This window comes from Asparagus officinalis, chromosome 3, assembly GCF_001876935.1.
Source record: "Asparagus officinalis chromosome 3, Aspof.V1, whole genome shotgun sequence".
Taxonomy (NCBI): Eukaryota; Viridiplantae; Streptophyta; class Magnoliopsida; order Asparagales; family Asparagaceae; genus Asparagus; species Asparagus officinalis.
In genome coordinates, this window is record NC_033796.1 from 22666565 (window position 1) to 22738653 (window position 72089).

The following is a 72089-nucleotide window of genomic DNA, read 5'->3' on the forward strand; positions in this document are numbered from 1 at the left end:
TGGTGTATCTGGTTTTGTTGTCTCTTCCTGCATAATTTAATCAGTTCAAGATCAGTTACAACTGTCAAAAGAAGAAATAGAGTCTAAATGAGATCATTTCATACTGTGTACAAGAAGAAGACAGGTTGAAACAATATAAGACAGAAAGTGCTCATTTGGCTTATGCCTTTAAGGATAAGGGCAAGAAAAAAAAGAATAATAATGAAGCTGCTAAGGGTCCTGTTCAGAAGAAACAACATAAGGATGATCAGGGTTGTTTCTTCTGTAACAAGTCTGGACACGTAAAGAAGGATTATACCAAATATCACGTCTGACGTGCTAAGAAGAGTATGTTCCTTACTTTGGTCTATTCTGAGGTTAATTTAGATTCAGTACCTAGAAATACTTGATGGTCAGACTCTGGTACTACTACTCACATAAGTGTTTCTATACAGGGCTGCCTAAGCTACGAAAAGCCAAGTGATGTTGAAAGACACATCTTTGGGGGCGACGGACAATCGGTAGATGTGGAAGCAATTTGGCACTTTAGGTTGCTATTAGGAACTGGTTCATATTTGGATTTAAAAGATACTTTTGTTGTACCGTCTTTTAGACAGAATTGATCTATGTTTCTGTATTGGACAAATCAGGTTATTCTTGTTCATTTGGAAACAATCAATTCAGTTTATCTTCTAATTCAAATGTTGTGGGAACTGGTTATTTGAGTACTTATGACAACATATATTTACTTGATACAATTGCTTCTTATAATGAATCCTTGCATGTGGAATCACGTGGTACTAAGCGTAAATTAAATAAAAAAAATTCACCGATATTATGGCATAAGCGCTTGGGTCATATCTCAAAAGGTAGAGTTGAGCGTCTTGTGTCTGATGACATTTTGGATTCCCTTGATTTTTTAGATTTTAACATATGTGTTGAATGTATTAAGGAAAAACAGACCAAAGTTAAGAGATTAGGTACCAACAGATCTTCAGAAGTCTTAGAATTGATACATACAAATATTTGTGGGTTATTCCCTACGACATATTGGAATGGTCAACAATATTTTATATCATTCATAGACGATTACTCACGTTATAAGTACCTATATTTCATTCATAAAAAATCTGAGTCTCTGGACATGTTCAAAGCTTTTAAAGCCGAAGTTGAGAATCAACTCAATAAAAGGATTAAAATCGTTAGATCTGATCGTGGTGGTGAGTACTACGGCAGATATGATGGTTCAGGTGAACAACGTTCAAGACTATTTGCTAAATACCTAGAGGAATAAAATATTGTCCCACAGTACACCATGTCAGGGTCACCTAGCATGAATGATGTAGCTGAAAGACGAAATAAGACTCTTAAGGATATTGTAAGAAGTATATGATTGCTCATTCTTCTTTACCAGAGTCATTCTGGAGAAAATATTAAAGACAACAGCTTACATTCTGAACAGAGTACCGAGTAAAGCAGTTTCTAAATCACCTTATGAGCTTTGGATTGGTCGAAAGCCCAGTTTAGAGCACTTACACATTTGGGGATGTCCAGCTGAGGCAAGGCCTTATAGGCCAAATAAAAAAATTAGACTCCAAAACAGTTAGCAGCTACTTTATTGAGTATTCTGAACGCTCTAGGGGCTATAAGTTTTATGATCCCACACTCAAAAATATCTTTGAGACGGGAATAACAACATTCTTTGAGGATGTTAAGTTTGGGGGAGAAATAAGGTTAGAAATATTGCTTTTGAGAAGGAATTGGCTTCAGACTCAATCCATACAGTTACTTTTGATAATATTCAGGTTCCTATACATGTTATCGATCAAGAAGTAAATCTAAAACCTCAAGATGACAATGTTGAACAACTCTCTGTTCCAGAAGAACAAACTCAACAACCTCAATAACTTGTGTTATTAAAGAGATCCACGAGAGAAAGGAGAAATGCTATTTCGGATGATTATATTGTATTTCTCCAAGAACATGAGGAAAATAATAGAATATTGGAAGATGATCCAATCAACTTCATTCAGGTCATTAAAAACTCTAACTCTCAAAAGTGGATTGATGCCATGAATGAAGAGTACAAGTCCATGCAAGACAATAAGGTTTGAGAACTTGTCCTATTGGCAGAAGGTGCAAAACCAATTGGTTGTAAATAGATATTTAAAACCAAGCGGGATACAAATGGTAATGTGAAAAGGTATAAGACACATCTTTTAGAACAATCATGATGCTTGTTGCACATTTTAATCTTGAGTTACATCAGATGGATGTTAAGACTACATTTCTCAATAGCGATATTGATGAGATGATTTATATGATGCAACCATAAAATTTTGTGTTAGGAGACCCGGAGAATATGATTTGCAAATTAAAAAAATCCAACTATGGACTCAAGCAAGCTCCTCCTCAATGGTATTACAAGTTTTAATAAATAATTATCTCGTTCGGTTTTGAGATGAATATTATTGATGAATGTGTAAATCATAAGTTCAGTGGGAGTAAGTATGTTTTCCTGGTTCTGTATGTCGATGACATATTGATTGCCACTAATGATATAGGCATGTTGCACGAAATCAAGAGATTTCTATCAAAAAATTTTGAGATGAAAGATCTTGGGGACGCCTCTTTTATATTAGGAATCCAGATACATCGAGATTGTTCTTGAGGTATACTTGAATTATCACAAAAGAGTTATATCGATAAAGTACCCAAAAGGTTTGGCATGCAAGATTAAAGACCATGTAACACTCCTGTTACTAAAGGAGACAAATTCAGTCTCAATCAGTGCCCTAAAGGTAACCTTAAAATTCAAAAAATACAGAAGATTCCCTATGCTTCAACTGTAGGAAGTCTGATGTATGCTCATGTATGTACGCGTCCAGATATTGCATACATTGTTGGTATGTTAGGCAGATACTTAAGCAACCTTGATATGGATCATTGGATAGCAGTCAAAAGGGTTATGAGGTATTTTCAGGAAATAAAATATTATATGCTTACATACAGAAAATCAGAACAGCTGGAGGTCATTGGGTACCCTGATTCTGATTTTGCTGGATGTCAGATAGCAGAAAGTCTATATCATGCTACATTTATATGATAGCAGGAGGAGCTACATCATGAAAAAGTGTCAAACAGACACTAGTAGCTTCCTCCACTATGACAGCAGAATTTGTAGCTTGCTATGAGGTGTTCAATCATGGAATATGGTTGCGAAATTTTGTCACTGGACTGTGCATTCTGAAAAATGTTGAAAGACCACTAAAGTTATTTCGTGATAATAAATCAGCAGTTATGTATTCCAATAACAATAGAAACTCAACTAAGTTAAAACATATTGACATTAAGTTCCTAGTTGTGAAAGAAAGGGTACAGAGTTGATAGATATCCATAGAGCACATTGGAACAAACTCCATGATAGTTGATCCTCTTATTAAAGGATTGACACCTAAGATCTTTCATGAGCACACTGCTCATATGAGTGTGGTATTATTTGAGGATATCATGATTTAGTGGGAGTTTGTAATTGTGGTGCTTTAAGTTAGATTGTATTGTCTGATCAGAATAAAGTTTTCAGTTCATACATTCTGGTATATTATATTTGAGGATGACCTCACTAAAGTTTAAGGTAGGACCAGTTAAAAATAGACATGTATTGATCACATTGTATGCAATTTTCATGCTACGCATCCATGATTGATCTATGTCGTTTGATTGTATTGCTATATGTCACCATTGATGGGTCGAGTCACGATAAATGTGATGAAGGCTGCTTTGATACTATATTGATATAGTCAATGGACAAGATTGTTTAGAATTACCCTTTTTCAGTGATAGCAATATTTGAGCTCATAAGGTTATACACACTTTAATGAATCATATGGTGTCCAAGTGGGAGATTGTTAGATTTAAATCTAATTTGTGGACACATATGATTAATCAGTGTGTATTGCTATTCTTAAGGATAACCCGCATAAAGTGATCAATCAATTTGGTTTAATGAGTGTTTAAATAAATCATAGGCTAAAATGTGCAAGTACCATGTTGTAATTATAATTTGATAATGGATCAAATTATAAAAGTACAACACCTATAAATAATGGGTTATGGTCCCTAATTTAGGGTTAACATTCTCTATTCTCTTATCCCATCTAAAGAGATTCTTAAGGAGTAACCCTCAAGATTAGAAGATCATCAAAACCCTAATTCAGATTCGTGTAATGGATTCAGGTATAGCTTCCGCTCTTGTTGTATTAAATCTCTTTAAATTAATCACGGTTATTAGATCTGTATTAGATCATTTTTTAGCACCTACAAAAAAGAGTCCCGATCTTTTCTATGGTTTGTTCGTTCTTGCGCCTTCATTCGCTCGATGGCACCATAGATACTCCCTCGTCTTATATTGACGAGTTCTCCACCATAATAAGATCTTAATTAATCTTAACAGATTATATTGTCATTATTAAAATAATAATTAATCTTAATTAAAATATTAATTAATCTTATATTGACGAGTTCTCCAACATAATAAAATCTTAATTAACATTAACAAATTATAAGTTTCAAATCGCTATCAAAGCTGTAATAAAAAACAATTCTGGTAAAATATATTTATATTTGTGTCAAACTGTTATATAACGCCAAATTTTGGAAATTTCTTGACCTTGGAACTTGGATGACTCAACCTTGAAAGTGGTGAGGTTCCCTACGTCACGAGGCGGTTGTTCAATAATGGATCCTACTCTCAATGGATCGTATCCAAGGTTTCATACCCGAAGGGACCAGTGGGCTCAAATAATGGATCAAATTGTTGTTAGTCTTTATTTTCTTTTTCTCGTTCTTTTTTTATAAAAAAAGAAAGTTTTAAATTAATATTTTTTTTTTCTACCACCAAGTTTTGCCGTGAAATACTTGAGAGTACATAATTGAAGATTCAAAAGAGACGGTGGGAGTACAATAATTTATTTCCACGTGCAAATTATTTTTTAGATAAATCATGTACATAATAAAGGTCGTTGCACTTTCCGTCTACTTTTTCTTTAAAAAAAAATTCCATGCGTATCGGCACTTTTGTTGCCGTTTTCAGCACGTGTATTCCATGATGTGAACTTACAATATAAATCGTAGAAGCTATATACATCTTCAAGTTAAAATGAAACAATAAATTAATACGTGCCAAATACCAATAATCAAAACATAAGAATAGGCTGAATAGCTGCAATAACCACCAGGTCAAAATTGATATATTAAAATATTGAGATATCCACAAACTTAACAATAACCGGTTCTTGTATTTTACAACTACGTTATGGAAATAATATTAAATTATTAAACTTATATTAAATTAAAATATCAAAGGAACTAGCCTTAACTCACTAAACACTAATAAAATATTGGTATTCACTAACTTAGGTACCGTTTGGTAAATGGTTAAGTGAGGGGTTATTGAGACTTAACTCTTCTTAACCCGTCAAACATAAAAAATCTATACGATGGTTAAAGTGAGTTAACCCTTCATAATTTGCCAAACATAAAAAATATAGTAGGGTTAAGCTAACCCCTCTAGAGTGATTAAAATGAATTAATCCCTCAAAATGAGGGGTTTACTAATGCTCCTATTTAGAAGGATTAAGAGTTGACCCTTCTAATTATAAAAAAATAGTCAAAATCATTGTTATTCCCAACCACTAAAACTGACCACAAGAACTAAAATAAAACTTAGATAACGGGTTAATAATTTAGTGATTCAGATTATCGAATAACGGGTTAATAATTTAGTCATTCGGATTATCGAATGTGCTAACTATGTTAATCCTTCTCCTTAATTTCCCTTCATTAACTCTTTGTCAAACGGGCTTAATGGGTAAATTTCATAAAACAGCGTTACAATTGACCATTTTTAAGATAACCCTCTAAACTTAAGAAATCTCAATTAAATCTCATTGCATTTTGTCAAATAACCCTAAAACTAACAGCGTTAGATCTTTTTATCAAAAGGGGGAAAACAATGTTAGATCTCATTGTATACCGTGAAAATCACATATTTTCAATTGATCGAAATGTCTCCGACGGAAGGGGGAAAATGACCCTCTTCCATGTCCTTTCTAATAAAGTTAAATGTGATTTTCAAAAATCTCCTTAGGCTTGGTCTACTTTTGAGATAATCATGCCTTTTTTTTTTTGTATTTTTAACATCAACCACTGCAAAGGTCAAAGAAAATAAACTGTCATCTGCATCTATTCTGATTGTATTGTTGTAACAAGCAAAACACATTTATATTACCGTACAAGTGGGTGCTGTCATGCTAAGAAGAGGACAATAATATCTGAATCCCTCAATGCAATACCCAAATGCCCAAAATACACATGTGAGTCATCTATCTCCACCGTCAACAGGATCTGATAATACATCATACACTATCCCCAGTTTTTTTTGAGTGCTTTAAGATAATGTGGTAAGATCTCATAAGATTTATCCCAATCTCCGAATATTTTTATCATTACCTTCCTCCGAGCATTCCAACACTTGTTGTATGATACATCCAAGTTGGTCGCTTTATGCACTAAAATACGAATATCATTTGGCCTTAGATCAAGATCCTCCCTTAGTTTAGACATAATTAATCAATATATGAAAGAGGCCGGCACGTGTTTATGATTTATCTCTAATCGAAGATTGCTACATGTGTGAAGTTTGTTGTAGTGTATTATTTTAAATTGACCGCCTACTCTTACCCCCAAGCGTGAATTAAGCTTCCAAGGACATTTTGCATTTCCGCCGTGGTACCCATCACTATCTTCTTCCTCACCATCTTCGCAGTAAAAACAAACTACATTATACCTTGTTGTATTATTTTTTTGTCTGCCTACACTTGACTTTTTTATGGCTCACAAACAAAATGCATGAATCGATTTCTTCTTGCTTTCAAATAGATCGCCCTTTCTGAATGAGAAGCCCTTGTCTTGTGTATCATCATTTAAATTAGTGCTAATAGGAATACTTTCCATTGTGGAGTCATCAATCCATTCTTTTCTATAAAGTTCATCGGGTGGCAGATCCTCTAACATGACATACTCATTGTTGGAATAACATCAGTCAATATATTGGTTGTCCCCTTCATCACGATCTATCAAACATGTCATGCTATTAATTTGTAAGTCATCCTCCTCCTCATCATCCTTGAATTCGTCACTTGCATTATCAGCTTCTATCGTCACTCCTGTGAAAGGTTAATAATCTTGATGGGGAGCGTTATCATCGAAGACATTTGAAGTGCCCACAAGTGAAGGACCGCTCAAGTATTATGATTGTGTCCCTCCCATATCTTATTGTGGAGACAAAAAGGCGATGGAGTCAACTTTAAGGTCCTCTAACGTGCAAGAGTATACTCCGTCGTGATTCATCGATTTGCCCAAATTTCTATGATGCTTTTCAATAAATAATTCCACCGAACGCTTTTCATCATACAATATTCCAATGAGACTCATATCGTAGTTACTTGAGATTTGAATGCTGCTTGTTTAGATCCCCATAACATGATAATTGCAAATCACGTTGAGGTGATACTCACATGGATTGGTTAATGTAAGTTTGTGTAAGTTATTAACCAATTTATCGAAAGTATATGATTTTGATATAAACAACGGTTTCGTTACACCTCCATCATATACATGCATATTATTCTCGAGATAGTTAATTTTCCCATCATATGAACAAAGAATTACGATTCGATCGTTCATCTTTACCTTTGAAGAGTAAAAAAAATTATAATATCAATATTACACAAAAAAAACAAAAATATTATTTACAATTAAATCCTCTAAATGTCGATTTTACACATCCATAATTTAGCCAACTGTCAAACCTTTATATTTTTAAGATCGCCTAATTTAAATAATTTAAACAATATTCACCTTTAAAATTTTAAAAAAATAAGACACTAACTTTTACAGTTTTCCTAATTTCCTCTCTAACTTCATATACAAATTTCTTTATTTTTTTCTTCACAAAATTCATATATATTTCAAAATTTATTTTAAAATCTAAATTTAAACAAGTTATTAGCATGAAATAGTGAGAATATGTAAAAATTTAGGAGAAAAAACAAAAAAGTTTAAAGATTTTACCGAGAATTTGTCGATACCCTAAATTTGATATCCAACGATCTCCGGTGAACTTCGACGCTTTTCAGCCCTGAAAGAGGATGATATTTCTGCGGCGGGAGCGACGACAGTCGACGGACGATGCGGCGACGGGCGGTGGTAGATTGGTGGTGAAGGAGGGGAGAGAGAGACAGTGAACAAGTTGGGGAGAGACGTGAAATGAGATCACGTGAGGGGGAATTAAATAGCTAGCTGGGGTGGTGGGCCTACCGCAACTCCACGGGATTTTAAATCCCGTGAAGTTACAGGCCAAATTGCCAAAGTCATCGCTCTCTCGAGTCGGCGCTAACTTCACGGGATTTCAAATCCCGTGAAGATGTGGCTTCACACTTACTCCCACTAACCCAAGCGCTAATGAGGCCTTAAACTTCACGGGATTTAAAATCTCATAAAGTTTTTAATGTTTTTTCGCCATTTTTGATCCAATTTAAGCAAGGTGGCTAAAACTAAGTCGAAAATAACAAATATTTTTAAAAAGATCATTTTTTTAAAAATAAATTTCTAAAGGGGTCTATTTTAAAATTTTGTCTCAAACTTAACTTTGATCTGTATGGTTCGATTCTGTTTTGCCAAAATAGGCGATTTCATATATTTTTTGGGATTGAGAAATACACCCGTTCTTCATGTGCAAGTCACAACCCTTTCCAAACCCTTTGTTCTCTCTTATCCCCCCCATAAGAAAGCCTCTCCGTTGGTTTTCTTGTGTTATTCAAATCATTAGAGGTACGACCAGAATTTTTCTCCCAACAAAGTAATCGACTATTATTTAGAGAGTACTCATTACTCAGCACAGATATTTGTTGCTTACTAGAAGAACATGCACAAACTTCTATTTCAGAAAGTAACTCAACCACATACACAAATACATATATCGGACGTCTGACACAAAAGAGTGATAATTTAACATATATAGCCGATGTACTTCAGAAGCGATACAAATGTGGCACTAGCTCCGTTGAGAATATATCTGCTCAAACCTGCGAAGGATCAAGGAATAAGAACACAGGGTAAGTGACCTCAACTAGAAGGCGTCAATGTCGCAGTAAACATATAGTAAGGAATGAATTAGCATTTCAGGCCAAAGGCGTAAATAACTGAAAACCCAACATTAAATATCAAATAGCATCGAGATAGTTAGAGATCGGAACATCAACAATGAAGATAGGAAGGATGTGCCTGCTGTTTCCGCTCAGTTATAAATTTAATTTAGAAAGCCTTGTTCTTATAATGCTAGCTACACGTATCGAAATAGGTTAAAATTCAAAAGTAAAATAAGCATTAATCTTATCTTGTTATAGAGAATGAGGTGCTCATATACAAAACCAGGGACAGTAAACCGTGTTCATAACCAAAATTGAAAATAGATTCATTATCAATCATATTACACAGAGAATCATTTCTTATGATACTCCCAGATACCCAAAACATGCCAAGAGGATCAAAGGAACAGGTCAGAGGAATTTGCATTAGCAGAGAATGGAAAAGGAAACTGATTTGGTGGTTAGCTACAATGGAATACAGACATCTGCGATTATAATTGGATTAATCAATATAAACGTATTCACTAGATGCATTTACTTTTGGTTTCAAACAGGTCATTACAGTTACATACACGAACCAACCACTAGAAATTATTCCATGGTCTATACTGTTTGTCCATCCTTAATAGAAGATTGTACCATGGACTATATCGCAGGGCATCTCAGTAGCCAACATGAATATAGTGCTGACATCCATTTAAGATGGAGACTGCTTGTATCATTATAGAGTAACAAGTAAAAACTCTTCTATAGATGTATAAGCCATGCTTCTTAGTTCTTCAGAATTCAAATTCTCTATTATGCACAAAAATTTGAGAAGACATCCATCTCCTCCTCAATATCATCATCTAGCTATCCCCAATAAGATGATGACTAAGGGTCATGGTACAAAGCTGAAAAAGTCCAAAAAGATAGCTCAATTTTTCCGTTCATAAGTCACGAGATACCTATCCTTTTCTGTGCTTGCAAAATAACCATTGTTAAGCTAGTGTTCATACACATATATCTCATTTTATCCTCATAGATCATAAAACTTGTTTAGTTTGATCTATCTCATTTTATGCTGTTAAGACTCTCCTTGATGCACTAATTTATGAAAATTGAGAAGCTCAATTTTGGGAGAAAGCCCATCATCAAATGTTTTTAACAAGTTAATATTATTTTATTCCCCTCAAGTCATAAATTACTGATATGTTTCTTAAACTATCGATATAACTTGAAAGCTTTTCTCCCACCATTCAGCATTAAGCTAGGACCCATAAATTCATCTCTTTAACTTCAATATACAGAAATAGGTTATACTTACAGAATTATTCAACTGCAGTTCATACCAATGTTATAAATGAAAAAACCAAATTTAAGCTACTGCTTCTCTTCCGCCATTTGTTGAGTACCCAGTATCAGAGTAGTACAGCTGATATAGATGATTCTTTGCAAAATCAAACCACTGGACATTCCATAATAATAGGGAACAAAGAAAGAAAGAAAGTTCCACATATTAGACACCCGAGTCAACAGATTTGATATCTGACTTGAATCAATAAGCTAAAAAACTAGGAATTTCTAATCTCACCATAATAGTGAAAATGCGGGAATCTGTGATTTTAACCTAAGATTCCTGCGAAACTAACACCATATGACGCAAGCATTGAAACGATAGCACACACCACAAATAAACACTAAAATTCACAATATTTCCAGTCAACAAAACGTTAACTTTCACAGAAATAAACAGGCCCTAATGTCAAATATCCGATTTAACAGAAAATTCCCAAATCAGTACCATTTTCTTAACCCTAAAGATATAAATTACTTCAGATGTGTGCATTTACTATCAAATCATCGGGAGGAAAATTTTCCAAAATTCCCAATCAACAAAATATCTACTTTCACACAAACAGGCAGGTCCCAATGCTAAATACCCTATCAAAGAGAAAATTTCCGAAACAATACCATCTTCTTAACCTAAATATCTAAATTACTTCAAATATGTGAATTTACTGTCAAAATTAACTGATAAGAGTTGACTATACCTCAGCAACAGCCAGAGCCTCCTCCTTCAAAACCCCATCCACTCCTCTGCACCCTCCAACCTTAGATTTGCACGCGGGCACCTCCTCGAACTCCGACGCCTGCAGAGACTCCGACAAAAACCCGACATAGAACTCGATGGTTTCATCAGCAGGATGCGCGACGATTTTGGTGACGGAGGTCCATAAAAAGAGCTTCTTGGCTTGGATTCCCTCGATGTCGGTGATCTGACCGTACGAAACTTTTCCAGTGATCTTTTTCTCGTAGTAGACGAGATTTGATAAGAAATGAACGTAGCAGGTCGAGGTTAGCTCGACGACGAACTCGCCGTTGGAGGAGAGGGAGTAGGATTTGACGGCGGAGGGAAGGAGGCCGCGGGGGAGTCCGTACCTTGGGAGGAGGTCGTAGACTGTCTCGGATTGAGAGGGGAGGAGAAGATTGAGGAGGAGGATTAGGGTTAGGGTTTTTGGAGTTGACATCGTCGCCATTGACGGGCTTGATTGAGCGAGGAGACTTTGAGGGAGAAGGGGGAGAGTATTTATGGGTGCTTTGTTGGGGTTGGGGTGCGGAGTGGGGTCCAGTTGGGTTGGGTTTTGTTGGGGTAGAAAGTGAGTGAGCGTATCAATCGGTATCCTTAATTTTTAGTTAAGTAGGAAGTTGGTCAAGTTTTATCCATTTGTAATTTTCTGAAAGCAATCGCGGAGAGACAGAGAAAGAAGAATTTTTCAAAACAGACCCACTTCAACTTTTTTTCCTTAAAACCGACCCGTTTTTTATTTATTTATTAAAACCGACCCGATTTTGTAATTAGCAGATTAATCACATTCCTAAACAGTCGGGGTTGGCAACCCCGACTATTTAGGACATTAATTTTTAGGGTTTAAGGCTTCTAATTCGGGTTTAACACCTTCCTAAATAGTCGGGGTTGCCTCAACTGCAGTTCATACCAATGTTATAAATGAAAAAACCAAATTTAAGCTACTGCTTCTCTTCCGCCATTTGTTGAGTACCCAGTATCAGAGTAGTACAGCTGATATAGATGATTCTTTGCAAAATCAAACCACTGGACATTCCATAATAATAGGGAACAAAGAAAGAAAGAAAGTTCCACATATTAGACACCCGAGTCAACAGATTTGATATCTGACTTGAATCAATAAGCTAAAAAACTAGGAATTTCTAATCTCACCATAATAGTGAAAATGCGGGAATCTGTGATTTTAACCTAAGATTCCTGCGAAACTAACACCATATGACGCAAGCATTGAAACGATAGCACACACCACAAATAAACACTAAAATTCACAATATTTCCAGTCAACAAAACGTTAACTTTCACAGAAATAAACAGGCCCTAATGTCAAATATCCGATTTAACAGAAAATTCCCAAATCAGTACCATTTTCTTAACCCTAAAGATATAAATTACTTCAGATGTGTGCATTTACTATCAAATCATCGGGAGGAAAATTTTCCAAAATTCCCAATCAACAAAATATCTACTTTCACACAAACAGGCAGGTCCCAATGCTAAATACCCTATCAAAGAGAAAATTTCCGAAACAATACCATCTTCTTAACCTAAATATCTAAATTACTTCAAATATGTGAATTTACTGTCAAAATTAACTGATAAGAGTTGACTATACCTCAGCAACAGCCAGAGCCTCCTCCTTCAAAACCCCATCCACTCCTCTGCACCCTCCAACCTTAGATTTGCACGCGGGCACCTCCTCGAACTCCGACGCCTGCAGAGACTCCGACAAAAACCCGACATAGAACTCGATGGTTTCATCAGCAGGATGCGCGACGATTTTGGTGACGGAGGTCCATAAAAAGAGCTTCTTGGCTTGGATTCCCTCGATGTCGGTGATCTGACCGTACGAAACTTTTCCAGTGATCTTTTTCTCGTAGTAGACGAGATTTGATAAGAAATGAACGTAGCAGGTCGAGGTTAGCTCGACGACGAACTCGCCGTTGGAGGAGAGGGAGTAGGATTTGACGGCGGAGGGAAGGAGGCCGCGGGGGAGTCCGTACCTTGGGAGGAGGTCGTAGACTGTCTCGGATTGAGAGGGGAGGAGAAGATTGAGGAGGAGGATTAGGGTTAGGGTTTTTGGAGTTGACATCGTCGCCATTGACGGGCTTGATTGAGCGAGGAGACTTTGAGGGAGAAGGGGGAGAGTATTTATGGGTGCTTTGTTGGGGTTGGGGTGCGGAGTGGGGTCCAGTTGGGTTGGGTTTTGTTGGGGTAGAAAGTGAGTGAGCGTATCAATCGGTATCCTTAATTTTTAGTTAAGTAGGAAGTTGGTCAAGTTTTATCCATTTGTAATTTTCTGAAAGCAATCGCGGAGAGACAGAGAAAGAAGAATTTTTCAAAACAGACCCACTTCAACTTTTTTTCCTTAAAACCGACCCGTTTTTTATTTATTTATTAAAACCGACCCGATTTTGTAATTAGCAGATTAATCACATTCCTAAACAGTCGGGGTTGGCAACCCCGACTATTTAGGACATTAATTTTTAGGGTTTAAGGCTTCTACTTCGGGTTTAACACCTTCCTAAATAGTCGGGGTTGCCAACCCCGACTGTTTAGAATGGTGATTAAGCTGTTAATTACAAAAATCGGGTCGGTTTTGATAAATAAAAAAAACAGGTCGGTTTTAAGAAAAAAAAGTTGAAGCAGGTCTGTTTTGAAAAATTCTTCGACAAAGAAAAGTCGAAAGACATGAGGTTTGGTTCCTAGGGACTCGAAAGCATGCGGGCGAAGCTTAAAATTTTCCCAGAGCGCCACATTTTGGGGTATTTAGATGAGATATTGAACTTCAAAATTTTCTCGCTGGACTTTCTACCGGCAATTGGCAAATAACTAATATCTTCTTTGATAGGAAAATACTTAAAAATTTAATCATTTGTCAATTATAGGGAACGTCTCCTCTTCTCCTCATTGAGAGTTTTTCTTCTCAAGAAATTATTATTTATGAAATTACAAGTAGAGGGTTCATAAGAAAATTTTATATTTCAAGAAGGTTTCGTGAGACAATCCAAAAATTTTAGGGTTTTTTATGTGAGTTGAAGTTAGGGAAGGTTATGTCAATCATTGAAGACGCGACCTCCAAAAAAAAAAGAAAAAAGAAAAAAAAAACCAACAATAAACCCCCGATAATATTTAAAAAAAACCCAACAAAAAAAAACACCAAAACCACATGAACATTCTGCATTTTGCAGTAAACCCCCGATAATATTTAAAATCACATTGAACCCCTAATAACTCTTGCAATTATAAAAAGTCCTCAATAAGTTTTTAGATTTTGCAGATAACACCCATAAATTAGAAAAAAAATTAAAAATTCATTTGAAGGAAAAATACAACAAAAGAAAAAAAAAGAAAAAACAATATGCAAGTTGGAAATTATACACAAAAAATATAGAATGTCATAAGTGGTTTGTTAAGCCGTAGTTTTCCAACCGCAGTAGTTGAAATTATACACAAAAAACAATTCTTAGCAAAGCATTTAAAATACATAAAAGAAATAACATATATGCAAGTTGGAAGGCAAATAACCTGTATACACAATTCTAAGTACAAAATTGCTCCAACTACAGCTAGCGAACCAAATATATATTCAACTATTCGAGAAGTTAATGTCAGTCCCAAATAGTGTTTGTTAAGCTTTTTCAAGTTAAGTTCAACCAAACGGAAGCTTAGCCTTGTTCTTCTCAACTCTGAAGGCATCGATACTAAGGGGGTGTTTGTTTCACCAAAAATTTTGGCATATGATATGGATTACAATTTTTAGGATCAAAAAGTGAGTTTTTTTGTATTTTGGGATTCCATATATGATGTTTGTTTTAAGAAAATTTTTAGAATATTGAATTCCATAAGTGTAAAAAGTGCTCAATTTTTAAAATTTGCCAAATCCTCTCAAATGGAGAGGATTGGATTTGACAAATCCTAATTTTGTTTTTTTATGAGAGGTAACCTCACCAAGATAGTATATTCATCATATTACAAAATTTTAACATTTAGTAATGCTATAATTTGAGCTTGAAACAAATAAAATATTACAAATTGTAATATCCTAAATCCTAAAATATTAATAAAACAAACAACATTTTTAGAAATCCCAACTCATAACAAAACACCTATGGATTTCAAATTTCATGGTGAAATCCATGTCCTAAAATTATAAAATTTGAAACAAACACCCCCTAAGTGGCAGAATAAAATCTGTGCGGATGAGGGGCATGGCGGGAAAACGAAATCATGTATTAAATGATAGGCGTCTTTCCCCCCTTCTTTCTAGAAACCTCCTTTAAAATATGAACATTTTACAGAAATCATCTTTGATTGTCAATGCACACATAAACCATCTTTAAATGGATTCTTGTTGCAATCAACCAGCTGAAGTCACATTTTGGTATAATGGTTAGTTGTCAAATACCACATATATTAGATATTATCCTTAATGGAGGTTAGATGGGGTCAATTGCCAAAAGAAACATAAATAACATGTGAGCTAAAGTGGTTGATTGGAATAAAAAACCTTTTAAATATGGTTTGTGTATAAATTAACAATTAAAGATAGTTTCGATAGAATAACTCTATTTTAAAAGTGGTTTCTAAAAATATATATATTGTGATTAAAAAATTGATCTTTCATAAAATATACTTGTTGTAGTGACGAAAACCTGAACAGAAGGAAGATCCAAAGAAAACAGTGAATTAAGTGGAATATTATTTCGAGTACACGAGCGACGTTGTTGTGTAGCAGCTAGAATAACATCCAATCTTATTTCAGGAAGTGAGTCTCAGCGACATACAGAAATACATAAATCGGAAATAAAGTCTTGTACGTGCAAAAATAAACCAATATATGGAACCAATTTCATAAGTGATACCAGCACGGTCCAAGCTCATTTGAGAATATTTCTGCTCAATCAAACCTGAATATAATCAAAGAATAAGAAAGCATGGTAAGTGATTCAACTTGAGGACGGATCTATGTATAGAATTGTGGGGGCAATTTCCTCATAAATTTTTAAGTTTTTAGTAACAGATATACAAATTTGCATAGGTGCCCCTAAACTACAAAAAATGAGACCAAATGGAGAACAACTGTGAAGGAAATATATATATTGCTCCACCTTGGTAGTATTTTGTTGGTTCCGTGATGAAGATGAAAATGAAAATGATCATGATCTTTTCATATGAAAATAATAATGAAAAGTTATGTAATTGAGATTTTTATTTTTATTATATAAATTATAAGTTTTTCTCTAGATAGAATTTATATTATATAAGTTATTAAATTATAAGTTTATTTTTAAACATTGCCCTCATAGGAAGAAGTTTCAGGATCCATCACTGCTCAACTAGAAAGGGCCAATTTGTGCAATCAATATACCCATTTTAGTAATAATGTGTTGGACTTTTAGGTTCAACATATAAGTCATAGGTGGTAGCCCTAGTTGAAGTCGGCATGCCGATAATACGACTGCAATATTTTGACGAAGACTTAAATTCAGAAGGGCTTCGAATCGGGCTCGACTTCATTAACAGAACTTGAATAATGAAGATGTCTCAAGTGTAGGTCGCATATGCTATTTTTTATCATTCAGTTTTAAAGCCTTATTCTGCATAAAATTAGTTACATGAATGTAAACAACGTGACTCGGACATGCACTGCACGCGACAATATGCAACTTAGATGAGGGGGTTATGTGAAAAACCCTATCGGAATCTACATCTACATCTATCTATCTATATATACACAGTACAGATATACGTACAAAAGAGAACGTCTATTACAAAATTTTTAATTGTCTCTTTTGCTCTCTCAATTTTGATAATTCGCAGTTATGTCTATTAACTCTAATTAATATTTTACAACTACCCATAACCTCTGATGAACTATCTGCCACCTCACTTTCCTAAGAACCTTTCATTTACTCGAATATAATTAATAATTTATAATAATAAAAACAAGCTCAAAATAGGTTGTAGACAATTATTAATTTTAATAAAATAATATAAAATAATAATTTAAGATGTTACTTTTACACAATTATTATTATTATTAATAGTATAACTATTGATTGCTTAATAATAGTATAATTAAAAAAATTATAGAATAATTTATTAAATAAGTGTACATAATTTAATAAATTATTGTACTATTATTTTACATAATTATAATTCTTAATAATAGTATAACTTTTGATTGCTTAATAATGGTATATATAATAAATTAATTTATAGAATAATTTATTAAATAAGTGTACATAACTTAGTAAATTGTTGTACTATTAGTTTACATAATTGTAATTATTAATAATAGTATAACTATTGGTTGCTTAATAATAGTATAATAACATAACTTATAGAATAATTTATTAAATTAAATAAGTGTACTAATTTAATAAATTATTATATTATTCCATTATTTAATAATTAGTTGTAAATTGTTATAAAATAATTTAAAAATATTGTAGATAACTAATATACTATTGGATATGATTAAGAATTATAGTATAATATAATAAATAGTTTAATAAAATAGTATAAATTTTTAATCACATAAGTAGTTCAATTATTCTAATAGTAATAATTAATTAAGCTTTATTTTATAAATATCATTATATACTAAATTACTTAATAACATTATAATAAACAAATTTAATAGATTATCTTATTACTTTATGCTTATTAATTTTGTTATAGTATATTATGAATAAGAATAGTCATAATATATAATAATAATTTATTATAATTACTCGAAATTACAATTATATTATTATTACTATTAAAATATATTATAATATTAAATTAATATTTAATTTGCTATAATTATAAAAATGAATTATAATTAGATTGTAATATCATCCAAGTCATAAAAAAATTTCATACAACTCTTCACAATTTTAATATACAATTTCATTCACTAACATAAAATTTAATTATTCAATTTATAAAAAAAATTGTTAAAAAACCACTCACGATTTCCCGATTAAGGAAAAACAATCTAAAAAAATAAAACAAGTACATCCACATGCGAAGCATGCATATTGTACTCATTGGTTCAAATGCGTGCGTTTGCCATTAGAATTAGCATATTACAGTCCACCGTATCTAGTCCGGAAACAAATCGAATGGAATAAAATACTGCAGTGTTTGTATTAGTATTTGTATAAGATTTTTGAATTTGAATGTCATCAGCTGAATTTCTTCGAATTCGAATACAAATGCTTTCCAATTATATTCGCTTAAAATTATTGAATATTACTATACACGTATTTGATTAATAATATATAGTTTATGACTATTATCGTAGGTAATTAGAAAGGTATTACCATAAATTACTTAATTTAAACGCGTTGGACTTACTATAAATTAAGATGATCGCTGATTAGAGTTCACTATACCTCAGCAACAGCAAGAACCTCCTCCTTCAAAATCCCGTCCACTCCCCTGCAACCCCCAACACTAGATTTGCACGGGTGCACCTCCTTGAACTCCGCAATAGGCCGTGCCTCCGACAAAAACCCGGAATGGAACTCGATGGTGTTATCGGCAGGATGGACTATCATCTCGGTGATGGGAACCCAAATGAAGAACCTCCTGGCTTCGACTCCGGTGATGTCTGTGAGCCGACCGTACGACAGCTTTCCGGTGATCTTATTCCCGTAGTATACGAGGTCGGACGAGAAGTGAACGTAGCAGCTGGAGGCGAGCTCGATGAAGAACTCGTTGTCGGTGGTGAGAGAGTAGGACTTGAAGGCGGTGGAGGGGAGGAGGCCGGGGGGCAGTCCGTAGGTTGGGAGGAGATCGTGGATGGTTTCTGATTGAGAGGGGAGGACGAGACTGAGGAGGAGGAGGAGGTTAGCGTTATTGGAGTTGAGAACTTGGCCATTGTCGAGCTTGGAGCTTTGATTGGTTTTGGAAAATTTGAGGGGGGAGGGGTGAGTATTTAGTGGTGTTTTGCTGGGGAGGGGAATGGGGTCTCGTCGGGTTTGTGTGGGGAAGAAAGTGGGTGAGAAGGAGTTGGATATTAAATACGGTTTTTATGACATGAGATTCCCAAATCCTTTCGATGTTCAAGTAACCACTTCATCTACCCCCAGCTAACTCAGCCATCATTGCAATAGTAATTATCAACCCCCTAATAGTATATACATACCGAGCTTTGCTACATGGACCCAAAATATGGGACAAATAGGGGGGAACAAGTGAGGTGCCCCCCTCCTATTGGATAATGAGTTAGTCATCATTAATGATGGCTAACTCATTATCCAATAGGAGGGGGCACCTTACTTGTCCCCCATATTGGTCTCATATTTTAGGTCATTGAAGAATTTTTCATACATACCTCATAACAAAGCTTATATATGCTCCCTAAGTTTGATTTTCAAGGCATCCAAATAGCAAAGGATTATTCTAGATAGTGAGTGGTTGTAAAAGAATGTAGTAGTTTGTAGTAGAGAGTATTTGTATTTGAGAGTATAGATGAATAATAAAATATTTCTTAGTATTCACTACTCTTCTCAACTCAACAAGTGGCATCAGAGCCTGACTTAGGGTGCGTGTATCTGCTTATCATATGTTTTGTGGCTGCCATAGAAGGTTGATCCTCCACATCAGAAAATAAGTTAAATTATCATTTATCCTTTGAATGCATTGGGCACTGTTTATGAGTACGGCAGGCTGGGCATGACAGCTGCTTTTTATATTTTTTTTGTTTCTTGAATATATATATATATATATATATATATATATAATATATATATATATATATATATATATAATATATATATTTTATATATATATATATCATATATATATATATTATATACTATTTTTTGATTCTACAACTTTTTTTTGTTTCTCATGTTCTACATTATTATATATATATATATATATATATATATATATATATATATATATAATATATATATATATATAATATATATATATATATTATATTATATATATATATATATATATATATATATATATATATATATATATATTATATATAATCATTCAAATGATTGCATATCCTCATGCACTCCTCAACCACATATGAATGTGGTCCCCCATTTGAATGAGTGAAGGGGATTGTGCAACCTCACTACCAAGCACAAAATTTGTTAGGGAGCAAATCAAAAGTTTTCTAAGGGAGCAAATCAAAAGTTCTGCGGAAAATTATCTATCAAATATAGATCGTAGAATATGTGAGCTTTTTTTTTGGTTTTTTCTCCCCTAGAAACCAACTTAAAAATAGATTAATTATATGAAAACCATATTTTATTTTCAATTTATACATAAACCACCTTTAAGGTGGATTTTTGGTTGCAATCAACAGCCTCTTGGTCAAAATTTTCACCAAAAACTCAAAATTACTATTGAAAAACTCACATTCAAAACACATGACTCGTTTTTTAGTGTTTAGATCTAGTTAGAATGCAACTCACGTACCTTGAATTTGAAAATTTTAAACCGATTTTGGGTTTTTTAGTGTAAATTTGACTGAGAGATTGTTGATTGTAATAAAAGCCTACTTTGAAGATGGTTTATATAAAAATTGAAAATGAAAGGTGGCTTCCATGTAATTACCCTAATTTTAATGTGGTTTTTAGAGAAAAACTAGATTTTTTTTTTTACTAAGAACCATTCTAGTCAATTGAAGTATTGTGCTTGGCACTGTGCAAGGGTTGAAACTAAAATATTAGTTTGGGAGGTTTCATGTAAAAAGTTTTAGGGCTTTAGTGGAATAAATGATGTTCAAGGGTGGAAAATGTCTCCAAATTTTGGGGATTGTGAAATTCCCAAAATATAATCCAATTTTTTTTTAATTAAAAAAAAGAACTGAATTTAAAGAGTCCCCCCCCCCCCCCCACACACACACACACACAAATCACAATATATAGATAATGACCACTCGTTATTTTCTTGAAATTTCAACCATCGGCTAAAAAGACATAGCACATGGGCAATAATTTGGTCCCGGGCCCAAAAAATAGGAGTGCACTGTACTGGTTCGGTTGAGTTACTTGGAAGCAGAAGTGGGTGAGAGTGTGAGCTGGGATATTGATTTTGGTTTAGTGGGTGTTTGTTTCAAATCATATAATTTTAGGATATGGATTTTATCATGGATTTGAAATCCATAGGTATTTTGTTATGAGTTGGGATTTCTAAAATATTGTTTGTTTCATTAATACTAGTTTTTATGCCCGTGCAGTGCATGTGGTAAAATATCAAAATATTTTTTTTATATTTATTTTATTACTATAAATAAGTCATATTCATCTTGAGTTCAATATGTAAAATTAAAATTATATTTACTATTATTTTTATTTAAATATTATTAAAATCAATGTAATGGATTTTTAAGCTAAATTGGGATGAATGTACCTAACTGAGATATTGTAATTATCATTATCAACTATAGTTATAGCAATAAAGAAATTACATTTCTTATTGCATTGAAAATAGAATTGCACATCATTTTTGGATATTATAAGCTTATCTGGGACATCTTAATTGGTTTCTTAAGAAAAAATATGAATTGACATAATAATATCTTCAAGTAGAATAGTAAAAGAAAATAAGTTAAATTAATACTTTATTTCATATTCCAAACTCTACTAATCCCAAGATATAATATGGAGTCAAGCAAGAATAGCAATATCACTATGAACTAATGTTCTAGTAAAAAAGAAACCACATTTCTTATTACATTGAAAATAAAATTGCACAACATAAAACAAACAATTTTACTAAACCATAATAATCATATAAAAATAAATTGCAAGGAATGGTTCCGAGATACCTCATCTTACATGAGATAATAAAAATCAGCCTATACAATAATATATATTATTGAAAAGCAGTAGGATTTGAGCAAATCCATAAGGCTGCGTTTGGGAACTTTGATTTGGATTTGAGAACTTTGATTTAAAATCAAGGGATTTTAAATTTAGGATTTGAAATCCATGATTTAAGAAATCTTTTGTTTGAATATCTTTATTAAATGAAAGGATTTGAAATCTTTGATTTCAAATCTAGTGTTTGGGTACTTTATTATACACGAATTTGAATTTAAAATTGATGAAAATTTATTCTCTTAACCCATCTTGTTTACATCAAATGCAATGGAGATGTGTAAAATAGTAACCAAAAAACACAAATTTAGATAAGTTGATAGCTAAACTCATCTCTGATACTTTGCGAGGCCCCAGCAAACAGATAAAACACTTCATATAATAAGTATCTTTCAATTTTTCCGTTAACGTACTTGGACATCACTTTGATATACTCTCCACTAGTATATTTCACAAAGACGTCCAATAAAAGAGCAAATGTACCAAACCACAAACCATCAGATGCCAATATATTGGAGTATACTATAAGCCACAATCATTCACCATAGAAGCACCACAATTTTAAAACAATCACAATTTTAACAGTCACAATTTTAACCCCAAGGGCACATCTGCAAAAGTGTACACTACAGGGGTTGCAATTTAAAAACGATACCACAGAGAGTATGTGCAATTAACCCTTACATATTAGCTACAATCATTCGACAAAGAAGCAAGCTATATCAAATGACAATGAGAACCGAAAAAGGTGAGACCAAAGCACAAGCACTCTCAGCACAATATCACACTTGACCTGCGAAAAAAAACTCATAACATTGACATTAGAAAAGCCTGAGACTGCTTATGAGAAAAGCACACTGGATATGATCGTAAAAGGAGTTGGACAAGAGAAACAATAACACCTGGTGAGACAAAGCTACATAAGAAAAGGAGTAACTCACATGAAAGCTATTGGAATAATATAGATTCACTTTAAGTAGAAAATGGAGAAGCTTCTGGATTTAAAGATTCAAAGTAGCAGGACCTGGGATGTGAATTCCAAAATGACACTAATGATTGCATAAATTCCAAAATTGGTTTTTTGATTTGCTGTTCATATCCATAGTAACACTTTGGGCTCTTAGAAAAGAATACTTTCATTGTCTTGTATTTATTTTGAATCTTGATTGTGAATGACCTTATTTGTAGTCACAACATCACTCATATTTGAGGGGACTTTAAATCAGTCTAAAACATATTTTAGGGACTTTTCAACCTAATCCAATCTGTTTGACTTGCAATAGCAAGTTTTCAACAGTTCTATTCTTAATAAAATGAAAGATACATTTTAGAAATGCATCATAATCAAGTATACACTGAATAAAAAGAACAGAATTCTCAATAAAATAAAAAATTTGTACCTTTGAGATGAGACAAACATTCCTTACTTGAATTAGCTAAGAATCCATCAAAATCACCAAACCCTAATACATTCATAAGAAATCATCAAAAAATTAGAAATATTCGGTTAAAAATATTGTGAAGAATAACATTGAGATGCATTCATAAGAAATCATCAAAAAATTAGAAATATTCGGTTAAAAATATTGTGAAGAATAACATTGAGATGAAGAAAAGTAGTCCGACCTGAAAACTAGAAACTACTCCTTAAGAATAAAGAGAATAAAATCTCTTTTTTCATCATCAGGTAGTGACTTCAACAAATAAAACTTTTCCGGGTTGCTATCCATTATCTTCTCAAATACATTGAACACTTGAATGCGACTTAAGTTGGGTATTTTTAAGACCACTTAATGAATCTCCTCTCCGGTTGGTGGTTTTCTTACTACTTCCTTCTTTCTCTCATTAAAATACTCACTCACAGAAGCTGTCATCACTGCAAGTGAATCAACCATTTTATCCCCCTTCTTTTGTTTCTTTGAGCTTATCTCACCACTAGTTGATGCTCTAGGAAGATGTTTCCTTGAAGAGCTTCCACCTTCATTTGTTTTGGATTGTGCCTCAGATTTCCCATGTTACATTGCATTAGCAGCCTCTTCAAAGGTTTCTGCACCTTCACCATTGGCTCTATCTTTTGCACATAACACCATAATGTCATCCCAATTTTCAATCAAACGATTCTGGTAGCCTTTTGCATCTGGATTAGCCTACAATATAAGAACATTCACAAATATTTTTAGATATATGCAACAAACTAATAATTCAAATTAATAAGTATAAAGTGCGATATTACCGAAACATAGTCGCTCCATACTTTTTGCTCACTAGCGGGTATAATCACCATTTTCTTCTCATCATCCCACCACGTCAAACCACTTTTATTTTTAATGTCATAGATAACATTATAATGTGTTTTCCAAATTTTGAGTCGATTCTTCACGTTATCTTTGTTCAAGTTGCTATTAAATGATTTTAGTGCATTAACCGCAACTTGATACACTTGAGGCTTCCAAGTACCATCGACTTTTAATCCTTGGTTCATTTGATCGTACAACACATTGGCTAAAACTGAGTCCATATTACGATTCCACACAACATATGATCTCGACTGAGATGCAATTTGTTTCCCTTTCTTTGTCATCCTAATACAGAGACAGATCATTCATGACAACGGTCCGTAGTTCATAAGCAACGCCTTCGTCAGGTTTTGTGACAAGTTCAAAATTGAAGATATTTCGTCAACAGCTTACTATCCCGCTGCGAATGGATTAGCTGAGGCGTTTAACAAGACGATTATTAAAATCCTGTCAAAGCTCGTGAAGATCAATAAACGAGACTGGGACGATAAACTCGGTGAAACACTCTGGGCTTATCGCACCACCATACGCACACCTACAGGGGTCACCCCATATTCATTGGTATACGGATGTGAAGCTGTGCTACCATTGGAGATTCAAATACCATCCCTTCGGATCGCTCTCGCACCCACATTTGCATAGCTAAATCATCTCTAAAGTTACTCCATTCATTTGTAACTCTCACAGTGGTGATACGATCCTCATCTACATTCTCAATTTCTAAAACAGGATCATCTTCTAATTCTCGATCCACGTCATTCAACAAGTCGTCTTCATTCATCTCTTCACGTAAAAAATTGTGAAGAATACAACATGCATTAATGATCCTAATTTGAGTCTTAATACTATAAAAGCTAGCTGTCCGTAATATAGCCCATCGTTTTTTTAGCAATCCGAATGCCCTCTCAATTGTGTTTCTAGCAGAGGAATGACGTTGGTTAAATAGCTCCTTGTAGTTTCTTGGACCATTTTCTCTCCAAGACTTTATATGATAGCGAGTCCCTCTATAAGGTGCCAAAAACCCCGACCCATTTGTATACCCAGCATCCACAAGAAAGTATTTATCTACAAAATCAAAATCTTCAGTCATAACAATGTAAAACTAGGAAGCAATACATATATAATAATTAAAAAATTATATTCCTACTTGAGGGAAGTTTCAAGTCATTGGGTCGACGCAAAGCATCACGCAAAACACGAGAATCTGATGTTGAACCCTCCCAACCAGGTAGCACATATGAAAATCTCAAATTGGCATCACAAACACCTAGTGCATTTGTACTAGTCTCTCCTTTTCTATTTCGATATCTACTTTGATCTTCCAAGGGAATAGTTAATTGGATATGAGTCCCATCAAGTGCCCCGATAGCATCCTAAAATTGCACAACCTTACAATTAGTTCTATGAAACAAAAGTATTAAACATGAAAACCTTAATAAAAGAAGCCATAGTTACCTCAAACCATTTCCACTTCTCCATGTCTCTCTCATTAGGATTTGTATATTCTTGTCTAATATAGAGACTTCCTATCTTCATTACTGCTTGAAGTACTTTGTGGAACTGCCGAAATTGTTTCATTTGAACGATAAAAATCTATTTTGCTTGTCCTATATTTTACATTATGAGCTAAAATATGCAAAAACATAGCGACAATTTCTTCAATCGTGACATTTCTTGATGCTACTAATCCCCCTCTAGTACATAGAACATCACATAACCTCTTAAACACTTGAGGATTCATCCTTAGTTGTTCAACACAATTATTTGCATTGTAAATAAGAGTTCGAATCCAAGACTTTCTAAGGTATGTCCTTTCATCCTCTTCTTCGTTTGTTCTTGAACTCTCCTTCAACATGTGCTTTGTATAGTACCAAACACCAATGGTAGCAATTATAAAACTTACCGCTACCATAACAATATCCTCATCCTCTCTCCTCTCAAATTCTTCCCTTGTACGTTTATGTTGGATCATTGAATCCCTTCCAACATTGTATTCCCTTTTATTCCCACTGCAGACTCTGAATGGAGTTTGTTAGGTAGATTAACTCAAAAAATTGAAGAGGGAAAATGCAGTTTTTGGTATAACAAAAGAGATGACCTTGAAGGATGTTTGTATTCTTTTGGGTAATTATGATGAACTCCCTAGTTTGGCCAATTATTATGAAACCCCCAGTGTTATCTTTTGATTACAGAACCCCCTCCAGTTAAAAATATCTGTTAATATCCAATTAAAATAGAATGTGCAAGTCAAATGCACTGTTATATTCCAAAGTTGCCCTCTTGTTCCTCTTAACATAGTTCCCATTTCTTCCATTGCTTTCTAAATGTAGACCATGGCTAGAATTGATTTTCTCTAGCTATCAAGTCCCAACTAAATGACTCACTAGAATTGCATAGAAGATCAAACTGACTCACTAGAATTGCATAGAAGATCAAACTATGTTATGAAGATGAAACCTTGGCATAAGCCTCTGGCGATAAGAAAAAGATATTCCTAAGGTGTCAAGTTCTTCTTGATGTTTTTGGTTGCCACTTCAGATTAGTGCCTGTTAGTGTCAGTTTCTACCCATTTTCTAGTGCACCCTCATCAAAGTACATATAGATGATGAAAGAGCAAATCCGAGCCTTTGCACACCATGTTATTCTTAGTAAACTAGAGGATATTGTTAACATCATAGAACAACATAATTCTAAGTCTAAACTGGAGGATATTGTTCATGTAATAAAATGTGCCTCACCACCAAGCTTAACATCATATGAAGTTAATATTGTTTTCAGTTTAGTTAATTACAAAAACAGGCGCTTTTAACATCATATGAAGTTAATATTGTTTTCAGTTTAGTTAATATTTCACAAAACTTTTTGATGAACCTGTTGACGTAAATTCAAGCGGTTGAACCGTATTAAGATAGAAATTGAAATGCTCTTTGGTTGTATGATACAGAGAATAGAATGTTGGTGTTCAGTAATCATGAGCACATAGACGATTAACACAAAACCTCACACTATTTTTATAGCTTTCGAATTTTGCTTCAGACAGTTTGTGTTTATTCTGATTACTCATCAAAACATGTAAGTTTCCTATGACCCAAAATAAGAAATCACGACATAACAAAATTAAAATAACAGTAAAATTACCTGCAATTGTTGACGGATGAGAAGGCAATCAGAAGAGCTTGAAGAAGTGCTCAATTTGCGGCTTGGAGTTCTTACTGAAAAGAAAAAAGCACACAAACCAGAATTAGCAGACCTATATGGCTAATCACATAAATGAAAAGACATAACTTTTGAACGCTTGGATGTAGCTCTGAGATTTTCTAGCCTTATGGGTTTAACAAATAGCACATTAGAAGACCTATATGACTAATCACATAAATGAAAACTTACAACTACCTTGCTCGACATGAACATTTTTAACCGTTACAACACCTACAATGAGAACTCTAACTAGAACAAAGATTTAAGATTTGTGAAGAAAACGAAATAACTCATTGATATCAGGCATCCTCACTACATGAATTAAATTAAAGGAAGGTCATGGCAATAAAATCAACTAGCTTTTCACATATGTTAGAGATCTAGCATAGTATCTTTGAAGAGATCCAGCATGACATCTCCCTCTTAATCTCACATTTGCACAGTAAGTTTCATGTTCTTCTCTTTAGATGTCATCATGAAAAAACCTCCATAAATCATAAGAGCATACGAAGTAAGCATATGAGAAATATGAAGTAATAGCGAAAAAGGTTCTGTTACGCAGCTTTCGAGAAGATTTGAAGCATATGAGAAATATGTTGGCACTGTCATATCCTAACGTGGAAATCAAGCATTAAGAAAAGGTACTGTTACAAGACCAGAGCTAAATGCTACATGTAAGTGGTGAACAGACTTTATTCAATGACATTCAAGAAAGGCAACAGCGTGATGATCAAAGTGAAAACCAAGCATGCAATTAATAGAAAGGGTACTGTTACAAGACCAGCATAAATGCAACCTGAATTAAACTGAAGAATCAGTGAGAAGTGAGTTGTTGCCAACTCAAACAGTCGTGGCATCCACCATACCATCAAGTTCTTATTCCACAAGCAAAAAAAAAAAGCATCACTCACCTATGACTAGAATCACCCGCATCAAGAAAATAGAGCTATGGATATTATTTTGTCATTTGAGTACTGATTTTCTCAACAATCCATAAACTGTTGCACACAATCTGCCAATTTATCAGCTAGCACACAATTTAACACTGAATTAGTCATACATATAACTGATTCAGATTATCTACAATATAACCCGGATGTCAAATTTTCAAAGAAACCCATCACAATCACTACAACATCACATGCTAATTTGCAACACAGATTCTAACAAATTATCAACTGCCACAAGTTCTAAGCGACAACAAAAGCAACAGATACTCCCATCGGTACACAGGTTTGACCAACAGAACTCTACAAACAGTATGAGAACACACTCAGATACCCCAAACAAAGGAATCCCACATCCTCAGATCCCCAAAAACCAACCAAAAAAATTTAAAAATTAAAAAACAGCAAAAATTGAAGTCATACCTTGAATCCCAATCAGAAACTGCAGAAGTTTGAGGAGAGCAACCGAAAGAGAGGAGAAAACAAGCTACAAAAGAGAAAAGCCAAGTCAGATCAGATCTAGGGTTTTGATGGAAGGGGGAGAGAGAGGAGTAAAGGGGGAGACCGAAACCGAGAGAGGAGAAGGGGAGAGAGGAGAGGTACCTGCGATGGATCGAGATCGAGATCGAGCTTTGAGATGGAGATCGAGATCGAGATCCAGTCGGGACTTTGACGCGAGCGGCGTGAGAGAGGAGAAAAAGAGGAGTCGGGGTTTTGAGGGGTTGGATTTCGTGGGTGAGGATTTGGCAAATACCAAGTATTGTGCCCAAATTTAAAATCCATCTTTTTGGGCTTTTCAAATCCACTGTATAAAATGACTTGATTTAAAATCATGGCCCAAAGTTGAGCCCAAACATGAAATTTGGATTTGAAATACCCAGAATTTCAAATCCAAGCCCAAATCAACATTCCTAAACACAGCCTAAAAAATTTATAATGGAATTCAAAGAAACATGAAGATTTTAATTAAGTGTGCATTGCAGAACATTACAGCCAGAGAGTAATTGTCCAAAAGCAGTAAGATTAGAGCAAACCTACAAACAAATTTAGAACGAACTCGAAAAAACATGAAGATTTTAAACAATTACACATCGTAGAACTTTACAATTAGAGAGTAATTGTCCAAAAGCAGTAAGATTAGAGCAATCCCATACAGAAATTTATAATAAAATTTGAAGAACAAAACATACCAATTATAAAAAAGACAGGGAAATACACATATAATTGTCCAAAATCAATAATAAAAAGATAAAAACTAAATAATAATGGTAACTATAGTATAATTTTATGTGATGAAAGAAATCACATAAGCATACAAAACTACTAATAATGTTGTATGAAAATCCCTCATAAAAATTCCTAATTCTACTCAAAAATTAAGATATGATATAAAATGATCAAAAAAATATTATCCTTTATTATTTTTGTTTCATATTTTAATTGAATCGAGATTAATCTTTCTCCACATTTATCTTTTTTTTGGGTAATTCTAGAGTAGCATCTTCATCATCTACGTCGATTGTAATATCAGGTTAGGATTAGCTTTCTTGTGCTATATATTTATTGTGCTATTATATTACTGGCTTATCTTTGATTTCGGCTTCAAGAATTGATCCTTCATTTGTAGTCAAATCCCCAAATAAAGTTACGCGCATAGTCAATATTCCACTATATATGAAAAAACTTTCATAACCCAAGCGACAATATTTTTTTTTTGGTCAATGAAAAATACTTTTATTCATTCACCAATTGAAAAAACAGTAGCACATCAATATCTCCGACATTGAATCAGCCTGGAGAACCAAAACTATCACCCTAAATATTTACAATTACATCCTCCTAATTTTCTCCTTGAATTGCAGTGGGATTTCCTCATTCAAAACTTTTGAAAGTATGGCAAGCTTAATTGCTCGAAAGAGAATGTCAGGGCTACGATTTTTTCCTTGGAATAATCTCAAATTCCTTTCTTGCCACACAAAATAAACTATTGCGGCTAGAGCCATTCTCTTAACCTTCTTCATGAACCCCTTGCCCTTTAGATTATAAGGATACCAATTTAGTAGACAATTCCAATTGCAAGACCTCCAAGTAAATTGCAACCAATCCATCACACTGTTCCATACTTGGGGTGAATATAGGCATTCGAATAAGAGATGATGACAAGTTTCCTCTCTTTGATGATCAGGAGGACACAGAACTGAGTATCCTCATCCTAATTAGCCTGTCCTTTGTTGACAATCTGGAAAGAGTAGAAAGCCATAACACAAAAGAGTGTTTTGGGTAATTCAACCCCTCCCAAACTATGTTGCACCAGGGAACTTGAGCAGAGCTATTGAACATGTTATAGATAGAGGAGATTTGAAGCCTACCATTGAAGTAGCAGCCATTGATGATGCTTGTGAGGTTGCTGACAGATCCAAATTTGATCAACATCATGTCTCTAGCTCTTAGGAGCTGTCTCCACATCCAGGAGTCTGAAGCTTTGATTTGCACTTGCCATATATCTGACTGGTGTATATAGTTTTCATGAACCCACTTGATCCAAAGCAAATCTTTTTTCATATGAATCATCCAGATGAGTTTAAGCGCAGCAGAGTAATTCCAGTTCCTTACTGAGAAGAGCCCCAAGCCTCCCTGTTTTTTGTTTTTGCAAACATCAGACCAAGAAACCTGGTGAATTTTTTTGTTCCATAGGAAGGATGAGCATAAACTGTCTATTTTTTCCAATACTTTTATAGGCAAGATAAAATTACTTGTCCAGAATGTTTGAACACCCAAAATGTCAGATTTGATTAATTGCAATCTCCCTGCATATGAGAGGAATCTCCTCTTTTTCCAATGAAGAAATTGATCTGAAATCCTATTAATAAGTGGAGAACAATCAATGAATGATAGCCTTTTTGACATAAGAGGTAACCCCAAATATCTAACTGGTAAAGTTCCCTCAGGAAAGTTGAGCAGATTGCAAATCTGGATTTTCAAGCTATCCTCAACACCACTGATATAGACTGAACATTTTGCAGGGTTAATTTCCATCCCAGACACCATGCTGAACTCATTAAGACAGTTGTGCAGCTTCATTATAGAATGAACAAGCGGCAATATTTGTCTTCAAAACTATGCTTGGAGGCTTTAGTACAATATCTAAAGCTAATTCTATATCAAACTCCAGAATAGTGGTAATCACCGTATTTTTAAATTCTCTGATAATTTTATATCTCTTTGCATAAGTAATGGATGGACTTATTATGTATTCTCAATGTAGGATCTCACGATATATGTTGTCAGTTAATGGCATTGTACTAATTGATGAGAGAAGACCTCGTATTATGTCAGTTAATGGCATTGTACTAATTGATGAGAGAAGACCTCGTATTAAAAGATTCCAAATTAATATAATGAAAATAAAATGCTAATTGATGAGAGAAGACCTCGTATTAAAAGATTCCAAATTAATATAATGAAAATAAAATGTGTAGAATTTATGTTAGCAAAACAGTACAAAGGAATGCATAACGTACAAATAAAAGTTATGTTAGTCTAATTAACCAAATGTTAGATTTCATTGTATCATCGGAATACTTTCAAATGTTACCTTTTGAAAGCTTTAGTGATCCTGTTTCTTCAATTGATATTATTTCTTGAGTTTGAAAAGTATACACTGCTTTCTATATGTATCTCATGATTGTGCTTTCCTTGGTCTTATAATTTTTTGTGCATACACCAATTTTAATTTGCTAATATCATATATTTTTTAAATCTTGTGCAAGTATCAAAACTCTTAAGAGAATCTGGCATATTCCTGTAGACTCCAAAACTGAATTTTTCATATTTATGTGTTTGTGATTTTCTTCTGTATTTTTGCGAAATGAAAGACAAGAGACATATTGGTCTATATTAATCTTACATACAAATTACATGTTTATTAAATTTAGAAAACTTTACATTGGAAGTAATCGAAGTCATTATCCAATGAAATAGTGCTAACAGCATGTTATTTTTCCATGAGGATAACTACCGGTGATACAAAACTGAAGTTGATTAGTTCAGTGGATAAATGATTCAAATAATAGAAGATTAAGATAATAAATAAGAAAAATAGAGGACCAACAGATTTCCTTCCGAGAACTATTAAATAGAATTTACACTATCACAAATACAAATCACAATATGCATGAAACTTTAAAAAAAATTACAATTTTATTTCCCCCACTATTAGGCCGACTTTTGCAAACAGTTATAATTAATTACTTTAAAATAATCTAATCTAATCTAATAAGAAGAAAATAGATGGAAGGGATGTAAAAATTATTGTAATTAGATACAATGATTAATTGACTAAAATAAGAAGAACAATATCTAATCTAGTTCATAATTTTTAAACAATCTAATCTAATTCTAATAAGAAGAAAATAGCAAAGCTAAAAAATCATCATTTTTAAATAAAAAAGAGAGACACCAAGATCGAACCGTTGAGAGAGAACAGTTGATAATTGCTTCAAAGTCTGAGAAATATTTGGTGAGAAAAGAAAGTGGATTTGGTGCTTTATCTATACCCGAAGAGTCCTATTGCTATAATAAGAATTTGGTTATAATAAAAATTTGGTTATCTTTGTGAATGCAAGTATTAAAAGATAGATACAATCATAGCACGTGCAATATGATATCTTTCTGTAATATAAACTTATTATATTATTGTTAATAAATTAATCATAATATGAATTTACACGTGCAAAGTAGCTAAATTAGTTTAAACTTTTAGATAGTGTATAATATTTCAAACTTAAAAAAGTATAATATCCTTATTATATAATATCACGAATTAAGGATAGATATATTAGTTGTATTAAGGATAGATATATTATTTTAAACTTAATTTAAAAATTATTAGAATTTGATTAAGTTAGAATTTTATTAGGATTAGGATAGTTCAAACTTTGAAGTTATTTGATTAGTATTAGAATAAATTATTAAATACAATTTAAAAATTAGAATTGATTAGTGATATGATAGTTTAAATTTTATAAGGGTATTTTTGTCTACAGAAAGATTTTCCCGAACTCGTGCTTTTAAAAGGAGTATGATTTTGGGATTTAGAATACTACAATTTGTAATGTTTTGTTTGTTTCAAGCTCAAATTATAGCATTACCAAATGCCAAAATTTTGTAATATGATGAATAATGCTATCTTAGTGAGGTTACCTCCCACAAAAAGATAAAATTAAGATTTGTCCAATTGAAAGGTAAGCACACACATTTAGGGGCTGTTTGGATGCCTTTAGGAAACTAGAGTATTTATGACACAAAATAGAAAGTGGTTATCCACCTCACCACTTTCCATTCGAGTGTTTACATTGTTTGGTTAGGAATCTTTGTGAATCCTAAAATAATAGTATTATATTGTTTGGATAGTATAATATAAACTAGAGTATTTATGACACAAAATAAAAAGTGGTTATTCACCTCATCACTTTCTACAAGGTTTTAACCTTTTTATTATTTTTTGGACACATTTATGACATTGTGTCAACCTTCCAACAAAATCATTCCTAATTTTGGTGATTTTGATTTCGGTGACACCTCATCAAAAGGTGTAAGTTTTTCATGTAAAAGAGAATTTAAACAAACAATGTAAAGTGATGAAAGCTGACATTGGGACTCACTTTTTTTACACTTTTTATCCTTTTACATGGTAAAAATGTACAACCAAACAGACCCTTATGAGATTTGTCAAAATCCTCTCCAATTGAGAGGATTTGACAAATTCTAAAAATTGGGCACTTTTTGTACTTTTGGGATTCAATATTTTAAATTTTTTTTTAAAAACAAACAACATATATGGAATCCCAAAATACAAACAAACTCACTTTTTGATACCAAAATTTATAATTCATACTAAATGCCAAAATTTTTGGTGAAACAAGCACCCCCTTAAACGAGGGATGTTGTGAGCATTTTTCACTTATAATTTTCGGGAAAAGGATGATATAAAGAGAACTTAACAGCCAATTTAAAAAGCAATACAATCAAGTTATAGCATGGGATGATCATTAAATATTATTCTCGGCTTCTTGTACTCCTTCCATGGATGATGTCTATAGAGGATCCTCTATAGGAATCTTTTCGTAACTTTCCAAGTTTAGTGATTCAGTCAACAAGTTCCTTGATTAGTAAGCTAGCGATTTTTAGTGTGAGGATTACCAATCGATGCCTTGATTAGGATGTTTTTATTATAGGACGGTCTAATTGGACTGGTTGTATAGCATGTGGGTGGAATTTAAGTTTTCCATCTAAAAATCTTTTTTTTTTTTTTCCGTTTTTTTCTTTTTTTAGGGGAAAGATGGACTGCGTTGGTAAAACCCAAGATGATAAAGAATTGGTCAAGGAAAAAGAGTGTAGACCATTATAATTTTATTAATTCAAGAATTCAAATATTATGTTACAATGAAATTAAGAAAAGGAGGAGTTTCCTCTAACCAAATACAAACATCTTGAACTAATTAATAAAATTTGCTGAGCAAGATAATGCGTTGCTATATTCCTGTCTCTCTTATATATAAAGAAATGACGAAAATCTTCAACCATGAGCTTGATATCCGTAATCAAGGTTCCAAATCTGGTCATACCCGTGCTCTTAATAGCCTAGATTACTAGAAGGACATCACTTGCTACTTGAATTTTAAAAATCCTGCTACTTTTGTAAACATCATGCTTTTAAGTTTCAAGAATGACTAGTGCTTCCACAATCTGACCGTGAACGTCCCTAATAAAAATGTCAACGCCTGAATGTCCTCTATCCATTTAAAAAAGCACCATCGACATTAAGGCCCTGTTTGGCAAAGGGTTAATGAAGAGGGGTTAAAGAGAAGAATTAATATACTTAGCCCATTTGATAATCCGAAGGACTAAATTATTAACCCGTTAAATAAGTTTTATTTTAACCCTTATGATCAGTTTTAATGTTTGGGAATAACAATGATTTTGATTATTTTTTTATAATTAGAAGGGTTAACTCTTATTCCATCTAAATAGGAGTATTAGTAAACCCCTTATTTTGAAGGGTTAACTCATTTTAACCCCTCTAGAGGGGTTAACTTAACCCTTCTATATTTTTTATGTTTGGCAAATTATGGAGGGTTAACTCACTTTAACCCTTATATAGATTTGTTGTGTTTGGCAAGTTAAGAAGGGGTTAAATCTCCTTAACCCCTCACTTAACCCTTTGCCAAACGGTACCTTATGGCCTGTTTGGTTAGAATTTTTCTTCTTCTTGAAAGCCTGCTAAAAAGTGATTTTTTTGGCACTTTTGACAGGCTTTCAAGAGTGCATTTCCCTAACAAACAGAGAACCAAACAGCCCCTAACTTTGTAGCAGCCCAACTCTCGAGGTAGTCATCTCAATCTCATGCTTGTTGATCGAGGTGCTCAGATTGGTGGCGTTAGCTCCTCGATATTCATCGAGGTACAGAAAACTACTCTCAAAAAAATTCCTGCCGTCTCGTGCTTTTCCTCAAAAACACACCGCGTTTCTGTTACGACAAATATACACAATAAAAGTGAGGTAAGAGGCTCCTCATCGCTCCACAGTGTCACGTAAACACATGAAATTAGTAGCTTGTTATTTACGAAATCCACAATTACGGATTCTGAAACATCAGTCACCAACTCATTATCCCACCTCATCGAGCCGGGCGCAAATAATGCGTTCACTGTTGTTATGGAGGCGGCGAGCGTTGAGCAAAATTAATCAACCTATTATCATCAAAAACCCCATGGATTTTTCGCATATATACAAGCACTAGGCCCGTCACAATTTTGCAGACCAATCCCTTCTATGTAAATCTTGAATAAATATAGAAAGTCCTCAGCCATATTTTTCCAATCACATATGAAAACATACACCCAACAAAGTAACTTTCTGTTGATGTTAAATGATCACACAATCAATTAAAATGGTTGGACGGGGGTGAGATTGATGAAGGACCGCTTTCTTCTCCGAATATCCGGTTCCGAGTCAAGTGGTTGAAGCCTGCACATGTAAAAACCCGTGAGAGGACGGGGATTGATTCCCCTATGGTTCGTCCGATGATCAAGTCAGCTGGTGAACTTGAGTGGGAAATATGAAGAACTGTCAGAGTTATTGTGTGTTTAGTAGTTTACAGATATTGCTGAAGAAGATTTCTGTTAGAATAGTACATCTTATTTATACTAATGGTATAAGGGTAGAATTGACACTTCGGCCGAACACATGATGGCGGTGAAGGAGTATGGACTGGCGGCTGCGTCAACGCCTACTTTACACGCGTCGCTCGGCGAGTGGAGGAGAAATCACATCAGCATTAAATGAGACGTGATTTGAGGCATGGTGGTGCCGATGTCACGCCCCGATTCCAAAATATCATAGTTTGGAACGTGACTCGTCCGACAATGCCACCATATGATCACATTCACGCCTCTAGAACCTCTTGTATACAGATATATTGTCAAAAGAACTACTACATAGAGTATGTAACTAATATAACAAAGAAATTAGAGAGATAAAGAAATGTCTAAAAATTTCAGAGTTCTATGACAAGTCCACAACTATCCAAAAAGAAAGGGAAAATACACCATAGTCTGGAGAGCCACATGTGGCTCAAGAAAAAACCCTAAACCAAATAACTACCTAAATCAACTAAACTAGAGAACTGATAAAGTGAACGGTGATCACTGCCGATGAGCCTGCCCCTCAAAATACTCTCGATCCTGCGAAGAAAGAACGGTTTCCGAATCTGGGGCACGCAAACCCCATGGGAGTCAAAAAACTCCTAACAAGCATGTAAAATGAAGAAATTATGCGCGTGTAAGTGTAAGTGGCATATAAAGAAAAGATGAATTCTAAATCAGCAGTGATGAAAGAAAATACTAATCAAGAGATCAAGATAATGTCCATCACCAAACATACAAGTACATTATTATTATTTTAGATGTTATTTAAATTAGAGAAGAATAATTTCATGTATATAAACCGGTTCCCCGTAAATCATCCCGGGAACACGACTTCAAGTCAAGTATTGGCCCTTTGGTCCATGTATATATAACTCAGGATATCAGCAATGCGCATTTGCCCGTTTATATACATGTTATATTCTCCGTCCAATTCTCTTTTAAAAACCTCATGTTTATCAGTTTAATTTAATTAGTGACTATGCATGAAATGTTGTGCACTAACCACAGAGTTATCGTGGAACGACTTCTGTAAAACTATGAAAATAAACATGACCCAAAACATGTCCAATCAAGATGGGTGCACCGTCTAGTCGATGCTACAATAGTAATAGCCAAGAAAATACCTCATATCGGGATATCGATATCGAGGGCATAGCCATGCTATGAAAGCACACTTATAAATCATATTTTTAACAGGAATCGTCTTCATGCATAGTTTCTCCTATTGGATGACAACTAGGTGATCAAACAACAATTTTCCATTAAGTCATGCATGTCAAACACAATATATACCCACTAGGAAATATTTAGAACATTAGAGTTGATTCCCCAAATATGAGTAACATAAAAGTCAAATATACCTCATGTAAATGGTCAATGCAGAAAAAGGGATAGGTCATAATTGAAAAGAGAAACAAGGAAATGACTTTGATTACTCTTTCAAAAAAGAAAATTGATTGACTAGGAAATATACACTAGTAAAAAACTGAGCATTGGTGACGGATTTGAAATACGTCGCCAATACAAACATTAACGACAGAAACAACCACGTCACCAATACCCCATCGCCAATGTTTGCGTTGGCGATGGATTCGATCTATCGCCAATGTTTTTTCGTCGCCCATAACCATGGGTGATGGGAAAACATTGACGACGGATTCGATCCATCGCCAACAAGTATTGGCGACGGATTCGATCCGCCGCTAATACGTATTGGCGACAGATCTAATCCGCCGCAAATACTTATGGGCGACGGGAAAATATTAGCGACGGATCCGTCGCCAACACTTATTGATGGCGGATTTGATCTGTCACCAATGCTTATTGGCGGCGAATCTAATCCATCGCCAATACTTATTGGTGACGGATCGAATCCCAATGCTAATGTGCCCTTGGTAAAAAATTTAACATTAGTGATTGATTATCTTATTGTTAATGAGTGGCCCCCCACAAAAAATTAAGAATTATTTTAATATTAGTCCCTCGGATCTATAATATTTTAAAAGTAGCTCAACAAATTATGTAAATTACTAACACATCTTGGAATGTAAATGAACTAAATAATTAACAAATAGTTCGATAATTTATCACATGTTATTATTTGTATTATTGTATATATGATGTCATATTTGTGAGTTTTTGGCTTCATCTTTGATTAGTTTAGAGAAAATGATGAGAAAAGTGAAAATGAAGAGAAAATGGTGAGAGACCAATGGGGATATCATTTTTAGTTATACGCGTTACGTACATGTAACCATATTGATTTTGCTAATGATATACCAGAACTTATCATAGCTCTTTTCAATTAATTAGGAGTTCTATGTTAGTTTTAAAATTTATTTTTTACTCTTTATGCTAGCAGATTCGATGAGCTCTACTACACTTTGTTCTTTATGCTAGCAGATTCGATGAGCTCTACTATTCTTTATGCTAGCAGATTCAACGAGCTCTACTATTCTTTATGCTAGTAGATTCTATATTAGTTTTAAATTTTATTTTTTATTTTTTATTTTAATTTTTTTTAGTATTCGAGTTTGCTAACGATTAGAATTTGAGTAGGTGTATATTCGATTCGTTTGTCTATTAAATATTCATTTAAAATTGATCACAAGTTATTATTTGTATTTTACATATATGATGTCGTATTTTAACCACTTACTTAAGTTGTATATACCGATTTTAAGACTCAAATAATTTTAAATCTATTTTCTAAACAAATTTTGATTTAAATACATACACATCATATATATAATATAAAGGAATAATTTTTATTTATGAGTTTTAATAATACTTGAAAATTAAATTCTTTAGCGGAATAAATATACCAAAATTTATCATAGCCCTTTTTAATTAATTAGGAACATGATATATATTAGAGGGAAAAAAGTTTTTAATGGATTTCGGTTTCCACGTTTTAATGGGACAACTAGGTCCAAATGGGTTGGATTTTTATAACTAAAAGTTAAGAGAAACTGATAATAATAGTTAGATTTAAAGGAATATTTTTTTAAATTTAAATGGTGTTAACCAGGTGACCTAATTGTAAATATTGTGATGATTTGAGGGACATAATAGAAATATTCATGATTTGAGTGAGTAATTTGGAAATATTGAAGATGTGAGGGGGTAATTTAGAAATATTAAAGATTAGAGGGACTAATAATGAAATATTCCAATCATTTATTCTGAACTCAAGGATGTAAAAAAAATTGATAATAATAGTTAGATTTGAGGGATGCAATAGCAATTTCTATGATTTAGGGACTAATTTAATAATATTAAAACTTTGAGGGGCTAAATTTTAAATATCCAAATATTATCTCAACCCAAACCCTAGCCCCCTTTCTCATTCTCAGCCCTTCTTTCTCTCTTTCCCCTCATTCTCCAAACATATATCATATTGATTTTATGATACATTGTTAAATATTGCCATTGGATTGATGCCGTCGATACAGGCTATATGTGTATTCTCGTATGAGAGGTTACCGAAAATTAAAAAAATTACGTAAATATGTACATTGTTGACGGATTGCCCCGTCGCTAATAAGTATTAGCGACGGACTGCCCCGTCGGCCAATACTTATTAGCGACGGGGCAGTCCATCGCCAATGTTTAAAATATTGGCGATGGCGTCCCGTCGCCAATACCCATTGGCGATGAGCAACAACTAAAACAACTAAAACAATGTTCTTGTGATATAGGAAACCAAAACTTGAAAATTTAAAATAAGAATTGTTCTTGTGATATTGATAAAATTTAAATTCGTTAGCAAAACTCTATTAAGAATCTCAACTAAATTTGAAAAAGTAATAAAGCTAAAATTAGAGGTTTCAGATTTTGCTAAATTATCCAGAAAAGATCTCTTTAATATAGGAAAAAGTTAGGTACCCATTTTAAAAGAATATTTTCTCTAAAACTTAAAGATCGTATAAACCAAATTTTGAAACATTATATTACTTTTAAAAAAATAAGTACTATGATAAAGACATCATAGAAACTACACCATGGAATAATGAACTTGGAAAAATAAACAAAGTATGACTTCATTGTCTATTATGAACAACAAAAATCTTCAAACGCTAACGTCACTTACAAAGATAAATCCTATAGACCCTGAAACATGTAAGTTGAACCCTTACATATGATCCAAGTTAAATAATTTACACAACCTCAATGAACAATCAAACTAAACCTCTGTAGAAACCGTGTGAGGTTTTCAAAATCATTAAAGTGGAGATCCATGGTACCAGACTTAAATAAATCTTCACCTTTTTACAGTTTTGCTATCAAGTTATTTACACTCATGCCATCAACCTATTTACAGCTAATGCCACCAACCTATTTACAGCTAATGCCATTAAACTATTTACAGCTAATGCCATCAAACTATTTACATCTAATGCCATCAAACTATTTACTACAAATACCATCAACTAATATCATATATATTAATCAAATTGATAACTTACAAATATTAAAATCATGGAAAAAATATATATGCAACGAGGGGGGAAAATCAAAAAATAATAATAATTATAAAGTAATAATATTGAGGAAAAGAATGTTTGCCAATTAATGCCGAAAGTGTAAACACCACACAAAACTCTTTCTCCACAAAAATCCAAACTCTCTTCTCTCTCTCTCTCTCTCTCTGGTTTCCCGTGAGAGAAAAAAATGTGAAGAAGGGTTTTAAAGTGGTTGGTGAGTTTGTTAGTGAAAATAAGAGGAGATCAAGAGGTTGGTTAAGCATTATATCACCAAACAAACTCTCGGGATCTCACCCGTGAGTGGATAAACAAGAGAAAGAGATGGAGTTGGGCTTCTAGATTCTACTAACACTCATGGGCCTTACATTGTTTTGTTTATTTTTTTCAATTCCAAATCATGTGGGCCTCCTATATAAGATCTTGTAATAAAAAAATAATTATTACAGCTGACGTGGTCCGATGAGTCATGAAGACTATCAGGGCTAGATGCATGATGCCAAGCATTAAATGTGACGTCGAAGTTATGTCAGCGGGAGAGGGCTCGAGGCTAAAGTCGTCCTATAGCTTAGCCGAGAAGTAACGCCTTTCGAGTCGTCCTCGTGAGGCATCTAATAATTGGTTAAGTGGGCTCGTTGTGAGTCGTCTTCGACAAGAGAACCGACAAGTACCGTCATTCGTGTCAACATAAAGAGATGTAGACTCGACGGGACGGTTACGTCGGGATCCTTGGCTATTTTGACCCTCAATCTGACTTGAGTGGTACATGTAGAGGGGACACATATCCGTAGCTATCAAATGATCGTACTTTGGCGGCTGAAAACACCATAACACTTTCACAAAGCATTTGAAATACATACGAAAAATAACATATATGCAAGTAGAAAGACAGCCAAGATCCTAGTTGAAGCTAGACCATACACCATTAGAAATACATTTAATTGTTGCTCCAACTACAGCGAACCCCACATGTACATAAGCATCAACTAGTTTCTTCAATGTTTCAAGTGTTGCGACTCATTACACCCTTCAACAAGTGAATTTCAGGGCCAAATATTATTTGTTAAGTTCCGACTCTTCAACATGTCACTAGTAGATATACTTATTTAAACTTATTTAAATAAAATAGATAATGAGAGTATAAAAGTGTAATAAAATATGATGATCACTAGCCACCTTCAATTCACCTGGCTTGAGTATGCCAACCCCAATTAATCTGGATTCATTATGCCGTCAAAACTCACAAGTTTGAAATACAAAATGAATCCAAAAATAACTAAACCTCAATTAAAAAAAAAAGTTACAGCCCTTTAAAATATATCACTTTCCAAAACATTGATGTTGAAGATCCATGAAGAAACGGTGCTGTAGTTGAACACAGATGGGGACTTCTCCTCTCTAAAACAATCCTCCAATGTTGAGCACGATGGGAAGTAGTTGAACGAGGCTCTAGTGTTTAAATTCTCAAATAAATTTCTCTCCCTAAATTCTAAAATGCATCTCTCCTTTTTATTCATTCTCTTTGTTGTTTGTTATGATCTATATCTCCGCTTAAATAAGCCTTGATAGAACGGGAAAGAGATACCCAAATCACAATCTAAATTGGAGATCAAACGGGTCGATAAATAGCTGAGATTAAATTTGGAAATATAGTAAAACTTGTCACGACCATCAATGGTTGATCATGGTCATCGATGATTGATGATGACTATCGATGGTTGCCTATAGTCCACCGATTGTGCAAATTCTTATTTCTAAATTTTAGTGATTATTGACTATAGTCCATCGATGGTCCTTGCGATCATTGATTGTCGACTGTAGACCATAGATCGAAATCTAATTTTTACTTCTCCAATTATTTGCTATAGTCCATTGATGACTCGACTCCACCATCAATGGTGTCGCATGACCATCGATGGTTTAAAGGTTGAAATCAATATTTATGTTGATTTTTGCATTTTTTTGAACCGTAACTCAGTTGTACCTATTTATTCCTAAAACATATCACCTCACAAACATATAAGTAGCAAGTGAGAGTTTATTATTCATCAAAAAATTTCTCTATTTTGATAATAACAAAACTCAAAATTTAAAATACATAACGTAAAACATGGTGAGATATATATTCAATACTTGATAAACTTATAACATATATGATATGTGTTGGGGAATTTTAGTCCCTCTAGTACTATTATCTCCGCAACTCGGAAGCCAACCCACAATCAATAAGATAGAAAACAACCGCAATCAAGAAGAAAGAACGCCAAGATTTATGTGGTTTGGTCAACCAATTTCAATCTACATCCACGGAGCAACAATATGAGAAATCAAATATGTATCTCGGAGAATTACAAGAGGAACCATTTAACTCTCGTCTTTCAATCTCGTAGCCTCACATACATAATCAACTCTCATATTTTCCCCAAAACTCACTTCTTACAATCCTTTGAATGGACAAAGATTATGAAACCCTCTCCTAATGTTGTAATCTTTTGTAGGACAAAGACTATGAAACCCTCACCTCTCGCATAATATTCTTGAATCAGGCTACACCCTTTACTAACCCTAGATTATAAGAATAATATATATCTCTCCTCCCCTTGGTTTTTCCTTCAATAATAGAAGAATATATATGGGGAAACCAATACCTTATTTCTAGCCTGACTTCCTAATTAGAATAGGATTCAAACTTCTAATCACGATGAGACCTATCTCCTAAACATGATAGATCTCTAACCCTATCTAATTCTCCTAAATTTATAGAAAACATAAAAGACACAATTTTAATAATATGCAAAACAAAGTTGTCTCTACAAATATGCATACATGAAAAAGTATAGGTATTACAGAAGCTTCCCCCAAAACTAAGAAAAAATCTCCCTGAAACAAAGAACTTAAAGTTTCAAAACGAAAAATTTCTTGAAATCGTCAACCATTATTTCTTTAAATTTCACCTCGAACTCAAAGTTTTAAAAAATACATGAAATTTCAAACCTTTTTTTCTTCAAATTTCACCTTTTCTTTTCCTTTTTGTTATTAGCAAAAGAAAACACAGCTGGGATATGCAATATACTTGAAAATTCAAATAAAAAATATCCAAATGTGCAAAGAAGAGAAATACATACTGGTTCACAGAATTTTTTTTAAAAGAATACTATGAGAGATACATAATTAACTTCAATAGAGGTGAATCATGATGATATGGCATATTAAAATTCATGCACAAACTATGAAGATATTAATGAAAAGTTTATAAAAACGACAATAAAATTAATTATATTACTTCATAAAATAAATACAGATATATCTTAGTTTGAGCTTCTTCTTTTGTTATAAAACTTGACTTATCTCAATTTTTAGACAAGTCCGAAATTTTGATCTTTAAGAGGAAGAATGATTGTGTTTAGAGGGCGATATGCATCATCTCTAAAAGTAGATAATATTTAGCGTATGATGGATACCCTTGAGATATTGCACTATTACATCCATGAGTGTGGGTCTTTGACCATCTTTTGACGAATATACCCAAATTCTTACTTTTACAAGGCTAAACATGATGCAATAATACTAAGGTGTGAAAAGTAATATAAAACATAGCGTAACATGTTTATTAATCAAATATGTAAACTCATGTGTGCGCATTTCATATGGATAGATGTGAAAAACATATGTGAAGCAATATGATAAACTCATGCCATATACGAATAGATAACCATATCTGAATATTTCATGTAAAAGCATATACATAGGCATGTTGAAATTTGTTATTTATTTATTTTTTAAAAACTAAAAAATAAAGAAAAATTTTTTCTTTGTTTTTAATTTTTTATAAAAAATAAAAGAAAGATACTTTTTTATTTTATTTTAAATTTTTCATAAGAAAACAAAAATGAAAGAAAGAGAATTTTTTATTTTATTTTTATTATATAAAAATAACCAAAAAATTAAAAAATGAAATAAAAATAAAAAATGAAGAAAAATCCAAAAATATGTACATACAATAAATCAGGTGATCATGCATATGGGTGCTAACTAAATTGATATGCTATGAAAGAAAATAAAAGTTAGTACATACCAGTGTATCTCATGCATCATCTAAAGATATAGATAACAAGCAAGGATTATAGGATATAGCTAAAACTTACCCTTATGAAAAGATAATATAAGATATTTATCAAATCAGTATCTTCTCATATCCATGTAGACTGAGGATTGGATTTTGATAATTTGAACTTACAAGTAATTACCGTGTGTTGCCTCAATCCTTGATCAACCAGTAAACCTACAGAAAGGCAGGCAAGTGTGATCTAGAAATCCACATAGGTCCACATTGGTTATCAATAAGGTCTTTCAGTATCCAAATATGTTTGACTATTTGGACTCCATACCTCAAACGATAGCTCACCGAAACATGTCCACTTCTTTCACATAATGAGCATATATAATAATAAGTTCCATTGGGAATAGGATAAAAATAACCAAGATTATTACCCTTTACAAAAAAAGATTGAAACCTTTTTATATTTTCCAGAATATGAATAACCAAGTCTAATTTTAGCTTTTACAAATCATTGATTAGAAAGGAACATGTTAAGACCTTTTGAACCCAATGAAAAATTCTTCTGACTTTTCCCAAATCACTAATTTTGGAATTTAGTTGTTCATTTTCAAAAACAATTGTAGTGCATCAAGTTTTGAACTTAATTTGTTCTAATGACAAATCATAATATAACTCATTTATCTTAGCAACAAAATTTTCTTTTTCATATTGATTGTTTTCAAGTTGCTTAGGGAGTGTTAGTCAATCATAACATTTTTAATTGAAGTAGAACAATTTTTAGTAAGGGATAAATTTTTAAAGTGGATATCTTAGTGAGATAATTGGGAGTAATTTTTTAAAACAAGATGTTTTAGGGAGACAACTGTTAGTATAATTAAGGATAATTTTCAATAATCAATAAGCATATAAGTCGTGCATTTTGATGACAAAACTACTATTTACATATTTTAAAACTTACTACTATTAATAATTAAAATTAATATTAGATCCTTTAGTTCTTAAATTATTTAGAAATGAGCCTCTCTAATAAAGAGTAGAAGTAATAACCAGAGTCATTAATTTGAAAAAGATTAAAATATCATGAGACATAATAACAAATTCAACGAGTTGAGGGATTTATTTAAAATTAACTAATTATCTATATTACAACTCCCAAGTATATTTTTATCACAAATTAAAAATAAGTTAATTTCTAATTAACTCAAGAATTGTAAGGCTTAATAACAATTTTCATGATTTGAGGGATCAATTTCAAAATATGAAAGATTTAAAGGACTCATATGAAAACAATGTCTTAAGTGACTTAATAATACTGCCATGATTTGGGAGATTAATTTCAAAACATAAAAAATTTAAAGGACTGATATTGAAAATAATTGTTAAAGTAAGGATTAAATTTTTTTTGAGGGAATCGAACTTCGGACCTAGGGAGTTTATAGGGAAGGATTGTACCAACTGAGATATTTAACATTTGTTATATATATATACACACACATATATATATGTAGATAAGAAGAAGGTAAAAATGAGGAGGTAAAAATGAGTTAAGAATCGACAGGACATGAGAGCACATTTTATGATTTGAGGGATTAGTCTCAAAATATAAGAGTTATAAGTCACTGATATGGCGAGAAAAAAGAAGAAGGTTGGAGTACATGGTTTTCAAAATAAATGAGGTAAATTTTGAAATATTATTAGGCCCTCTAATTCTCCCGATATTTTTTAATATATACAGATTTAACTTTAGTTACTTCTACTTTTTATTGATGGAAATAATTTCAAGATAAAATTTGACCTGGACTTTGCAATGTTAAGTGCTGCTATCTAAATGTTACAAAATCAAATAATATAACAATCCTTGCAATTAAAATTATTTTATGTCGGAAAAAATGATAGCATTGACGTTTAAGCATCCTCTCTTTTTTCCTCTTTATTAAAGTTCTGGTGAAAGTATCATTTCTTGGTTGGCTTTTCTTACACTTTTATTAAGGGGCTGTTTGGTTCGCTATTATAAGGGGTGGAAAACTCAGAAAACCCCTCCACGTCAGATTTTTAGCCCTCCACGTCAGCTTTTTTGTTTCCATCCATTTCTTTGTGCCGCTTTGGTTCGCTCGAATGGAAGAGGGAAAACTTTGCTGAAATCGCTGCCAACTAAGATTTTTTTCCCTCTCCGATTTCCTTCCCCAAACAAGTAAAATTGATGAATACTCTGTCACGTCAGATTTTTTTTCCTTCTCTGCTTTATTTACAAAAGTTTTCTTTTTTTCTCTATGCGAACCAAACACAAGAAAAATAAATATATTGGTTTCCCACCATTTTTTATGTGCGAACCAAAGCAAAACAATCTATTTCTTGAAAAAGTTTGGAAAACTCAAAACTTGTGTTTCTTTACATGGAATTGCATTTCTCTGTATCAAGGAAACGAACCAAACAGCCCCTAAAAGAAAATTAAAGCCTTAGCTACAAAAGATAGCCCTTAGTTCTAGCTCCACTAAAACAAAGGGCCTATTTAGAGGTATTTTACCCCGAAAATTGGGAGAAAAGCTATCAAAATGGCAACTTATTGCCAGCTTTCCCCCAAAATCGTCTTTTTAAGAGGTGATTTTGGGGGAAAGCTGCAAAAAAGCTGCCATTTTGGCAGCTTTCCTCCTAATTTTTGGGGCAAAATACCCCATCCAAACAGGCCAAGCTCCGAAACAACTCATGCTTCCTACAATCTTCATAACGCAAAAAAAAAGGTTAATATTCTTTTTTACCTGTTTTTGGGGTTAATTAATATAAACAAGTAATCAGATTTTAATTACGACATGCTTCTACTTCGCAACCGACGATGGTTCAAATCGTAATTTATCCTCTTGGCGAGGGCGCCTTCACGCGAGGCTTTCCAGCGAGGACAAGCTATCGCGTCGAAGGCGGGTTTTTCGATTTAACCATTGTTTCCGATTTCCCCTCCAAATTATTCCAAAAATAGAAAGGCATTAAAAAAAAAAGCCAAATCTCATTTTGATTTCTTGATCGTCTTCTATCTCCGTCTCTCTCTCTCTCCGATCCAAAGAAACGAGAGATCAAGGGACTGAGGACAAAAATGGGGCAGCAAAAGCTGATCTACAGCTTCGTCGCTCGAGGGACGGTGGTTCTCGGCGAATACACGGAGTTCAGCGGGAATTTTAACAGCATCGCATCGCAATGCCTCCAGAAACTCCCCACCACAAACAACAGGTTTACCTACAATTGCGATGGCCACACCTTCAATTACCTCGTCGAGGACGGATACAGTGAGTCCCTCGATCTCAACTAATCTGTTGCCTTTCCGATCTTTTCGTCAATTTAGTTGTCGATCCGTGGAGGTTGATTCTTGATCTCATCAATTATTGATATGATTTTATGGTTGTTAACTGCGTACCATTTCTTGGCGGTTTGATTGATTTGGACGGGGGTTTGGGGATCGTGAATGCAGTTTATCGTTGGATTTATGTTTTTTTTGTGTACGAATCTGAAGAATTATTCGGTCTGCATGGAATTTAGCGTAGTATGTGCATTGTTCAATTAACTGTCTATTATTAGCCATATTGGATTTGTGTTTTGATAATTTTTTATCATGAGATCCTCGAACTGAAAGAGCGACATTTTAGGAGAATTGAAAGGAATATTTAGTGAAGTCGATTTCATTTTCAAATGAGATTAAATTATTTTGGTGGTTGTGATTCTTTTTCTACCTATAATCTTTGCTTAAGATTGTTTTTTTGTTGTTGTTTAAATTCTGTCTCAAATTCATAATCTCAGATTCAAGAAGGTATTTAGAAATTAGGTTCTTGTAATGGTCAATCATGCTTTCTTCAAATGTAATATGCTTACATTTTCAAACCTGTCATATCTGTATATTCACCGCGTCATTCAGAGAGAATTTGGTTATCTACTGAAGGTTAAATTCTAGCCTTTTGGTATAGGATTGGTAGTTGATGGCTCAAAATAGCTGTTTGGCAGGCTGGCGGTCGACCGCGGGATTCTGGCGGTCGACCGCGTTTGTGCACAGGGTTCACTGTGCGTCTGGACCGTTGGCGGTCGACCGCAGAAGTTTCTGGATTTTGAGGTTGTTTTGGGATTGAGGGCGGTTGACCGTGGCGGTCGATCGCGATCCATCGCGGTCGACCCCCACAGTCGACCGCCGCATCGGTTTTGGGCTGGATCTGTTTGCAGACCCGTTTCGTTTTGGTTTTCTATAAATATCCAAAGTCATGGTTTTAGGGTTAAGGCAAGAGGGTTTTAGCAGCCATTGTTGGGGATTTCTTTGGCTTCTATTGTTGGAGCATTTGAGAGAGATCAAGAGTGATTGTTGAGGGTTTTTTGTGAGATTTGTAACCCTAGTTTGTTTCTCTTAATTTCTAATAGTGAAAACTCCCTCTTTCTTGTCCCGTGGACGTAGGCATCTCGTCGAACCACGTAAAATCTTGTGTATCTTGTGTTTGTGCTATCTTTGGTGTGTTTATCTTCTCTCGGCGATTGGTATTGGATCTCGGCACTAGGGTTTCCCCAACAAGTGGTATCAGAGCTTTGGGCAACGCTTGAGCTTTTTGGAGGTGTAGATCAGTTGGGAAGTTAATCTAGAGCTTCGATTAGTGATAAATATGGGATCTTTGTGGTAAAATTTTTATCTTTTTCAAGTTGGATCTATTTCTTGTTTGTTCCGCAATTGTTTGGGTGCTTTGAGATAATGACAGGGAAAGATAAAAATGGGGAGGGTTCTTCTAGTGTGAAGACCGTCCAAAGTTTGAATGTTCATTCTATGAAGATAGATGTGGAGAAGTTCGATGGCACAAATAATTTTGGACTTTGGAGATGCGAAGTCATGGATACGCTAAATGCGCAAAATTTGGAAGATACGTTGGAGTTGGACGGGAAACCGGCCGACATTGATGAAAAGGTTTGGAAAAAAATGAATAGAACGGCATGTGGTGTGATTTGATCTTGTCTTACTCAAGATCTAAAATATGATGTGATGAATGAGACTTCTGCAAAGAAGATTTGGAAGGTCCTAGAGGGTAAGTATTTGACGAAGAGCGCGAAAATCGCTTGTATTTGAAGAGGAAGCTTTATCGCTTCCAATTAAAGAATGTGACATCCATTAGTGATCACATGAACTACTACACGAAGCTACTTACAGATTTGATGAATGTAGATGTCATTGTTGAAGATGAGGACAAGGCGTTGTTATTATTGAGTTCCTTGCCCGACGAGGAATATGAGACATTCGTCCTCACTCTTATTAATGGGAAGACATCTCTGTCATATAGTGAGGTCACCGCGGCTCTTATGAATTATCAATTTCGTAAGAAGGACAGAGAGACTTCCATTGAGCCGGTAGCGAGGACATTGGTTGTAAGAGCTAGAAGTCCAAACCGTGATAGGAGGTCGCAGTCTAGAGAGGGGCATCCTGCAGTTGGTAGGAATCAGTGTGCTTTTTGTAGAGAGGATGGACATTGGAAAGTCGAATGCCTAAAATTACAAGCTGGGAAGAATAAGGGGGAAACTATTCAAGCTTCAGAGTTGAATGTTGCTAAGTCTAGTGGCGACGTTTCAGATTCAGATTCTTCGAGTTATTCTTGCCTAGCTCTTTCGTCAGTTGGTGTTGCCGACTCCACCGAGTGGATGTTAGATTCAGGTGCTACTTACCACATATGTCCTAGGAGGGATTGGTTCTCCAGCTTTCAAGAGTTGAAAAGAGAGGATGCTGTACTTATGGGTAATGATCACAGATACCCTATTGGTGGTATTGATACTGTTCGGATTCGGATGAGTGACGGGATAATTCGGGAGTTGGTTGATGTGAGGTTCGTTCCTCAGCTAAGGAAGACCATCATTTCACTTGGTGTATTGGAGGTAGCAGGCTATAGGGTGACCTTGGCAGATTCTCGCTTGAAGGTTACATTGGGGTTCATGATTGTGATGAAGGGCGTCAGGAGGAGTAACTTGTATTATCTGCTTGGGAGCACGGTGATTGATAGGTAACTTGTATTATCTGCTTGGGAGCACGGTGATTGATAGAGCGCTGACGACTTCTTTGGCTAGACTGTGACATTGTTTGGTGCTTGGGAGCACGGTGATTGATAGAGCGCTGACGACTTCTTTGGCTAGACTGTGACATTGTTTGGTGCTGGGGTATATTATTGGTTATACCGTACATAGATTGTTGAGGAGTGTTATGACCTATAGATTAAAGTCCTTTGAGCACAGTGAGATGAGCGAGAAGACCGAGGTGGAGTTTGGCACTTCTATCCATCGATCGAGTGGTCTTTTAGGAGGTGTTCAGTCAAGCATTAGGGGGTCTTCCATGAAGACATCATTGGGAGATAATCAGTATTTTGTTTCCTATGTTGGAGATTGTACTAGGCATATATGGGTTACAACCAAGTCCCTTTGGTATGAAGGCCTAGTAGTTCGTAACAGTTGGAGGATGTGTATGGGCAGAGAGGTTACCTGTCGTACTAGTTCTAGTAGGGGTTCTTTCTTGTATTGGTGCCAAGCTCATGGTAGTTGGAAACACTTCAGAGGAGAGGAGACAGTAGGACGACGAGATGAGATGGCGGATTTAGTGGGCCGTTCTTTTCTGGAGGAGAATCGACGTTGGTTTTCGAGCAGTGGATTTGGTATTCGGGCTCTGACAAGTTTGGGCCATCTTATGAGGTTGCTAACTGCTGTGTTAGATATTGTTAGATCTGATGTGTTTTCGTCGAAAGTTACTTTAGTCATTGATTTCATTAAACTTTAAGCGTCACAAATGAATTCAAACAACAAAAGAATAAAAGATTACAACTTTCTTGAAAATAAACACAAGATCCGCTCGTCGTCTCTTGCTTGCGTGGGTCTTTAGCCTGTGACGGGGATGTCGATATCCGTGGACTACCTGACAATCAGATCAGGTCCAGAGCTTCGTCGATCCGCGAGGAGATCTAGAAACAGAAGCGTTTATCTCGACAAAAGCGAGATAATTGCTCTTCTTAGAATTACCACCACGGGATAATTCTAAGGATTGGATGCGGGTGATGTAGATCTGACGACTCTCGATCTCTTTTGTTGAAGGGCTCGATCACTCTTCAGTTCGGCAGGGCTTCGCCAATTCACCAAAATTTCAGATCTCCAAAAAATGAGGCCTAAGGCTTGTATTTATAGGCTTGAGGGGATAACGGAGCGGTTAAAAACACTTAAAGGCCCAAATCTGCCTTGGAGACACCCCAGGGTGTCTCCATTGATCGGAGACACCCTAGGGTATCTCCCATTGATCCGAGACACCCTAGGGTGTCTCGGTTTGGGCCGAGACACCCTAGGATGTCTCGGCCTTAGCCGAGACACCGAAGGGTGTCTCGTTGGTCCGAGACACTCCATATGGTGTATATATCTGTTTCTGCCGTAATTCCTTCGTCCGAACTCGGATTTGAGTGATTCGAAGTGTGTTGGAAAACCGACAAGGAGTTCTATCAGCTCCGATGGTTGGATCATCTGTAGAATGAATGAGACACGAAGGGCATTGTTCCTTTTGTAAACATCGCGGGGCTTCCGATTAGCCCGTACCTTCGTTAGTTCACGTAGTTCGTCGATTTACTTCAAGCGTTCATCGACATCAATCGAACTCCTGTGAACCGGATAGTGACGTTCATCGTCGTTCCTTAACACTGAGCCGTTCGTGGAGACCTATAGGCAATTTTCGATGCCTACATGATGGAGCTGTTTCAGATTTTGGTTGGCGTCGGATATTGGGCTACCCAGCACGTGGCCACATCGTGGATGTGAGATTGGATCCGATTACGTATTTGGAATTCAGGGGCTCATTCGGCTATCAGTTCTGAGTTTGGTCTGAGCAGGTTTGTCACTTTGGACTCTCGACAGGTAGAGAGTATTGATCAGATCAGAGAGATATCGCAGCGGGTGGAGGGTGATATTGCTCCACATTGGGTGGAGCTTACTCCACATACTTCAGGTCATTCTGCATTATTTGGGATTCTAGCTGAGGTGGCACAGCGTGGGAATCATTTGGATTCGGATGCAGATGATGAGTTGGTAGATCCGTGTGCAGCTGGTGGATATAGCTTGGATATGGTCATTGATTCACCTCAGGTGGAGGTGTTTGGATCGTTTTAGTATGGGGTCGTTGGTGATGCTATCAGTCGTACATTGGATGTTGGTATTAGTGAAGAGTTGATGACTCTTCTTTTGGATTGAGGGCCTTTGGAGGCCATAAGGTGAACTACGTTAAGGCTTGATTCCTTGGAGAGGATACGTAGGCAGTCAGTTTTGATGCAGCCGATTTGGTGAGTAGACACTGGTGGTTTAGGGTGAGAGTTCGCACTCCCGTTTGGGTCTCAACGTGTTGTGGATGTGGTCCGTTGTTATGAGTCTGTTGCCATAGCGTACTGGATGCAACAAGTGAGGCAATTGGTTTGGTTGGTGTCGGCTCAGTTTGGTAGAATCTTCGCCGAGGTGGAGATTTGTAGGATTGACAGTTGATGACTCAGAATAGCTGTTTGGTAGGCTATAGATAGCTGATCCCCATCAAAACACCGATGATGGAAGTTACAATCTGACGACTTCCAGAAGGCTACAATTTGAAGACTTTCACGTAGATCGCTGAAGGTTACAATCTGACGACCTTCACGACAACCGATGAGAGCTCTAGTTTAACAGCCTTCACCATCAACATCGAGAGTTACAATCTGACGACTCTTGCATATCAAAGAGCTAAAGTAAAGATTACAAAATGACGATCTTTGCAAAACTTCGATAGAAAGAGACTACAAATCGACGGTCTCTTCAAACCAAGACGTGGAAGTCCTCCCCGCGAACCAGCATCAAGACGCACCATGTTCATAGCCACGAACGCAGCTCAAACCGCTGAACGCAGCTCAAATCAGCCGCTGAACGCAGCTCAAATCAGCCGCTGAACGCAGCTCAAATCAGCAGCTGAACGCAGCTTCAACCGCTGCCTGACGCAGCTCCAACCGACGTTGAACGCAGCTCCAATCTGCTGCCAAACGTAGTTCAAATCGCTGCCAAACGCAGCTCTAATCGCTGTCCAACGTAGCTCCCAACAGCTGAACGCAGCTCAAATCAACCGCTGAACGCAGCTTCCAACAAGATGCCAACGCAGCTTCCAGACACTGCGTTCAAGCTTCCAGACACTGCGTTTGAACGCAGAATTCACATCAGAACATGGTTTTGCGTTTGACTCGTTCAAACACGAGCTGAACGGTTTCAAAACCGTTTCCCACGATCTGAGGGGATCACAACCCCACTCAGGAGTGATTTAAGGGGCGGTTACATCCCATTAGCCCCACTTAGGAGCGAATTAAGGAGGTGGTTACACCCCTTAATCCCCTATAAATAACAACAAACTCAACAGAGTTAAGGATCGAATTTTTGATAATCAGATCAGGGCTGGATCTTTCGAGAGCGGTCTGTTGGAACTTCTTGGCAGCGGAAAGAGGATCCTTCATCCTTCGGTTGGAGCTTTGGAGATCGGCAACAAGATCTTCTTCATCCTTGGCTTATAGTTTGCAGACCCGTTTCGTTTGGGTTTTCTATAAATACCCAAAGTCACGGTTTTAGGGTTAAGGCAAGAGGGTTTTAGCAGCCATTGTGGGGGATTTCTTGGGCTTCTATTGTTGGAGCATTTGGGAGAGATCAGGAGTGATTGTTGATGATTTTTTGTGAGATTTGTAACCCTAGTTTGTTCCTCTTGATTTCTAATAGTAAAAACTCTCCCTTTCTTACCCCGTGGACGTAGGCATCTCGCCGAACCACGTAAAATCTGGTGTATCTTGTGTTTGTGCTATCTTTGGTGTGTTGTTTATCTTCTCTCGGTGATTGGTATTGGATCTCGGCACCGGGGTTTCCCCAACATTTGGCTACGTGCATTGGATAGTTAAAGCTCAAAGAGTCGCATCTGCAGCTTTGATTTTGTTTCTAATCTTGTTTCTTTGTCAGTAGTTTTGCCCTATTTTTTTCGGAGAGGATTTAATGGATTTTGTGGTGGGTGCCTCCTTTTTCTATAGTGTCTTTGACTCCTAGGAAATTCTATGCGGGCCTTTTCAAAGCTATCCTCATATTAGTGGAGAGGTGTTGATGGTGATGATGATGGCAAGTCGCAACAACAGTGATGATAATGATGTTTTTAATAGTTTTTTATTCTTGGTTAATTTCGTTATGAGAATGTTGCTTAATGTTTGAGAAAACTTTCTAAAACTGCAATGCGCTTACTTACATGCTAAACAATGTGTCCAGATTCTCTAGACTATGGAGACTAAGTATTGTCTTAATATGTTAATTATTGCTTTAATTTGTTTACATTTTCTTGTTAAGTATGATATCAAATTTATTATGCACAATTTGGCGACTAAAAAGTACATTGCAGAGGTTAATTAAGTTCAAATTTTCCTGTTTCTCTCTGAATTAGATCACAAATTTACAGAGCAGAACATTCAAATAAAAAAACCATTTCTTAATTTATCTCTCAGAAAAGAACATTTCTTGCTTGCTTAAACTTTGCTTGCTCTGTTTTTCCCTCTTAGATTTGGATCGAATGTGCCCTGCCTTATATACATTATAACATCAAAACAACTTTTTAGTCCCTGAGATAGTTATAGTATTATGTACTGATATTAATTGTGTTAACTAGCAGATGAGTCCTATGTACGAATACATACAGGAAAAAAAAGATCTCAGTGCTAAGTGCTGCACAACCCTATATTTGTTTTCACTATTGCTGGTTCTTGCAATATGATATCCAATTCCATCTAGGTTATGCATGAACCTGATTGTTTGTCAAGCACAAGGTTTCTGATTATTGGTTAATTAGCAGATATATCATAAATGAAGTACATAAAACTAGCTGAGCTGTCAACTTAAGGAACTCTAAGTATCTACTGACATGTATTTGTAATATTATCTTTATTATTCTTTGTGACATTCTTCTGTTAAGTTTAATATTTAATGATGTTACATAATTCACTGCTATAAGAAATTACAAGGGTCAATTAAGTAAAACTGTGTGATTACTATTTGTCTGTCCACGGTGATAAAAGTTCCAGCAGAATCTATAATTAACAGAGCCACTTCAAAACCAGAGCCACTTCAAAAAATAGAGCTAAGAAATTCCTCGATTTTATTTCAAAAACAGATCCAGAGTCAGAAAAAAAAGATGAATTTTTGATACAAATCCCAAAAAAAAGCGAAGAATAAATCCAACAAAATTTAAAACTTTACTGTTCACGGAATTTTACTGTTCATCCGTGAGCAATTTTGAGAAAAAACCAGAGATTTAAGATCAAAAACCCAATTTTAAAACTTAAACCCCTAAGAATTAATCACGGGTGGCTCTGATACCACTTGTTAGATCTAAAACTGAGATCTAATCCATAAAATCATGATTAATTCAAAGGGAATAAACACAACAGAGAGCGGAAGCAATACCTAAATCCATGAAGAATTTGCACGAATCTGAATTAGGGTTTAATCTTCTAATCTTGAGGGTCTCTCCTTGAGAATCTCTTTATATGGGGATTAAGAGAATAGAGAATATAACCCTAGATTAGGGACCATAACCCCTTATTTATAGTTGTTATACTTTTATAATTTGGCCCCTCATCAAATTATAATTACAACCTGGTATCCACACATTTAGCCTATGACATATTTAAATACCCATTGATCCAATTACTTGATTAATCACTTTATGCGTGTCAACTGAAAGATAGCAACACACACTGATATAACATATGTGCCCACAAATAGATTTAATTAGATTTAAATCCAACAGTTATGTGATTGTCTTTCCCTTTGCTAATACAAAATAGGACTCAACGTTCTAAAACACGGTTTCATTATGCATACGGTTCGATATCGGATAGCGATTAATTGGATTATGCGGTGATTAATCAGATTATATAGAATTATGCATTTTTGAAAATTTTACCATATATATTGTCATATATAAAAAATATAATAATTTATGAAAAATTTAAAAAATTACAAGCAAAAGACTAACAATAATACCCTAAGTTATTCAAATAAAAGTTGTTATACACTTAAAAGTAAACCTACAAAACTTTCATAAACCAAAAACATTCCTATAAGTTATTCTAATACTTAAAAATACTTAGGGGGTGTTAGTCAATTGGGATATTTTCATGCAAAATGGGATAATTATTATACTGGAATAATTTTTTGCTAGTGGGATATTTTAGTGGGATAAATAGGAATAATTTTGTGAAACGGGATATTTTGATAAAATAACGTGGGATAAATTTTTATAATCATGAAATATATATTTATGCATTTTGAATATATAAATACTATTTATGTGCTTTAAACTTACTATTATTAATTGATAATTGCTTACAAGAATGTTCATTACTATTAATTAAATAACTTTTAGTTAGACTATAAGATATTGGCAATTATTATTATAATGACGGTCTAATGATGGTGATAACCATAGTAGGAAATAAGTAAAGAAAAAAAATAAAATATAAAAAATAAAAAATAACAAAATAAATATGAGTTCTAGTTTTTTACCACCTAGTTCCAAGCTAAAACTTGGAATAATTTGAGAGACTAGAACTCTCTTTTTTGTATAGAAAAATAAAAAAAGTGGGATAATTTTGTACCGTTATCCCAATTCTAGTTTTGTTAGAGTTCTACTTGACTAACACTGTATAATTTTATTTTAGTTTTAGTTCTATGTGACTAACACCTTAAAAATTTATCCCACAGATTATCACAGTTCTAATTTTAAGTTCTAGGTGACTAACCCCCCCTAATAGAACTCCTCATTTAGTCTTCCTCATCAACCTCACTGCGTCAGGTGGCAGAACAGATGTAGAAGACAACATCGGTCGGCATCGACACTCGGTGGTGGTGATTGCTGGAAACTAGTGGCCTTGGAGATGAGGCCGTGTAGGGGTGACTAGATTGAGGGTTTGGAAGCAACATGTTTTTTGGGGTCTTTTGAGGCATCGATCAAGAGACTCCATGGTAATTAAGTGTGGTGCAGTTCAAAACGGGTATATTATGTGCCCCCATTATTTCATTATGCGAGTGCATACTCTTTAACTTCTCTGTTATGTGATTTGACTGCATAATCGAGTGGGTTTTAGCTACCCGACACGTTTTGGTGTCGGGCAGGAGTACTCAGGCAAGTACTCAGGGGGGTAAAGTGTGGTTTTGAACACTGATAGAACTTTATATTATTATACTCAAGCCAAAGGAAACAACCTTGTGTGGGAAGAGGTGTATGGAAAATTAGGAAGTTGTAACGAGAGAACACTTGCATAAATTGTTGAAGCTGTAGGTTACTGAAGGAAGAGCTGTGAATTCATTTCCTGCTACTTTGAAAAGCTTAGGATCTTAATATTGGTTTTGGATGAAACTAATAAGAATATATAGACTAGTTAATACTGCATTTTGTAGTGCTTCTTTCAGGCATTTTGGAGGAAACCAAGGAACTTTGCTCTGACAGTAACATTCATCAGCTTATTTCAGGCATTTTGATTAATATTGGGCTTTTAACATTTAGCTTTTAGTTCAATAGCATGAGTATAGTCCAAGATAACTTATTAGTCTTGCAGGCTGATCTATATCATTAGGACTATTATGGGGGATTTGTGCCAATAAATTCATATGAACAATGCATTCCCCTTCTTTGCGCACACATGTGCGCGGACACACGTGCACGCACACACACACCCAAAGAAAAAAACAACTACCAACCTGCTTGCCACCACCCTCTTGGTGTGCAAAGCGAATATAATTCTTCTTTTCCTGTCCATAAATCTAAGTTCTTTTTTCGCAATGCTTGATGTGTCTTTAATAAAAAAAACAGAATAAATGGAGCTGGTTGTTTAATCTTTATCTGCTGTTTCCAGCATATTGTGTTGTCGCAACTGAAGCTGCCGGCAGGCAGCTTCCAATTGCTTTCCTTGAGAGGATTAAGGAAGATTTTATCAAAAGATATGGTGGAGGAAAAGCTGCAAAAGCTGGTGCTAAGAGCCTTAACCGAGATTTTGGGTAACTTAGTTTTCATAGAACTAACTAAGCCTTCTGACAATTCCTTTCATTCTGGTTTTAAATCTGCGACTGTCATTTACAAACAATACCAGGTCAAAACTGAAGCAGCATATGCAGTACTGTGTGGACCACCCTGAGGAGATCAACAAGCTTGCAAAGGTGAAGGCTCAGGTTACAGAAGTCAAAGGAGTTATGATGGAAAACATCGAGAAGGTAAGATTTTCAAAACATTTCTCACTTGATAACTCCGTATGAAGTCAAACTCTTTGCTGGGACTGTGTTAAGAAGTTTAGATATTCAAAACTCTAAGTGCTGTTATCCGAGTGCTTTAAACTGTTGCTGGTCCATTCTTGCCTTCTCCAGGTTCTTGATCGTGGTGAGAAAATAGAGCTCCTTGTTGACAAAACTGAGAACCTCCGCTCCCAGGTATGGATCTCTATATTTCAAAATTTGGTCAATTTAAGACAGTGCTAAGCTCAAACTTTACTGGTGAGGTTCCTCGAATGAATGTTTGCAGGCACAAGACTTCAGGCAGCAGGGAACAAAGATGAGGAGAAAGATGTGGTTTCAGAACATGAAGATAAAACTGGTTGTTGCTGGCATCCTCGTCGCTCTAATCCTCATCATAATCTTATCGGTTTGCCATGGCTTTAAATGCACATGAGCTGCAGTCTTCCTTTTGCTCGGTGGACTGACCCTGACTGCTGCTGCTTTTGAATCTAGCTGAAAATGTCATTTACTACACATAAGAACCAGTTCTTTTTTTTTTTATCTTGATATGGCATTCCCTTGTGATTGGTGAAGTTGTGTTAGTGTCCTAACATGTCCATTTTGTCTTGTTAGCAAAGCTGTCCAGGGGGTGCTTTTTATTCCTTTCTTGGTTTCTTACTTTGCATTTCTTTTTTTTTTGTTTTTGTTTTGGATGTTACGATGCTTGTATAGCTTAAGAGCCTATTCACATATTCTTTCTAGTTTGATGTAATTGTTACTATCAGTTATATTTATCTTACGTATCTTTACTGTCATTTAGTTTGTTTCCTGTAACTGCGGATAGACTCCCTGTGTATGGTTGTTTGAACTTCCTCTCTAGTTTTGTTGTTACAGATGACCCTCTGAATGTTTGACATTTTATCTTTCTTTTAAGGGTAAATGTGTCAGAAAAGTTTTACGTACCGTGCTTATCATCAACAATAAAACTATGACGGTAGTAAGTTCAAAACAATGATACTATAGGGGCATATCCGTAATTAACCATATATTTTATAACTTGTGGTGTGGTGTTGTTGGCTGTGCTGTCCAGCTCTTGGTTGTTGCTTGAATCCTAATAAGCAGGAAGGTGGGCTATATATATGTTACGGTTAATTTTAGAAAACCTCTTCTACTATTGGGGATTGTCTTAGAACCCCCAGCTATTTTAACTTTAGAAAACTCCCCTTAAATTTGAGATTGTTGTATATAACCCCCTCAATTTTCAAAATATGACTACACCCACATTAACTATTGGGTGTCACAAAACCTCCTTTATCTCTCTAGATTTTTCAAATAACCCCCTAACATTATTAATGTAAAATATGAGATGATTAAAATACCACTGATTGAACAAAAATCATGTGAGTTTAAAGACCCAACCCAATCAAAATATTAGACTTCAGTTCGATTGGTATTGATGAGGAAACTAATCTTCAAAAAAATTCAAAAGTTTTAATTGTTTCAAACATTACAAACATGGATAAGCAGAAAATAAAAGAAGTTTAGTGTTTCAAATAAGAAAGGGGAAAAAAATAGATTTGCACATGAATCTAGTAACGAAGATGGAGGAATAAGAAGAGGGGATATAAAACGTAAGTTATTTTTAACCAAAAAAGTTAAAAAGGAACACCGTCGTAAAGATTTTAATGTCTCAGGAATAGTATGGTCATTTGAAATCTTTTGTTACTTTAGATTTTAATTATATTAGTTTTGGGGTTAGGGGGAGAAAGGTGGAGGCAGGATAAATCATATTTTGAAAGTTGAGGTGGATGATCTACACCTCCATAATTGAGGGGTGTTTTCTAAAGTTAAAATAGTTGTGGGGGATTTCTGAGACACCCTAGTTGATGGGGCTTTTCTGAAGTTAACCTTTATGTCTTAAGATCTCTGAAGTATGATATTACTTTACACATAATATATCTATCACTTTGATGCACACAACCAGATCTGTACACACAGTCCAAATGAGAGAAACAACTGTATTATTCCTTCCTGTGAGCGTAACGCGTTCAGTCACAGTTCTGTTTCCAGAGTTTCCAACATTCCAACTGTAATAAATGAACACAATACAGAAGCACGCCACATGGAGAGCATAAGCTGTGTCAATAAATAGTGTTTCTAGCAGCTTATGGGTCGATTGATAATTTTGTTGCTGCGGTACTCCGAAGATGCTAAATTGCCATGCTCCAAAATTCACATGGGACCATGTTAAATTTCTCATCCTCAATATACCATCGAAAAGATTTTTTTTTTTTTTTTTTTTTTTTTTTTGTGTAAAGCTAGGAGAATCCTATGCTATGCTAAGATCTTGGGTGAGTTGCGACACAGTTCATTGGTGCAGCTTATTTTTCTCCTAATCGAGAGTTTGTCCTCATTTTTCTCAATCCCCTGGCTCTGTCCTTACACATTTAATCGAGATTTTCTCTCCAAAAACAACTGATCGTAGTTCTTCCTCTTCTGTTGGGATTTAGGGGTGCATTCGGTCCGGATACGGCTCAGATATGATGCTTATCATATCCATATCCGCTTACACATCTCGGATACGGATACAGATACGGATATACCTCGTTAAGAAAATTTTATAACCATATCCGCTAAAATCGGATACGGTTACGGATATACATGCGGATATATAAGCGGATATGCATGCAGATACAAAACATATATGAGAAAACTAGATAGTATTGAGAAAAACATAGTCCGTTATAATTGAAAAGTTAAGATTAGACATCTTGATCATCAAAATTAACCACAAATCCATAATCTAAGAATCGAAACTATCGTAAGAGTATGACTAATATGTATTCGGATATGGATACAGATATTTCACTACAAAACCATATCCGTAACCATATCCTATCGGTTATAGATTTGAGTAACCATATTTGTATCCTAACGGATACAGTTACATATATTTTCTCGGATACGGATACGGTTTAACACCCCTAGTTGGGATGCCTTAAATCCATATGGCTAGTCCAACACGATCTCATAAAGCTATGCGTTTTTTTATTATTTAGATAAAACTATGCAGCTATATCAATTGATTTCGATAATTGGTTTAATCTAAAATGTTTTCAGATAGTTAATGCCTTATATGATCAGGTTAATTGCGAACTGACCCTTAGTATCACCCAATTGCGAATACATTCTATATAATTCTATTTTTTTGTAAATAGAACCTGAGTGAATTTTCTTTTACTTTTAAAATTATTAAAAAGATTTCAAGGATACAAATGTACCCCTTAGTTCTCTTGGTGAAGATAGACCCTCACTTGCTAAATTTTATTGGGTTCTAAAAGTGTCAAAAGATTCCTTAGAAGATGTATTTGCACTTGCGCCCGATACTATAGGAGTTTATGCGCACAAATACAGTTAAGGATATATTCAGGTGATACTATAGGAATTCAGGTGATACTATAGGAAGTCTGTTCGCAATTAATGAAAAATAATACTTGAGTTAGGCTCTGTTTGGCAAAACTAGCTGAAAGCTGCGAGATTATAGCTGAAAGCTGTCAAGCTAGCTGGAAGCTGTGAAATTATAGCTGAAAGCTGATAGCTGTGTAGCTAGCTGATTGACTAGAGCTGTTTGGCAAAAGAAGCTGTACAACTAGCTAAATTTGTTAAATGACTAAAAAAGTCATGCAATATTATTGATATAAAATTAGAATTATTAGGGGCAAAAACGAAAGAAAAAAATTGACAGCTCCTTCCCAAAGACAAACGCTACTTGAGATAGCTTTCCAAAAGCTACTTGCAAAAGACACAATCTCCAAAATAATCTCCTCCTATTTTTGATCACCAAACAGATCTACTAGCTTATTGACCAAGTCAATAAGACACAAGCTCTTAGATAAGATACTTTTTTTGGTTGCCAAAGAGTGCCTTAACCTTTTTTGTTTACTAACCGGTAAATTTTGGGGACTTATTATTAGCGTACAGCTAAAGAACAATGGCAGAGAACTTTCTACCACTGGGGCACTTATGTAAAACAATGGCAATTTCGTCATTTCAGCAAAGAACAGCCTTTTTATACCGTCTTGCAAACTTTTTTTCAATTAACTCCTCGAAAACATTCTAAACCGCAAAAACAAACCCAAAACACACGTAATATATTTCCCATTTTCTCCGCCTTCTCAATTGACCCCATTCTTCCTCTTTCCTCTCTCCATCCGATCTCATCTCCCCCATCCGATCTCATCTCCCCCAATCTCTCTCTCTCTCTCTCTCTCTCTCTCTCTCTCTCTCTAATCCTTTCTTTCTTTTTTCTAATAATAGAAACTAAAAAAAGATCTAGGGTTAAGGTTTTGTCGAGAGAGAGAGATGGGACAGCAGTCGTTGATCTACAGTTTCGTCGCTCGAGGGACGGTCATCCTCGCTGAGTACACGGAGTTCACCGGAAATTTCACGAGCATTGCTTCTCAGTGTCTCCAGAAGCTCCCCGCCACCAACAACAAGTTCACCTACAACTGCGATGGCCACACCTTCAACTATCTTGTTGAAGATGGATACAGTAAGTTTTTCTAAGTTTTTTTAATCGGTTCTGTTATTTGATTGGTTGATTGCTAGGGTTTCGTGTTTGATCTGGTAGATCTGTTGTTTGATGGCTTTGAATAGGTTAGGGTTTGATAGATTTGGTTAGATCTGGGAGTTGATCTGGTGTTTTTTGATTTAATGGAGGTTGTTAGTTTTAGGTTAGGTGCTCAGAGAAATTTTGAAGCGTAGAATATTGAATTGTGGTTATTTTAAGTTGTCCTAGCTCATATAGATCTGTATCAGTTGAACTGTAAAAGAACTTTATTTGAATCTAGTAGAGGTGACGTCTACTTAATGATTAAAGATTGTCCTTCTTGATATTCTGGTTTCATTTAAGACTTGTACAATTGAGATGTGATTTTCGCTACCATAAATAGTGGATCCTTTTTTGTATCAAGTGCTAAAGATATTTTGGTTTATCTTGAGAAGGTTTAGTATCAAAATATGGATGGTCATGTAGATCACCATTAGTTGTCGATGTCCTGAAGTTTGAACTTAGCGAGCTCTTAGCATTTGATCAGATGTTATTGTATGGTACAAAGTGCATGATCCCTTATCTGATTTGGTTTATACACTAAGGTTTTGAACAAATCTATGTGCAACTTATTGGCCGACATTGTGGTAGTCCTTCTTTGGTGAATGGTTCATTATTTCAGTGATTAGGAGTTGCTTGTTTGTTTCAAATTTTTTAAGGTAGCAAATTCTTTTGAGCCTTTGCAATTGTGGCATGTAGTGGATGTGTTTCATTGTTGATGGAACTCGATTCTCGTTTTTGCTGCTTTTACAATCACACAATGGGTTGCAGCAGTTTTTCTCAATTGTTTGTATTTATCCACATACTCAACTACAACACTTAAGGCTTAAAGTATGAGAAAATGAAGTTAGCTTTTGTTTATAATCAATAATAGGTAATGTTGCTTGAGGTGATTGTTTGGGAACTTCAAAGCCCCGTGTTGGTACTACTTTCTATATTAAAAGAGGAACCTTTCTGTTAAAGGCTCACGTCATTACGTTGTATATAGAGACAAAGAATCACATATCTATGATGATATTATCTTTTGAAGGAATCTGAAATCTACTATGGTGTGTGTGTGTGTGTGTGTGTGTGTGTGTGTGTGTGTGTGTGTGTATATGAGAAAAATGAGTATGCTTGGTACCAAGCACACGTTTTTGTGTTTGGTAGTGAGGTGGCATATTCCTCTCCATTTATTAAAATCGGGGTCCACATTCACATGGGTTGGGGAGTGGTTGGGAATTGAAATGAGTGGATGAGAATAGGACACCTCACTACCAAGCACAAAAATTGTGCTTGGTACCAAGTATACCCATTTCTCTCTATATATATACTAGTATTCATCTCATGCTAAGCACGACATCCTTACGGATTATTTATGTGGGTAATTTTTGCTCATCTCATTTTTTTTTGTCACGATAAATTTATCTTAAACATACTTGAAGTCCATCGTATATAACGAATGAGGATATTTTCTAGTCACGATAAATTTATCTATTGCAACCTCAACCTCAACAGGCTTTGATTTCCTATCGTCCACAGCCAAATTATTCTCTGTTCCAACAATGTTTGGAACCTAAGTCCAGTAAATATATGGAACCTAAGTCCAGCAAATATAAGTAAATCAATATACAGACAACCATAGAACAAATCCACAACAACTTAATCAGTAGGTACCATGTTATCTAGTTGCACAATAGATTGCATAGCAGATGCAATCTCCGAAATTGTAGTCAAGGTTGCCATTACTAAGTTCTTATTGCTATCAAACAAACGTCCTCTTAGAGCTCCAAGTAATTCAACTGAAAATTGCAAAAAAATAATCAACATCATTAGGCTTATATTGCCAATCTCACAATCTATCTAGAGTTGCAACACGTAAAAGCATACCGGTTCCTGCAGCTTGAATGCGTTTGTTAGCTTCTTCCAAAATTTTATGTACCGATTCAATAGACTCCAACCGTACCTGCACTTACGAATAAGCCTAACTGTTGAAAGAGTGCAAGCAAAGGTTGATGACAAATATACACACAAAAACATAAACAAAATACTTAACAACCACACCTTCTAGTCAGGGCTGCTCAAATTCTTTAGTAGATTAGGTAGGTGTAACCTTTGCACTAATATCTTCCCGTGACAAACCATCAAACCCAGAAGCGGAGGAAGAAGATGTGGAATCTAAAGCTTTTACAGTTTTCTTTGGAGCAGCAGCATCACCCTATCAATAACCTCGAGTATCATAAATTGATGTTCAAAATGGTGGCAATAACAGTATAGTTCAGCAATGAATGCCTATACCTAGGTTGGATTTTTCTCATATTCTGCTTCCAATGCACTAAGAAGTGCAGGCTTGACATCGACCAGGAAACCTTTAATACCTGCATGCAAGTGTTTATTAGAACTCTATTCAAATCATAAGAATCAGAATGTGCTGTAAACACCATATATTTTTACGTGGACCAACAAAGTTGTGTAAGCTTCCAATAAGCTTTATAGTTGAGTTTCTCGTTGCAGCAGTACTGGATTGCCGTCTAATGTCTTTGCAAAAATCAATTAAATCCTAGAAAAAGTCACAATTTTCAATTAGTAAAAGAGCAATATAAACTATGATAAAGAACCATTTCGTCACGAATTACAATTACCTTTAACTTTATATGGGAAACACCAAAATCGTCTACTGCAGAGACCATTCACAGATTTTCATCACTGAGAACTTTTGGATTCTTGTGCTCTTTCATAATTTTGTAGAGCTAACATATAAGCAAAATGGCCAGTTAAATATAAATACTGTTCAAAACTAACTGCAACTTCACTGCATGAAGATAAAAGATGCTGACAAAACATAAAGTTAGTAATAATATCACATGTTAGCAACTTGCGACATTCTCAGAAATTCCTGAAAAGAAAAATCTAAATTAAAAAAATAAAATACAAATAAATGTTAAATTTTAGTGGAATCATCTGTCAAGCAAAAAATGTCTATTGAAACAAATCACGGAACAATCATCAAAAGTATTAATACTTCCTTCTTTTTGCTGTTTTATATTTTATTTCCAAATAAATAACAAAATTAGATATTAGATCAAAATAAGCAAACTACTTCCAAATTATTTAAGATAAATTTGACAAAATAAAAAATAGATTAACTGATAGAGAATGGATCACACCTTCTAGAAACTGAAGAAGATTCAGATGAATCATCGATCGCCACCGCCTTCGCTCTCGCGCTGGATTGAAGATGATACAGAAGCTTATCCCAAGGAAACCGCTGAAAAAATCATAAAAAAATCAGAGAAAATAGAAATTAAAGTAAAATACCAATTGAATCAAAATTCACACAGTCAATTACAAAAAAATCAGAGAAAATAGAAATTAAAGTAAAATACCAATTGAATCAAAATTCACACAGTCAATTACAAATTTTGAATATTTACCTTAGAAATTAAAGTAAAATACCAATTGAATCAAAATTCACACAGTCAATTACAAATTTTGAATATTTACCTCTTTCGCTAAATGAAGAGGAGTGGCGCAAGCGAGAATTTCTAGCATCACTTCTTCCAATCAATAGGGATTTTGAGGATTGGGAAAGAGAATTTATCAGCAAAGAGGAAAATCTTGTAAAGGGGAGCCGCTGCATCCTTTGGACAAGGGATAGTAAAGTTGCTGCTCGGCTTCTCGCTCTTCAGTCTTCAAACTTTGCGCCTGGAATCTTGGCCTGTGCCTAGAATCGAGACAGCGAGTAAGCGTCGTTCCTCATCCACTCCGAGTTGTCGACGCAGATCATCATAGCCTGGGGGGAGTTTCAATCTTCGATAGTTTGTAAAAAACTCTAAAGAGTTAAAAAGATAAGATGATGGATTGATTGCAGACCTCGAGAACCATAGCGATTAAAGGAGAGAGAAGCGAGTAGCGTCGGGAGGAGCGAGTGATCATGAACTCATCGGCATCGCCACCGCCGGCGCTCCCGGGATCGATGGGTTTGGGATCCATGAATGGATGTTAGCGACTTTAGAGGGATTTTAGGGCTAGGGTTGTGGGGAAGTTGACGCAACTGCAAAACATGGTTGAAGAAATTGCGAGCAGAAAAGAAATCGTTGAGGGAAATTGATAGAATACGTGGATAAGGAGAAATTTTACTGTTCACCATCTGGTTTTCCTTTAGTTATAAGGTGGTTGTATATGTGAATTTGTAATGTTCCTTATTATTGTTGTAAAAAGTCTCAAACAAAAGCCCCGCTAAAACTTCACTTTAGCTAAATCAAACAATTAAACAATTCACTTTGGCCAAAGACAGTTTTTATTCAAAAGCGATATTAAATTGCCCCTAGCTATTTATCGGCTTGAAACCTTTTGCTTTGAACTGGTTGTCTCAAGTCTTCAAAAATGTTGATTCTTAATTTTTCAATAATTTTCATGCAAGATTCTCTTGCATCCATTTTTTCTTAAATTTTTATGTTATGTTTTTTTCCTGTTTCTCATGTTCATGTTCCTTGTTATCTTCACACTTCAAAAGTGCAAAATCGTTGACTCTTTACATGAGGGTTAACTAAATATATTGTATTTAAATATAAGTCATTCTAATTCTTTTTTTCTTTTGTATTTATTTTTTATTTTGAAATTCCACTACTTTTCATTATTGGCAATCCTTTCTTTTGTATTCACATGTACACATTTAAAATATAATATGTTTTGTTATTTATGTACCTATTCTTAAACCTTATAGTGATTGTTCTTTATTCTCTATTTTGTATGTAGGTTAGCGTATCAAAAAAACTAGATCTTAATAAGTACATCTTCTCATTACTTCATAAAGCTATCTTTTAGATCTTATGTTGATGAGATATTGTTACATTTAATTTTTAGATGCGTCAATAAATATTTTTTTTGCCTGTAAATTTGAACATCAAAGTCTTATTTTTTATTTTATGTTTTCTTAATTTTCATTTTCTCTATTGTATTTTATTTTCTATTAATATTTTAATTTATTTGAAGGGGTCTGTGTGTTTTTTGCTTCTAAAATCTCAAAAAACCGATGTTATACCCCGTCGCTTTGCTTTGCTATGCTTATCGCTTTCCACAACATCGCTACCTAGAAATAAGTAGAAGATCTTTTGACTATATGGTGCAGTTAGTATAAAATTTTATGCTTTGTCCTTTATCACGAATGAGAAATAATTTTGAAACAGATTCTTAAGACTAAAGTTCTCTGTTGAGTTTGTTAGGCATAAGTGGATTGGATACAGGTCATGGCTCATGCCATATCCATAACCTGAAACCTAATATATTATTAGAAACAAATGGAGATATTGATCAATTATTGACAATGGTTCTGGTCCCTACTCATGAGGAATGTATATCGGCACAAAATTGGTGTCTTATTGTTGTAAAAAGTCTGCTAAAGCCCCACTTTGATATGTCGTTTTGGAATACTGTTGTCCCACTTCGAGGTTTAATAAAATTTTCACATGGTATTTTCATTTTTTTATGTTTACTGTTTTTATTTAAATCTTAGCATCAATTACTTGTTTGTTTTCTTTATTATGCAAATTTATAGATTCCAATTCCCCTATCATTCTTTGCCTTCTAATTTTTGCCTTTGGCCACTAAAAGCGCACTAAACCTCACAAAGAAAGTCTTGGTCCTTTCTCATTCCCCCCTATCTTTGTAGAAGTTCTCACTCCTATAAGCTTGGCAGGGAAGTAAGGGCTCAATAGCCTGTTAGCAAGCATGACGCCATGGCTTGTGGAATTTGATTTAACTTATCCAATAATATGAAAAAGGTGGACTAGATGCATGGGAGGAGTTTATATAGAAATGGACAGATCATTTTTGCATGTTTTGCTTTAACTGACATTTGTTTAAGCATGAATTATTGGGTTTAGTTCTGATGTTACATGCTACTTAAAGATACAATGTACACATGCTTCCTACCTCCATTCGAGTTTTCTATCATATGCATTAACTTTTCATTATGTTACAATCAGCATTTCATGTATAGATCTATAAACATAACCTCTGCACACTGCCTGGGGTTGCGGGGATATATTAAACATGGAGGTGTCAACTTACCCGTATATATCCTAGTTATTTATTTTCCATTGAGCTACCACTTTTATTAAGGTTATGGCTCATATCAGTTGCCTTCAAGCTATGTTTCATGGGTACGAGTACCAGTACGGGTACATATACAGGACACGACAAATTTGTAAAAGGTAGGGTACAGGGACGCTGCTATATAATATTCATATACACATGTTATATACTGAAATTAATAATTTATAACAAGGATGAGGATTAACATTTATGTGGATTATAAATTGGAAAAATTGCTAGTTTTTGAAGTAGACATTCAAACGGTCATTCAAAATAATAATTCGGAACCTGATTTATGCCCAAGGGGTTCCAAGAATTGGATGTGATGCGTATGATATATGCCCAAAAAGTGCATGACGAGTATTTTAAAGTAAAACATGTATTGTATAATTGAATACATGCTCTAATAAATGTATGCACATATATGCAAGGAATGTTCGAAAAGTTTGGGTACGGATACATGTCGGGTACGGGTACGGCTCTAGATTAGAAGTACCCAGGTAACATAGCCTTCGGGCAACCATGTCTCCTTGATGACTATAGTTAAGATCAGGTGATTCATGGTATCTAGAAAAGTATAACTAGCTTTTTGAAGTGCTTGAACAGAGTTTTAAGTTATACAAGAATTATGGTGTATTAGACTACAACTTCTTCGAGGCAATCACTTATTTTAACAGCCATTTCCTTATGCATAGAGTAAGTGAAATGTTGGAGATGAATATTTCATATCCATCATATCATCTGATGATATATGTTATTTTATTTAGAGAATTTGTAACCTGTGAGCAATGCTTCCTTCTGATCATTCAATCACTAGTTGTATTTCTGCATAAAATCAGTACACAACTTTGAATGAGAAATAGTAAATTTTAATCATAATTTATTCATGGAGAAACTTATTAGATCCACCGCCACCCACCCCTAACTGAAAAATGAAAAGAAAACTCAGAGAGTGATACTACACTATTTAATCATCTGTGCTCTTTTGATAATTTATCTTCGGTGTACAAATCCTTATTAGGTTATGTAATTCTGTGCGAGTGTGTGCATATACGTGCATGGTGGAGACTAGCTTATAGCATGAAGTCATGGAAGTTTGTTTTAGGATATTTTCTCAGTTTCTCTGTTAGGGTTAGGTTCGTGCAATCGTGCATACCAAAATGTTGGAATATTGTTGCAGAGGTGACTTTCTCATGGACTTTGGGATATTGGATCCTTCAGTTGTCCTGCATGCTTTGATTGTTGGATCTAAACGTTTGCTGTAATGGAAACAGTTGTGTGGTGGTTGATTCCTTGGATTTGACATATGACTTGCATCTGTTAAGTACAGGTTTGAAGGTTAGCTCAACCATTTTGAGATTCTTCAATGTTAAAACAAAAAGTCATATCGTGTTTTCTTTCCTTAAAACTTTAAAATTAAAAAAAAATCTATCTGATCAAATTTGGCAACATTTGCTCCAATTTTTCTCAGAGAAAGTAAATGAAAAGATAGGTTGTATACTGGTATGACTTATGAGTTTGTTAATTTGTAAATTGAGCGTGTTGTGTAAGTTTTGTTTCTTGCTTTATTGACCCCCCCCCCCCCCCTTTATTGCTCCTTTCCTGAAGTGATCTTTAGTACTAGAACTTGGTCTCACTGAGAGTGCCATTTCTATTCCTATCAGAATAGTTCCTTTAATTATTTTATTGTTGAGATGCATGCACATTGTCTTTGGATATTGCTACCCACGCTCATACATGAGCATCTTATTTACTTGGATTTCCTGCAGCATACTGTGTTGTTGCTGTGGAGTCAACTGGTAGACAAGTGCCCATTGCATTTCTTGAGAGGGTTAAGGAAGATTTTA

General features: G+C 34.7%; 4 protein-coding genes and 2 pseudogenes across 4 annotated transcripts; 2 read left to right on the top strand and 4 right to left on the bottom strand.

The window, feature by feature from the left end:
• LOC109833372 lies at positions 8949–11757 on the bottom strand. The gene is made up of 2 exons (XM_020401025.1): positions 11222–11757; positions 8949–9125 (listed from the first exon to the last, which is right to left on the bottom strand). Exons 1-2 carry the CDS (start codon positions 11705–11707, stop codon positions 9120–9122), a joined length of 492 nt encoding a protein of 163 aa, XP_020256614.1. The 5' UTR covers positions 11708–11757; the 3' UTR covers positions 8949–9119.
• Positions 12161–13447, bottom strand: LOC109833371. Its single transcript, XM_020401024.1, has 2 exons — positions 12869–13447; positions 12161–12282 (listed from the first exon to the last, which is right to left on the bottom strand). The coding sequence occupies exons 1-2, from the start codon at positions 13352–13354 to the stop codon at positions 12193–12195; spliced, it is 576 nt and encodes a 191-aa protein (XP_020256613.1). The 5' UTR covers positions 13355–13447; the 3' UTR covers positions 12161–12192.
• LOC109834771 lies at positions 15923–19268 on the bottom strand (the record flags this gene model as incomplete). Its single annotated transcript, XM_020402788.1, has 2 exons — positions 15923–16163; positions 18642–19268. Coding segments are annotated over 2 exons (633 nt in total), but the record flags the coding sequence as incomplete, so codon positions are not given.
• LOC109834772 lies at positions 22798–29398 on the bottom strand. The gene is made up of 8 exons (XM_020402789.1): positions 29146–29398; positions 28966–29029; positions 27536–27609; positions 25545–25770; positions 25002–25462; positions 24120–24247; positions 22959–23016; positions 22798–22893 (listed from the first exon to the last, which is right to left on the bottom strand). The coding sequence occupies exons 1-8, from the start codon at positions 29374–29376 to the stop codon at positions 22798–22800; spliced, it is 1338 nt and encodes a 445-aa protein (XP_020258378.1). The 5' UTR covers positions 29377–29398.
• LOC109833373 lies at positions 48181–60319 on the top strand (annotated as a pseudogene).
• LOC109833374 overlaps positions 63720–72089 on the top strand; it is a 9926-nt pseudogene continuing 1556 nt past the window's right edge.

Coding starts and splice junctions, on each gene's coding strand:
- LOC109833372 (XM_020401025.1), bottom strand. CDS start 11,707: ATGGCGACGATGTCAACTCCAAAAACCCTAACCCTAATCCTCCTCCTC.
- LOC109833371 (XM_020401024.1), bottom strand. CDS start 13,354: ATGGCGACGATGTCAACTCCAAAAACCCTAACCCTAATCCTCCTCCTC. Junction 12,283..12,868: donor AGGCTCTGGCTGTTGCTGAG/GTATAGTCAACT, acceptor TGGAATGTCCAG/TGGTTTGATTTTGCAAAGAA.
- LOC109834772 (XM_020402789.1), bottom strand. CDS start 29,376: ATGATTTTAAATCAAGTCATTTTATACAGTGGATTTGAAAAGCCCAAA. Junction 27,610..28,965: donor GTTTCTGATTGGGATTCAAG/GTATGACTTCAA, acceptor TTTTCTTTTCAG/TAAGAACTCCAAGCCGCAAA. Junction 25,771..27,535: donor TCATCCGTCAACAATTGCAG/GTAATTTTACTG, acceptor GTGCAATTTTAG/GATGCTATCGGGGCACTTGA.